Source organism: Eulemur rufifrons, chromosome 25, assembly GCF_041146395.1.
Source record: "Eulemur rufifrons isolate Redbay chromosome 25, OSU_ERuf_1, whole genome shotgun sequence".
Lineage (NCBI taxonomy): Eukaryota > Metazoa > Chordata > Mammalia > Primates > Lemuridae > Eulemur > Eulemur rufifrons.
In genome coordinates this window covers 4,526,655-4,598,743 of record NC_091007.1, presented here as the reverse complement: position 1 = coordinate 4,598,743, position 72,089 = coordinate 4,526,655, and positions in this window count along the sequence as shown.

Here is a 72,089-nt window from a genome sequence, read left to right as displayed (position 1 = left end):
TCAAAGTTAACAAGATCCAAGTCTCCACTGGGGCTCCAGAGCCACTATCTGTGTGTGTGTTTGGATAAGTTACCAAACCTTTCCAACTCTCACTTTTCCTCACAATGGGAGCAAAAGTACCACCCCCTACTTCACAGGCTTATTGCAAAGATAAAATGAGATGTTATATGTAAAGCACTTAGCATGATGCCTGGCATGCAGAAAGCATTAATAATTCTTATATATTATCCTCTAAGAAGATGAATTCCTCATCTTCAAATGGCCAGCCCAGCCCACCCTTTGTGATACCAACAGTGCTTCCAGGCAACCTCTGCCCGCTCCGTGCACCTTCAAGATGTCATGTAACATGAACCGAAGAGTATCTGCACATGGCATGCCTTCCAAGTCACACAGCATGCTTTCCTCCACGAATCTGGAATTCAGTGCAGGAGATTTATCGGGCATGTGAAAGGGAAATATATACTAAAGGAACTAGGGAAAGCAATGAAAAAGACAGGAGTGAGGCCAAGCAGGGACTTAAAACATGTCAGAGTCTGGTCTATTTTTTTTCCATCAACATGTGCTGTTCTCATTAATGGGAATTTCTCACACACTCCAAAAGGGAATGGGCAGAGCTGCATTCTTAGTACAGCTTTAAGGCTCATGCAGACATTGAAGCGATGTGGTCAACCGTAAATTTTCTCCAGACTATAATCATCTTTATGAGATCAAGTGCTCATGGCCTAGAAAACATCCCTGAGCTTTGAAATATCACCAAGGCTCCTTCTAATTTTTTTTCCTAGTAATGAGGCAAGTTTATGATATTTGCTTTGTCATGTGAGATTTGAAAACATCTCTCCAACCATCTGTCAAAGCAAATTCTATTTTCTTGCTGGTCAAATCATTAATCTAGATAATAGACAAGAGGCAGATGAAGGTTCATGGGCTGTATCCAGTCTACTGCCTGTTTTTGTAAAGAAAGTTCTACTGGGTCAAGGCCAAACTAAGTTGTTTACGTGCTGCCCGTGGCTGCTCTTGGGCTACCATGTTGCATAGTTGCGACAGAGATTGTCTGGCCAGCAAATCCTGAAGTATTTACTATCAAATCTGTCAACATCTGCTCTAGATCATTCCTTATCTACAAAGAATTAACTCCACTTGAGTAATAGCTACGTATCAGATTCTCAGAGAGGATTTTCTAATTTTCCATGTTACCAAATCATCCCACATAATACCGGCATAACATTGTGGTCAACACTACAGTTGGCGTGTGAATAAAATACACAGAGCTTCTGGCCCCGTGCGTATAAAGTAGGATGTGAGAGACAAACAGCAACCAGGTCAATCATTCATTCATTCTTCATTCGTTTATTCATCTGTCATGTGCCAGAAGATATTTTAGATACTGGGTATGCACCAGTTAAACACACAAACCATACATTCTAATAGAAGAGAGAGAGCCGTTAACACACATGTAAGAAAATGGCAGGTATTGGCAATGCTATGAGAGTATCAGTTGAAACATATCAAATGAATGTTTTTCTAAGTTACCAAATAGCTGAATACTGGCAACTTCCTATGGTTCAGCCCATGAGGGAGATGTGCTAGAGAGTGACTTTTGGATGACCTTAAGATGGGAGGTCAGGGAAGGCCTCCCCCTAGGAGGAGGTGACACAGGAGCTAAGACCTGAATGACAAGCAGCACCCTGCCTGGCCAACAGCTACAAAAGGTCCCCAAGCAGCGGGAGGGAGTCGCTAGTGCAAATAAAGCCCGTATCACTTGGCTGCTTATTTGAGGAAGAGAAAGACCCACGTGGCTGGAGCAAGGTGAGCTGTGAGCAAAGATGGGAGATACAGTTGGACAGGCAGCCAAGGGCCACTCCGATGGGGCCTTAGAGGTTAGGAGAAGAATACTGGTTTTCATTCCAAGAGGAAAGGGGAAGGGCTTAAGTAGCAACATCACAGAATCCAATTCAGAGCTTTTGAAACATTTTCATTCTCATGTGCAAGAGACTGAGAGCACAAGAGCTGAAGCCAGGAGGCCACCTCGGAGGCAGGGTGGTGCTCTGAGCAAACCCAGACGTTCGTTGGCAACGGACGGTGGAGAAACGTGCAGAGTCCACAGGTGTTTAGGAGTTGAAATCAGTAGGAGCTGGCGGTAGTTGGGATGTAAATTAACAGGGAAAATGGGGCATTAGGGAGGCTGCCTCGCTTTCCAATCTGAGTACCAGGCTGAATAGCTGCGTGATTCATGAGCCCACTAGAGCTGGAAACAAAAGAGGTGTTGGGGGCACGTTATGGATACAGTTTACAACCTGTTGAGCTTGAGACATCCCTGGGGCACACAACTGGCTCTGCTGGGGAGAGCTCTGGGTGGAGCAGTCTTGAAGTTCAGGAGGAGAGATGGGAACAGAAGTAAAACGTGCTAAATAAAATCCTTCAGAGGACAGAACGGAGCTAGAAGAGCTGGCAAGTTGGTGACAAACCGCTTGCACCACTAGTGAGTTCTGTGACTTCATCTCATCACTACATCTCCTGGCTCAACTCCCTCAACCCTAAATGGGAGAGTTAAACGACACTGGGGTTTTCAGATCCTCCCGCAAGAGGGGAGGTAGGGACTTCAGCACAGAGGCCAGGAACCCAGGCCCCGCCCCTGTTTAAGCCTGTCAATCTTTCTCCACTCACGTGGTATCCATAACATCAGCTCTTGTACTCATCATACTGCCAACTTTGTTTTATTCTTGTAATCATAGGTCTACCACAGTGTCTATTTTTTCCTTCTGTGTACTGAGAATACTTTGTGTGGATATAGCTTATTTTCAATTTTTTTCTTTGAGTGAAGCTGTAGTTTTTTTACTTTCCCAACAGCCAAAAGGGGAAACTTCACATTGACCACTGTTGGCGTGTCTTTTTTTTTTTTTTTTTTTTTGAGACAGAGTCTCACTCTGTTGCCCGGGCTAGAGTGAGTGCCGTGGCGTCAGCCTAGCTCACAGCAACCTCAGACTCCTGGGCTCAAGCGATCCTCCTGTCTCAGCCTCCCGAGTAGCTGGGACTACAGGCATGCACCACCATGCCCGGCTAATTTTTTCTATATATATTTTTAGCTGTCCATATAATTTCTTTCTATTTTTAGTAGAGATGGGGTCTCGCTCTTGCTCAGGCTGGTCTCGAACTCCTGAGCTCAAACCATCCGCCCACCTCGGCCTCCCAGAGTGCTAGGATTACAGGCGGGAACCACCGCGCCTGGCCTGTTGGCGTGTCTTTTGCTGGACGTTAGATTTCTTTCATGTCCTTTGAGGTAGACAGGACTTAAAACACAGCCCACAGCACTATTCCCTCCCTTGATTTTTCACGTGACAAAGGGAACTAGGATGGAGCGATTTCAAATACACAGCTCTCGAGAAAGATTTATAACCTGAAGTTGTATCCTGCAAGCTTTACGTATCTCCTAAGACAATAAACTGTGGCATACGCAGATTTAAAAGTTGTGCCTTGTGATCACTTCTCAGGAGCAACAGGTTTGGCAGAACTCCAGGCAGAATTCCTGGACCAAACACCTGAACACGGTCTAGGTTATGTTGTCTGCCTTTTAGTATGCTTTAATATACCCAACATTCCACCCATTTGTTACTCAGACAAGGACAGTATCTACTCTGTTTCTTTACTTGAATGGGGTCTCTTACCCCATTTATTTGGGTTTCTAAAGGGTTTCGTTGACATAACTCACGGCACAGACACCCCATTCTCCTGCTAAATCACCCGCTGAAAAGTTTGTCTGGTATCTTTGCGTCTCCCACATGTTATAGGCAGAGACTTATCGTTGCACGAACAGTTCAGTGAATCAGAATTAGCCACACACATGCCTCATTTAAAACAATTAAGGAGTTTAAGTTGCAATTCATAAACTCTACCCCTTTATAATTCCTAACCTCAGGAAAGGATTACACACAGTTAAAAAAAGCTGACAGAATAATGCTTGCCAAGAAGAGGTGTGGACAGAATGAACTTGGTGTAGCCTAAGTAGTCATTGTAAAAATGTTTATCTTTCTCAAGTTTCCCCAGTTCAAGTTCGTGAAGCTTTCCTTGGTCTAGCCATAAACTAAAATTAAATTAGGAACATACCTAGGGGAAAGACAACATTCTCACTGATTTTTAAATTTTTTAAATGGGTTTAGACTTGGTTCATTATCTAAACAGGCCTTTGAAAGATTACATTTCCAAAATTTGCAATTGTAGTCACATTCCTAGAGCTAGAGCCTGCTCTATCCACTTGTGCAATAATATTAATTGCCTGAAAAATTTTTTTTTGAAAGCACTCAAGAATATTTCAGTTTGAGAGCTAGGTCAGTAATCTAGTGAAAGACAAGGAGAATGAAATATATTCTAACAGTTGTATCATAAGCACATTATCCAAGTACTTTACCATTTCTCAATCAAAAGTAAAGTTTAAACAATCAAACAGAAAGAAATATTACTGAAGGACCCATGAAAATGTTTGTACTTTTTCATTTAGAAATTATGAGAATTGTTTAATGAATGTAAAAAGTAAATTTTCAACAAAAATAATTTAGCAATGTATATCAACATTACAGTGTTTTCTTTAGCCATTAAAACTATAGTTATGAAAACCAAGCAGAAACATGGAAATACATTTGACACTTTAACTGGAAAAAGCAGATTCTAAACTAACCCGTATTACATTATGTACAAAATGTATACATGGAAAGTTCTAGAAAGATGCCATAATTTTTAAAAAGAAAATAAAGATGGATACTAGCAATTTTTTTATTTGCCCTTTTCTATAACATTGCTTTTAAAAATAATAAAATTAGACAAACACTAAGGCAGAACTCGTGAATGGGAAGTAAGAAATTAGCTAATTAATATAAGAGAAATGTCAAGAAAAAGAAGTACCAGGAGCATATATGCTTCTACTCATCTGTATTCCTTATCTGAGTTCTGGACTAGCTCCTGTGAAACCATGTTTTGGGGTAAGTATTTGGAAACTATGACATTGCAGAGAACCACTTTTAATAAAAATCCCTCCATTTAACATTTTTATGTTTTAAAAACTGCCAAAAATGCTTTCTCTAGGAAATACCATTTAGAGTTAAGTTAAACCTACTAATTCATCGTGAATTCTACCAACGGACTCAGCTTACACTCAAGTAGAGATGACACATCTACTCTGCCACTTGTCGCTCCTCTGGTTCTAAATTTTCTGGCCCTCTGAGAGATGAAGATTTTGTATTCGAAGTCCCCAAAAGTTTTGCCACCTTCTGGTCTCGTCTCTTCAGCGCCCGTGCAACCCAGCAATTAAATATAAGCACCGACTCCAGTGAGTGATCCGGTGTCAGGAATGATTTAAATAAGCCCGTGCGCTCTCATTAGAAAGGCACCCCCATTTCCCTCCCGTTCGCACGCCTGTCTTGCTACATCTGCTTGAAGTTGTCTCCGTACCAAACTGCAAGATTCCTGGCAGCCTGGCTGTCACCGAAGCCCACGATAGGCGTTACAAAGAGCCTCTGGCTCTGCCTCACTGGGATGGGGGCAGCGACTTGGCCACGAACTGAAATAGGGTTGCAAGAGAAAGCAAAGCAGGCCTACCTTAGAACTTTCCAGTCTTTCAGGGGCTGCAAGTCAGAGATTAAGGAGACCATGGTCTGACAACTGCAGAGGGCGCATCCGGAGAGGAGGAGGTGAGGGGAGGGGTGCAGGGGTGCAAACTGCGGGGCGAGCAGGCCCCCTCCTTCCAGGGCTGAGAGGCACTTGTCCTGACTTCTCCCCACTCTCCATCAGCCCCGCCCTCCCTGCCTTCCCACCCCCTGTGCCCAGCTCCACACCCACCTCTTAAAGCCCTGGTAATCTGCTCCAACTGATCACATTTGACCTTTTTGTAGCCCACTTTATTCGAAGCACAGCTCTCAGTTAAATCTCTCTTTATTAACACCGTCCTCCTTGGCTTTCTTTTGGAACAAACACAGATCAAACCTGAAGCCTGTGGACTTTACGAGCAATCATTTACAGATTACTGCAAGCTGCAGTCTTCTCCTCCTTTGGGGTATTCTCCTGCCTCGCAGATCCTGCTTCCATATTCCTGTCCAAGGCTGGATGGGTTTCTCTCTTCCCTTTTTTTCCGTTGCTTTTGTTCTGGGACACTAACACTGGGCTTAGAGCTTCCTTCGGAGGCTGTAACTACATTACTGTTAGGATTTGTTTTTTAAAAAATCATTTGGAACCGGGCTGCTAACAAGCTAGAATTTACTGTGTGTTTTCTGGCAGAGATTTTGCTACACGGAGTCTCCCACCCTCTTTTCTTTCTCTCTTGTGTTTTTAAATAAACTTGCAGAGGGAAATGTAGAATCTCTCTAAATATTAGAGAAAAGGGTGTGGGCTTTCTCCCCGCTCCTCAACTTGTGTATCTTTTGTTCTTTATTTAAAACCAAATACTTTCTCAATAAGCGTCTGAAATTGTGCATAACAGATGCTTAAAAATCTCCAGGGCAGTGGTGGTGTCCTGGTGGCCACAGTTCCTCTCTCTGTCCCTCTGCACCCACACGGGTTCTTTGTGAATGTACAGATTTCTTATTTTCGTAAGCACTGCCTCAAGCTTGGGGTTCTGTTTTCCCTGAAGGGTGCTGGTTCCAGCTAAGACCTTTAACAAATGAAGCTCTTCCTCCTGTCCTCACACCATCCTGGACTTCAGCCGAGACCTTGAAGTCATTGGGTCCAGTGGCTTCCAGACCCTGGTTGCCCAGGCATTCAAGATTTTTGTTATATAGCTGCATGCCACAGGAACTTTCTTAGATATTCTTTCTTTATATCAAATCCCTCCTTTTCTTACACTTATTTTTAAAGGAAGTTTTGAGATCATTACCATAAAAGGAAAATGAGCTTCCCTGGTCTTTGGTCGAAGGCAACATCAGGGAACAACTAAAATGAAACAATTATCATCATATCTAGAAACATGGACCGGTTGAAGGCTCTGTTTTAGGTTTTTTTTTTTTTCTCTTTGTTGCGAAGAGATTTTAGGGAGTGTTAGGGGGTTTAAGGGACACACCTGCAGCAGCCCAAGATGAGACCTCCCTCTGGATGAAGAGAGAAGATTTAAAGAGGACGTGGGGTGATTCAGTGTTTTGTCATGTCCTAACCGCTTACAGTCATCGGCCAGGAGGGAAGGTCCCAATTTCATGCCTTTAGGCAGAACCTCCCAAGAAAGAGAATCTCTGTTCTTTCCAGAGAAGGGGGGAGATGTGGCGACAGCTTTTGGAAGCTGCTGCTGTGGTCAGGAAGTTCCAGTCACTCCAAGCGCCTCTCCCAGCATTTTAGAACCCTTCCCTCCCACCCCGTTCTCCACGGACCCCATCGGTCTTAAAATATGCAGCACACCCTCTCTTTAGATTTATTTTCTCTCTCGCAGTCCGTGTAGTTTCCTTAATGGCTGTGAATGGCTCCCTTCAGAAGTGCAGCTATCTTTACGCTAAAATTAAAAGAGAATTTCATACCTTGTGCAAAAATCACTGCCTCTCTGGGACTTCATGCTTCTTCCTGGGCTGTCTGTGCTGTCCCACTGTGAATCTTGGGCCACCGCGTAATCATGTGTAAACATTTACATAACACTTTTAATCCCCAAGTACTTCACTAAATGTAGGTGATGATCATAGCTTGTATAGAGAAAGCACCTCCAAAAGGCTCCGAGTGCTTAGATAATTAATAAAATCTTTTTCCCTTTAGAAAGTTACGGAGAGAGAAAAACAAAAGATTATCATGAAATAGTTTCTGCAAACTCTGATGACATCATCCTTAGTTAGGTCTGGGGAAGGGAGGGAACGGAGTCCTTAACACTTGGAGTTCAGGGTTAATGGGTGAAAGGGGGAAGGGACTTGGCTTTGGGCCAAAGGACAAACCCATGCTCGTAAATTATGAAATAATGTCTTAAAGCTGTAGTCTTTTCAAAAACTTTCAAAAGGCAGTCAGCAGAACTTTTCCTCCAGATAAAACCTTGCACCAAGCCCCAGTACAGAAACAGATAAAGTAATAGCTAAAGTTCATTTCCAGGTACTAGGAAGTGTTCTAATTTTTTTAGGTATGTTAACTCATCCACTGGTGATAACTGATTTGTTTATGAGGTTATCACTAGCACTCCCATTTTGTTGATGTAAATGAGGATATTTAGGCATGGAGCAATGAAACAACTGGCCTGAGCTCTCAGGACATTGAACTTGGTCGGTTTCCATGGCAACCACTGCAGGGCCCTCCCTCCCTCTAGCAGAGAGTGAGGCGGGTTTGGCAGCAGGTTAGGGGTGGGTGAGAGGAGTTGCATGAGTCTCACACTTTCACTCCTAAGGCACCACAGAGAAACCCGAGAGTTTAGGACATCATTCAAAACCCACTTCCTGAAAGCATTTGGTGATAAGGGAGAGAAATTATCTTTGAAAGGATGGACTAAGTCCAAAAAGTGCTGAATATCTTGCTCTTCTCTTCCGTAATTCTGAGGTCCAAGTGTTTATTTTTACATACACTGAAGATGAATCCCATGCTTTTACATGCTACAAACATCCTTTTCCCCTTTCCCTGAAGTATTTCATTCCTGATTCCAATGGAATTACACCCAATGGATCCATTTCCTACTAAGTAATAGGCCATCAAAATTATTAATTCATCTTCAACTATGAGGTTGTTTACTAAAAATAAACAAAAATTTTGCCCTGTTCAAAAGTGGGCCAATTATTCATCTTTAACACAGAAAGGCAACAATGAACTTCCTATTTATAAAAAGTTAGGTTTGGCCTTGAAAACCTGGATCAAAAAATATAATTTTCCTCCATGTCACTCTATACTTGCAGGATTTCATTTTCTTTGCCTATTCTTCCATAATTTTGATAACTTTATGCCTTCACATCAAGTTATTTTGTTGTTGTTTATAATGATTCTTAAATAGGCAGCTCTCCTGAGAGTTCCCTGTCTCTTGCAAAAGAGGAAAACAACGTTCATGATTGTCCTGCTCTTACCAGCAACAAGACTCATCATGCTCCTTTTAAAATTTTTATTTATTTTTATTTTTTTGAGACAGGGTCTTACTCTGTCTCCCAGGCTGGAGTGTAGTGGTGTCATCATAGCTCACTGCAACCTCAAACTCCTGGGCTCAAGTGAGCCACCTCCCTCAGTCTCCCAAATAGCTGAGACTACAAGCTCATGCCACCATAGCTCGCTAATTTTTCTATTTTTTGTAGAGATGGAGTCTCGCTCTTGGTCAGGCTGGTCTCAAACTCCTAAGCCTCCAAGCGATCCTCCTGTCTGGGCCTCCCAAAATGCTGGGATTACAGGTGAGAGCCATGACGCCCAGTTATCATGCTCCTTTTTAGACAGCTAGCATTTCTTTGATCTCTCTCCCTCCTTCCTTAGTTTCTTTCCTAGAGAAGCCCAAACCACAACCCAATTCCAAACAAAAAGGAAGCCCACTGCATGTAGCTCATCCATCAAACAAACAGAACCCGCTGTCTGCCAGGGGTTTCCACGTGCACAGTCACGAGGGGAGCACGTGGACATGCAGAGGGGCAGTCTGTAGTGGCCCAGGAACCTGCCTTGACCACCAGAGCTGGGCAGAGAGCACCCTGGGGACTGCCGATACGGAAGGGCAGAGCCACCTGGCGGAACACTGACCTGGTCACACGGCATCCCAGGTGGGCTTTCGTGTAGTTGTGGATGAGATCATTGTAGCCAAAGTGAAAACCTGTGAAAGCCCACCGTATTTTAGCAGTGGGGTATTACAGAAAGCACCTGGAGTCTTGAATTAGCAAAAATAAAAATCATTCACCACCAAGGTAGGATGTCTCAGTTCATCTGCCACAAAATGTCTAATTTCCTGATAGGAATTTTTATAAAAAATCACTTTGCTAGTGAAGAAATACAAAATTTTGTCTTTTTTCCCCTCACTCTATCCTTCTATGGTGTGCACCTCCATTTCGGATGAAGTGCAGTTTCTTCCGAGGCATCAGATTATTCTAAACATTTTTGTAGTTGTTTTAGAAAAGTCTTGCTTCAAACTTATTCCTAATTTCTGTTACTGCTTGATAAAGATTCTTTCCCTTTCTGGTTGTGCCAGCTTCCCCCCCGCCTTTTTGATTTATCAGTGCGTATCTTCTCCTCAAGTGGGAAGGGTCTCTGTCTGTGTTTGAGAAAGTGAAGTGACTAATTGGAAATGCATTCTGCTGCTGCAGGAAAAGCTTCCCTGGTCTTGCTGAGGTGCCAACATTTTAAAGATGGCAGATGGAGTGAGACAAGAAACTCCGGCGCTTGTTTTTGACCCTGGAAACAGGATCCGGCTTTCTGTGCTTTCCACAGCAAACCACAGCACGGCAACGAAGACAGACAGGCATCACCAGACAACGTACAGCACACTCACTTCAAGCTGGACTTCAGATAAAAAGCAAATAATTTTTTTCAGTGTAAGTATGTCCCTAAATATTGTATGGGTTATACTTACACTAAAAAAAATTATTTGCTTTTTATCTGAAATTCAACTTCGACTGGGTATCTTCTGTTTGTATTTGCTCACTCTGGCAACCCTGAGCTAGGGTGACTTTTAAATAAAAATCTGAACGTCTTGGGATGATGATTTTTTATTCATGGAGGGTGATAACAGTACCTGTGATGCTACCAACTAGGCATCAAAATATATTTATTTGTTCTTAAAGCTTTTATTGTATTAGTTGTTAGATGTTAAACATAAAAAGCCCCATTCGAGGTTGCTTTTTGAACAAAGCAGTGATAGGATTAAAATATGCCTTATATCTTTAAATGTTGGAAATCAGGGACTTCCACATAGTCTTGTCCTAAGATGGGCTAGCTGAATGGATTTTTCAGCGTTGGCAATGCTGATATATTGAGAAGCACCGCAGCTGATGTTTTGTAATATGTGAGGGCATCTCTGTATTTATTTCACTCAGAGGGACTGGGCAGTTATTGTAGCTGCTGTGTTTTCTTTTCTTTTTTTCTCCCCACCAAGCATCAGCTCCCACTGTAAAGAATCTGCACCTGAATAGTTAACCATTAATCTTCAGTTACATAAAACAGGCATTGAACATATCTTCACTTTAATGATGCCTATGGAGACAAACTTCCAAAGATGGCTTTTTTTCTTTTTCTTTTTTAGATAAATGAATGCAACTTTAATGGAATTTCAAGTGCTTTCAGTTTGGCTCACAACACCTGATACAATGAAATGTCCATGAACAAAGATGTGTGTTTTGGTCCTTCATCAATGACTTGAGAATTGCTATTATGGGACACTTCATAAACTCAAAGAAAAAAAATTCTAAAGGGTCTCTAAAGAGACAGTTTCAAAACCTGCGTTATTGACGGTCCACATACGTATCATAAATTTCCCACCGGTGCTAAGGGCCTTCTTAGTGGTTAAATTAGGAAGGAATGCTTTTTTTCATTTGGAATCTTGGTCAGCTGAACAGGAGGGTAAAATGGATTAAAGCCGGGGAAGGGGAATGTTGGATCCTTGCCAGGCATATTTTAAAGTCAGAAAGGAAGAGAGAGGAAGGAGATTCACACCCAGCCGGCTGCTTTTCATGCCATTCAAAGGAATCACAGGCCAAATTTGGTACATACAGTAGGAGGGGGGGAAAAAAAGGCAAAAAGCTTTAACTCTTACATTGCCACAGAAGATAAGATTTTCAAAGAAATGTAATGTTCTTTTCATTTCCAGTCTGCCTTTAGCACTCATGGCTCAAAAGCAACGCCCAGAGGAAAAATGTATTGCTCCAATAGTCTCCATATGATAGGCCAGAGAATAAAACCTGCAACATTGATCTTACAATCTTTGTTTTTTCTTTAAATGGCACCTGTAGATTATTCTGGATTTTGTGTGCTTACCAACAAAACTTATCACCTGTTTTCAAGAGAGAAATTTAAGTTCTAGAGGAAAGCCAAACACAATTGCCAAGTTGCCAGTCAGTGAACAATGTCAGTATCTGCTTCTAGGGCAAGACTTCCTAACCTGGAACACTGCCCTTGAATGACTACAGGAAAAAGGTAAGCCTTCCGTTATTAACCCCCAAGAAAAAACCAGCAGACTTAAGTGGAATTAAAGTGTTCAACAAATTAAAATTCAAGGTGGTAACCACAACAAACAAAAATATTGATTGGTGATTGATTGATTGTATGAAGGGTTTATTTAGCAATCAAATGGCCCATTTAGCATGCCAAAACATTTTCCCATTTGTCTAGTAGGCAAGGCAGTACTTCCCATTCCTCCTCCCTTCCTTCCTTTCATTTTGAAAATGTCCAATTCAATGCAGACAAATACTCTTGTAAAATACAGCAAAACTGAATCATTAGAAAAATAAAATAATTTTATCCAAAATATAAGCCCCATATTTTAAAAAAATTATTGGAATAATAGCTATAAAATTGCACTGTCAAATTGTTATGTATTTGCAAACTCTCACTCCTGATTATTATAACACTAACAATCCACAGACCAGCATTGGTATGCTTTACACACTCCGAGAGCCCTGATAAAAGTATTCACCAACGACAAGAAAGCAATTTATAGAGACTTTTAAGAATAGTTTTAGATTATAAAGGGCCTAGCGCTTATAGATCCTGAGGGGAATAGAAACTATATCCATTTATTCTGCTGATGAAAAGAGAAAAATGCACTAAACTATTAGAGTAAAAAATGAAAAGTTTAAATTAATGATCTTTATAGCCACCTGATGCCAAACATTTCTAAAGTCATAATTTAAGGCGAAAATTTTTCAATTATTTGTAATTCCAGGAGTGGCTTAAAAGTTGGGACATGACTTCATTGAGAACACGTCTTTGTTGACTGGCAGAGCTGGAAATGGGTCCCTGTGTCTCAACGTCAACGGGTTTCCCTAATTCCTATTTTAATCTCCATTAGAAAGAGAGGAAAACAAAACGCAGCTATCAGTCATTTAAGGAACCTCACACTGTCTGAAAATCCGAATGTCCTTCTCCCAAAAGATCATGTAGATTATGAAGTATTTCGAAGAGTTTCTGACATATTTAATTTCTGCTAGTGTGCTTAAACATGTTTTAGATCACTAAACGATTGAGATACCATTGGAAGTAGAAGGATCTAAAGATAAAAATACAGGAGAGTTTTACTGACTGAACAAACACGTAGCAGTTACTATGTATCAGGCACTGTTCTAAAGGCTTTGTAAAAATTAACTCCCTGAACCATCCTAACAACCTATGAGCTAAACTCTGTTTTAATTTCATTGGACAAATGAGGAAACACATAGAGGGTAAGTGATGATGGTAGGTAGTGGGTGGCAGAGGTCAGATTTGAAGCCGGGTGGTCTGGCTTCAAAGTCCCACTGTCACTGTATCTTTACATAAGGGACATCTTCTAATTGACAATCAGAAGGGTAAATAAAGCATTTTTAGAATCTTAAGTGTAATTCAACTGGACAATGACATGAACAAGCATTGTGATGTAAATGAATCTTTTCCATGAACGTATTTAATTCATAGAACAAGGCGGAAGGCACAAACCATAGGTTTAACCTTAGATCACTGAAAACTCATTGCTCACCCATTCATTTCTCCTTTTAAAAACCACATCTCTCAGTGTCCATTCAGAGCAAGGTAACTATGGTAATATAATGACCACTCGCTTGCTTTCACACTTTCCTTTGTAAACATCCATCCCTCATGAGTCCTTTACTGGAGAAAGTAACTTTAACTCTTACGTAAGTATCATTTATATCCAAGGTCTGTCTGGAAAGTATCCAGCCATTGTTAACATAACGAGAACGTTTTGGGGGACATCAATGTAACCTGGCAGCCAAGGACAGTGGACCGGGATGCGCACGTGTGAACAATGATGATGTCACTGTACTAGTCAGTGGGGCACTAGATGCCGTTGAGTGAGCACGTCTACTGTGTGGCCGTCACATTCAAAATGACCGAGCCAGGAGAGCAACGCATCTGCATCAAATTTTTTGTTAAGCTTGAACATTCCTCCATGGAAACTATTCGGATGATTCAGAAGGCTTTCTGGATGATGCAATCAGTGTAGTGCAAATAAAAGTGTGGCACAAACACTTCAAAGATGGTCAAGAATGTGTTCAAAGTGAACCACGTTCTGGAAGGCCTACAATAAGCTTAACACCTGAGAATGCTCAACGTGTGCGGGTTAGGTTAAGAGACGCTGGAAGAACTGTGTGAAATCCCCAGGTGCCTACTTTGAAGGGGACTGAGGCGTCATTGTCCTATGTGCCATGTTTCTTGTATCTTGTTCAATAAATGTCTCTATTTTTCATATTACATGGCTGGATACTTTCTGGACAGACCTCATTGTATCCTCTACCAGTTTACAGAAGGATCAAAGGTCTTTTGAGTGTGTAGACAACAGAAACTATACAAGTAACTTCCTGCATCCAGAGGAGATTATTTGCCATATATAAATCAAAACCTACATACATGTAAGCACTATTATGAAGAAGACATTTCCAAGGGAACAAAAAAGACATCTAGGCAAAAATAATTACAGTAGGGTTCTATTGGCACAAAATTTAACAAATATGTCACTGAAACACAATATGAGTATTTCAACTATTCCTTAAATAGAAAAACTAACACATGATTAAAGAAAAACCAGGAACTAGAATAAACACTCAACTAAGGTCATATTAAAAATTGTGAGAACTCTGGGGAGGAAAAATATTAGACTCTCAATTCATACTAGAAACCAAAATAAATAGCAGACAGATAGAAGAGTTGAATGTAAAAAGTGAAACTACAGAAAATTAGAGAAAAATGTAGGGAAGGCAAGTCTCTGTCTTGATAATTCCTTTCCCTGCTTTTAAGTAAAAGCAATTATAAAGACAAACTTTAAACAAAAAGCAATTATTAAAAATATAAAGTTTTACACGTTTGAGTTTGTAAAAATCAAATCATATGTAATATTAAAATATGAAAGACAAATTAAACATATGTACATCCATAAAAGAGCAAAATCCTGTGGATACAATAGTAAAAATGTATGCAAATGCTAAAACCAAAAGATATACGGAAGAAGCAATTCAAATGGAAGCATGCATATAAAAAACTATCTAGGAATCAAAGAAATTTAAGTTAAAAAATGAGATACAGCATTTTACCCATCAAATTGGTAAATACCTTTGAGTGACTATATATAATGGCAGAATGAGGTGTAATGAAATGGTCCCATGCATATACGGGTGGTGAGTATTTAAATTGTTCTTCAGAAAGCAATTAGGTAATACGTATCAAAAAATTTTGTTTACATATTCTTATTTGACCCAGAAATTTTATTTCTAAGTTTTCTTTGTAAAGATATATGTAACAGGACAGTCTTAGCAGTGCTAATTTTATTAATGAGGTATGAGAGGCAACTTAAATGTCCAATAATTTAAGATGCATTAAATATACATTCATACAATGTTCCATCTATAAAATGGGATATTATGAAACCATTAAAACATGCTTTGGTGGAGTAACTTTGAAAGACTTTCAAAATACACTAACTGATAAACACAGTATGCAACATATTACATAGAACGATTTGTCAGTGTTTCGTATGGGCTACCCGTGGTTGCAAACTCAAGTGCCCACAGTATACACAAGGGCACCCTACTGGTGAAGGTGACAGGGAAGTTGCCTATTAAAGGAAGAACAATCTTTCTTTCTCTTGGATTTCTGCAAACATTCAGCCTTCTTGGTCTAGCTTGCTCTTTTACAATTATCTGTCCTCCGCACACCACACATATTTCTTTTTTCCCACTCTTATGCAAGACCAGACACATAGCAATAGATCTCTAGTGCGAGAAGCCATGACTGACAAGGAACCTCAGCACCCAGGAACAGTACGTAGGAGTGGGGGTGTGGCGAGCTACGCAGAGGGGCTCTGTGAAGACAACAGCCCCGCCCACTCTCACCTGTTCTAGCCATGGCTGGCTGGGAGACCAAATGTTGCCACATCTTGTGCTTTACTCAGGGATGACAAAAATCCTATTTTTACATGAATTTTGATTTTTAATTATTGACTTAATTATATATAAAATATATATCTGTCTCCAAATAAAATGCATGGAGGGGCTTTAAGTGTGTGGTTTCCAACATTCACACTTATATGTGTAAATGGAAAAAAGACTGGAAAGAAATATGCAAAAATGATACAGTTATTGACATAACTTCAATAACTATTTTCTTTACACTTTTTATATTTTCTAAGCTCTCTCCATGTATTTCTTTTTATAATCAGAAAACTAGGACCTCCTCTTATTATATTTATTTAGTTATCCTTTAAGGAGATACAAAGTAGTCTTAAAAAACATTCCTATTTTGAAGTTTTTCTCTGACCTTGTATTTTAAAATATATCCACCCAGCTACATTCTTATAGATCATGTTATTATTTGTGAAATCACTATTTCATAAGCCATCAGAAGCTTCTTTGAAAAGCAGGGCTTCAAAAATGTGTCTAATGTTTCTTCCCTTACAGTTTACCCTAATCATTTTTGGCCTAAATTCTGCTGCATTTTTTTCTTTTCTTCTTTAAGTCATATCTACCCTGCTCGATTACAGCTAGGGGATATTAAGTAATTTTCTAATCTGGTGGCAGATTCCACTGGTGCTACAATTTTGGCAGTTCACTGGCCAAAGTGTCTTTTATTCTATAAAATATTAGGACATCCCATAATTGTTTGGACAAGCGTGGCTTTGGAAACAGAAAAGAAAGCTTTAAGGTTTAAGCTAGCACTGCAATGCCATCTCTTGGACACACGCTTCTCCAGATCGTCACCTTACAAAAGGGGATTAAAAAAAAGAAAAAGGAATGTAGCCAACTAGCACAGTGCTCGATCTAGGAATAAAAGAATGTAACAGGCTCAGCTGATTGAGGGTAATGATAAAATAACTGGGGAAAACTACAAAGCCCTCTCTTTATGTAGGGACAAAGAATGCTTTTCACAAAGCTCAAAATAAATTAATTACAGAATCACTGCTGTACACATACAATAATCTTTACACACCTCTCCCTTGGGTGTCTTCTGTTTGAAGGGTAAGGCTTCACGGGAAACCAGCTTATCCGACCATTTCTCTCCCCTGTTTATAAAGCTACAAACTGGGATGGGAAAAATCCAGACTTCATTTTTAACCAGACATTGTTTTTCCTAATTTCTCTATTTTACTCTAAGCATGTTCTGCTTTTAAAAGTATTAAATGAAAAGAGAAAATGAAAATTGTTCAAACGATGACAGCATTAAAAACAACTGTATCCCAGCCATTAGGCCAGCATTACTGGACCAGAAAACATTCAAATTCATTTTCAAAGAAAGGCTTGATATAACCTTTAAAATGAGAAAACGCCTTTTTTTTTTTTTTTTTTAAAGTGTGGTATCAAACCTTAAGGGCTTTCTTCCCACTGAAGCATTAAAAAGTGAGAATTCTGATTTCTAGTTGACAATGTTTAAATGAATATGTCAGTTTATAATTACAAATGCAAGAGGAGAACTTTTTATAACTGAATATTTAACACATATTAAAGTTCTAACAGGAACCACAGAATTCTCGTCTGAGTTTGTGTAGGCCTTCTCTCTTTAAAGTAGGTATCTCAGATCATTCACTTGTAAATTGAAATTAGTTTTCTGAGATGACAAGTTCACTGTGAAAACAGGGGTCTGGCCAACTACTCTATAGCTTTTCCTTTAGGGGGTGTCTGTGTGTGTTTTAGTAACAATCTTTATAGGCAAATAAAGATCGAAATGAGTAGATAGTAAATATTTTCTGTAGAGGAAGGAGATACTGGTTAAATTAACTAGGTGTATGATTTTCACTTTGCTTAATTATGGAACATGTCTTATTCCTCTACCATCTCTCAAGTTCAAGGGCAGGCGGACCCCCTGATCAGGATGACAATTTACTTTTTATTCCCCCGTCCCTCTTCTTGCTTCCCTGTGACCTCCTGCAAATAAGGTGAGGCCATTTTCCCCCCTATTAACTTGATTTCCATTCCTTGAGTTGAATTACCGACTGCACAAGATTTGTAAGAGCAGATTGAGAAATATAGCAATATTTCAAGGGTTCCTGCTCTTCTATGCCGCCTCTTTAAAAGAATTAACCCTTTACAGGAATTTTTTTTTTCCAGGATGAAGACTTCACATCACCCAGATCTATGTCATGATCGGCCAATCTGTGCCTTCTTAGTTTAGGGTCATTTTTTTTGTTGTCTTCTGGAAATATCCAAGACCAAAAGTCTGTAGGTAGACAGTCTGAAGCCAAGTTTTATTCATGATAACAATATGGGCAATGTCTCGTTTAATGCTCATATAAACACTATGCCGTGCGTATTATTATTGTCCTCTTGTCACCAACGAGGAAATGGAATCACAGTCACAGCAGCCCTGCCCTTGGACGTGGAGTGGCGGTTCCAGCTCACCTGCAACTGACGGCAGAGTCTGGGCTTTGCCAGTGGTTTTTAACCTTGGCTGGAAGCTTAAATTTAATTTATTTTTTCCAATTCTGGAGGCTTTCCTTGGAGAAAAATATTTCTTTTTTTTCTAATTGACAAAAATTTTGTATGTTTAGGGTGTACAGCCTGGCATTTTGATAGATGCATGCCTTGTGGAATGGCTAACTCAAGCCAGTTAACCTATCTCTTACTTCACATATTTATCATTTTCTTTTTTTGTGGTGAGAACACAAAATCCACTCTCTTAGCTATTTTCAAATATCCAGTACGTTGTAATTAACTATAGTTAACACAGATTGTTTAGAACTTATTTCTCTTGGCTAACTCAAGTTTTGCAACCTTTGACCAACATCTCTCCAATTCCCTCTGCCACCCCTCATCCTCTGGTCAACACCACTCTACTCCCTCCATCTGTGACATCGTGGTTTTTAGATTCTACATATAAGTGAGAACACATGGTATTTGTCTTCCTGTCCCTAGCTTATTTGACTTAACACAATGTCCTCTAGGTTCATCCACATTGTCACAAATGACAGAATTTGTTTAAGGCTGAATAATACTCCTGTACACATACACACCCACATTTTCTTTATCCATTCATCCACTGATGGACACTTAGGTTGATTCCGTATCTTGGCTACTGTGAATAGTGCTGTAATGAACATGGCAGTGCACACATCTCCTCAACATACCCATTTCCTTTCCTTTGGATACAGACCCAGAAGTAGCATTGCTGGATCATGTCATAGTTCTCTTTTGGCTGGGAGCTTTTAAAATCCCAGGACACCCTCCACATGGAACTGAAATAGCATCTCTGAGGGTGGCACCCAGGCATCACTTCATATTTGACAGTCATCCTTCATCACGGTTTTATCATGCAAATGCAGTGGAATTCGACTTCGAACACTTAAAACTTTATAATTAAGCACTTTCCATTGTAGTGCTTTCACTTGTAATGAAGCGCTTTTGGGTGAAGGTATTCACAGATCCAAGTCTGCCTCTGTGAAATTGGCAGCGGAGGTGAGGGAACGTGGAAGGCATGTACCTCCATGTGATCAGCCTCCCATACATGTGAGATGGGTTGAAGTGTGGTTAGCTAAGTCTCTCAAGCCATCCTAGCCCAGAGACATTGACCCAAAGGCAGCAAGTTTGAGATCATGACCTCTACTTCTTATTTTGTTTTAGAACAGCCCTAGCTGGAGACTGAAAGTATTGTTGCTTAGAACATAGAACTGCAGAACATGCAGGTGTTCTGGAAATAATACTGTATTAGTGTCCTGGGGCTGCCATAATGAAGTACCACAAACTGAGGGGCTTAGAAACAGACATTTACTGTCTCCTAGTTTTGGGGGCTGGAAGTTTGAGATCAGGTGTCAGCAGGGTTGGTTCCTTCTCAACCTGCAAGGCAGACTCTGTTCCATGCCTCTCTTCTAGTGCCTCGTAGCCTCACGTATTCCTCGGTGTGTACGTGGCCATCTGGGAACATTTGGGAGAGTGGAACATTTGGAAAGTGACACTGAGGAAAAAAGGAAAACACGATGCTACCCACTTTATGGGCTTCCCATAAATACTGTTTGTTTATGGGCAAGGCAAAGGAGGACACAGTGATGGTTAATTTTGTGTCAGTTGATTGGGCTACAGAGTGCCCAGATTAAACACTGTTTTTGGATCCATCAGTGAGGGTGTTTCTGGATGAGATGAGCGTTTGAATCAATGGGTTCAGTCAGTAAAGCAGATTGCCCTCCCCAGTGTGGGTGGGTGTCATCCAATCTGTTGAAAGCCTGAATAGAAGGGAGGAAGGAGGAACCCGTCTCTTTTTTCCTGCTTCACTGATTGTACTCGAACATCTCATCTCCTCCTGCCCTCAAGACTGGGATGTATACCACCATCTCCCACTGGTTCTTCCACCTTCGGATTCAAAGTGAATTACCCCACTGGCTTTCCTGGGCTGCCAGCTTGCAGATGGCAGGTCTGGGGACTTCTCAGCCTCTGTAACCATGTGAACCAATTTCTCATAATAAATCTCTTCCTCTATACAGTCGTTCCTCAGTATCCATGAGGAATTGGCTCCAGGACCCCCGCAGATACCAAAACCCAAGGATGCTCAAGTCCTTTATATAAAATGGCACAGTATTTGCATATAACCTACAAGTATCCCCCCATGTACTTTACATCATCTCTACAGACCTTATAATACCAAATGCAATGTAAGTACTATGTAAACTGTTGTTATACTGATTTTTAAAATGTATATTTTTATTGTTGCATTGTTATTTCTTATTTTTGCAAATAACTTCAATCCATGGTTTGTTGAATCTGCAGTTGTAGAACCCATGGACACAAAAGACCAACTAGATAGTCACGCGCTGCTTAACAATGGGAATATGCTATGAGATATGTGTTGTTAGGTGATTTCATCACTGTGCTAACATCACAGAGTATATTCAAACAAACCTAGAAGGCAGAGCCTACTACACATGCAGGCTACATGGTATATGCTACATACCTGTACACCATGTGACTGTACTAAATATTGTAGGCAATTTTAACAGAGTGATTAAGTTTTTGTGTACCCAAATACATTTAAACAGAGAAAAGGTACAGTCAAAATAATGGCATTGTAATTTTATGGGACCAGTGTCATATGTATGTACAGTCCATCATTGACTGAAACGTTGTGTGATGCATAATTATATATACTACTGGTTCTGTTTCTCTGGAGAACAATGACTGATACAAACACGGAACACTGCCTTTTTTAGTAAGTGGATTCATTTTCACAAAATGCTTTCTTTGTGGAATTATTTGCCTTGTTAGTGTTTCTGTGATGATTCAATAAGAATAAAATGTTTTATCAACAAGGCATGTTGCCATTTGAAGCCTACTGAGCCCCAAGTGAAGTAGTTACTCAGAGTCGGTAATAACCCCAACTTAATATCCACTGACATGTTAAACTAATTAAAGTTGTGTCCACGTGTAGGATTCTAGAAAAGGGTGTCAAATATAAACCCTTGCAAATACCAGAGAAAGGATTTTACATTTGCAAAGTGTGGGGCTGTCATTTCTAGTCTTCACTCCACACTAACCACCTTTGCATTAATCGACTGGGTAGAAAAAGGCTGTGGCAGAGAAACGGCAAAACTTAACTGGGAATTTCTGGCTCCTGAGTTTTAAACCAATTCCTTCAACCTCAGACATATTCTACTACACATGAGGGTCAACTGAATAAGCAAACGCATGCAGGGAAGGGCATCTCAAGCACCAGGTTCTTCTCCTGCCTACAAAACCTTAGTACCTTGGTCCAGCTGAGTTTGCGAACTGTAATCCATCCTGCAGATGTTAAGTCATGGAAAGAGGATATAGTGTAGGGAGGTGCAAAAAAGGCACCTGGTGAAATGCTCATGACCTGTAGATTCTTCACAAATGCCTTATACTAGGGTCCCCATGCAGTGCCCTTGGTGATCTGTCTTTGTTCTTTTTTGTAGTGACCCTCCATGGAGATAGTGTGTAGACAAATTCATTAGCTAAACCTGATGTGGGATCCAGCTGGCCATCAAGACCTATTGTCTATATTCACATCTAAGCTCCAATGTCATCTCTCCATGTGTGTGTTGACTAACATGTCTATAGTTGCTGGGTGTTTTCTTCCATCGATGTAGGCTCCTTGAAGTTGGGGGCCCCATCTACCATGTTCGAAACTGTATTTCCAATACCTAAGGTGTTCAATAAATATTTCTTGGCTGATTGAAAAGTGGAAGTGGCACATACAGAAAATCCTTTCAAAAAATTATCAGGCAGTATGAAGCACTGTGTTCAGATTTAGGACTATGAGTCTATAGTAGCAATGATCTTGGCCAATTCTCTCCATGAGCATAGACACTGTGGAATGGGGAACTGGGTTGTCATTTTGTTGTGAATATGGGGAGGATGATGATGTAAAACATGGGCATTGGGGACTGGGTTGTGCCAGGAAGGAGGACAGAGAGAACATTCGCAGACAGAGAAGGTCAAAGTCAAGAGACTGAAGAGTCTCAGAACTGCAGAAGATTGGGGTTTGGGCTTTGAAAAGTATCCCCAGAATTTCCAGTTTAGTTGGTCTACAGTATTTGCATTTTTACAAATTAAAACTACAATGAGATACCATCACACACTAGTCAGAATGGCCATTATTCCAAAGTCAAAACAGAGTAGATGTTGTTGAGGACATGGAGAAAATGGAACTTTTATATACTGTTGGTGGGAATATAATTTAGTGCAGCCTGTATGGAAATTAGTACAGAGAGTTCCCAAAGAACTAAAAACAGAACTACCATTAAGATCCAGCAATCCTACTGCTGGGTATTGACCCAGAAGAAAAGACATCATTACATCAAAAAAAGACAGTTGCATTCATGTATTCATTGCGGCACTATTCAAAATAACAAATATGTGGAATCAACCTCAGTGTCCATCAATGGATTGTTGGATAATGAAAATGTGGTATACCTATACCATGGAATACTACTTAGGTATAACAAAGCATGAAATCATGTCTTTTGCAGCAATGTGGATGCAACTGGAGACCATTTTCTTAAGTGTAATTACTCAGAAACATGAAGTCAAATATCGCACATTCACACTTACAAGTGGGAGATGAATAACGGATACATCTGGACATAGAGAGTGGAACAATAATCATTGGAGACTCCAAAGGATGGGAAGATGGGAGTGTGAGGGATGCAAAATTACTTAATAGGTAAAATGTACATCACCATTCAGATGATGGCTACACTAAAAGCTCAGACTTCACCACTATGTTCTATAGTCATGTAACAAAAATGTACTTGTATCCCCTAAACAAAAAAATCGAGTATTTGCATTTATAGAAAAGTTCCCCAGGCAACTCTTTCTAAATTGTTTTTATTTCATTCTGTTTTACTGATACATAATATTTTACATATTTATGGGGTACATGCAAGTGTTTGTTACACGCACAGACTGTATAATGATCAAGTTAGGGTATCTGGGGTATCCTTCACCTTAAGTGTTTTTCATATCTGTGTGTTGGTGTCATTTCAAGTGCTCTCTTCTAGTTACTTTGAAATATACAAATTATTGTTGCTAAGTAGAGTCACCCTAGTCTGCTCAAACATTAGAACTTACGTCTTCTATCTAACTGTATGACTGTGCCCACTAACACTGTGGTCCCCAACCCCTGAGCTGTGGATCAGTACTGGTCCGTGGCCCATCAGGAACCGGGAGGCACAGCAGGAAGTCAGCGGCAGGTGAGTGAGCGCAGCTACATGTGTATTTATAGCCGCGCTCCATTGCTTGCATCACCACCTGAGCTCCGCCTCCTGCCGGATCAGCAGCGGCATTAGATTCCGCACTATGGTGAGCTGGATAATTATTTCATTATATATTACTATGTAATCATAATAGAAATGAAGTACACAATAAATGTAATGCACTTGCATCATCCCAAAACCATCCCCCTACCCCGACTGGTCTGTGGAAAAATTGTCTTCCATGTAACCAGTTGCTGGTGCCCAAAAGGTTGGGGACCACTGCATTAACCAACTCTCCCCACCCCTCTTCTACACTTCCCAGTCTCTGGTATTTATCATTCTATTCTCTATGTCCATGAGATCAACTTTCTTAGCTCCCATCTATGAGTGAGAACATGTGATATTTGTCTTTCTGTGTCTGGCTTATTTCACTTAATGACCTCCAGTTCTACCAATGTTGCTGGAAATGACATGATTTAATTCTTTTTTTTTATGGCCAAATAGTATTCCATTGTGTATAAAAATGTTTTCTTTATCTATTCGTCCACTGATGAACACCTAAGTTGATTCTGTATCTTTGCTATTGTGAATAGCGCCCTGACGACTGTACGACTGCAGGTATCCCTTGGAGGTACCGATTTCTTTTCCTTTGGATAAATACCTAGCAGTGGGATTTCTAGATTGCACGGTAGATCTGTTTTTAGGTTTTTTGAGAAATCTTCATACTGTTTTTCATCCCCCTGGTAATTCTAATATACAGCCAGGGTTGAAAAACCACTCAAGTCAAAGAATAAATGTAGTCAGAGGAACCCCAGTTGAAGCTCAGCATGCTTGTCAAATAGCGAGCCGGGTGTTTTTCCGGTGGCTTATTTTTACTGTTGCTACATGCTAAGCTTTAAATCAAAGGAATATGCCTCTATATGTATAAATGGCTATAGGAATTTTGAATGTCATAATTAAATCAAACCACCGCAAGTAATGTTGGAGCTGGAACCACACAATGAAGTAAAAGGCTTTCAGTTGCAATGTTGAAAAGTGAAAGGAGAATGTCTCACTTTCAGTTTTTGTACTTTTGTATATGGACTGATGTGTAAAGTGATGAGATCTTAGAAAGCCTTGCTCAGGCACATGATACACAAGCCCCCCGAAAATCTTAAAAACAAAGTGGGCAAATACAAAGGATGGAGATTATTTTTCCCTCCCTTGTTTCATATTCCTTAGAAGTTGACACTATAATTGTGTTTAAAGAGATGTCCTAAGTATTTTTATACCAAGTGGCAGATCCTGTTTACTGAATAAATGCACAATCAGCATGTCAGTTTCAACTACCTTCTGCTGTCTCCCTCACTCAAATTTGATAAGATAAATCTTTAAAGGTATACATTATAATGAAATGTTATCCAAGCGCTAAATTTTCTTCTACTGTATAGAAATTAAAAGCAACATTTCTCTGGCCTAGAGCTAACTTTTATGACCCCCATGGTGCTGCCTTTTTTTAATCTTGATTTTTTTTTTAAGATGTTCAAATAAGTGAGTTTTCTTTTTACTTGACACATTTTCACATATGTTGCCTTGATCTTTCACATCTTTTACCCATATGGGAGCCTTCCTAGGAAAGAAAGGATCTGTATTTAATTATCTCATGGGGACAATTTAAAGGGAAATTCAAAGCTTCTCCTCTATAGCTGTGCCTTAAGGAGGAATAAGCAGCAATGGTGAGTTTACAGCTTTTGGCTGTTGATAGAGATTTCTCCCAGTTCCCTCTGTGATAATACTAAGCCCACCTGTTCACTTGGGCATATCCCAAGCTCATTGATTCAGACCCTAATTTGCGAACATTCAGATTGGGACTGGGCTGCAGTATATGGCATGCTTATCACCAAGGTTTGCTTAGCAAATTAAAAATTATAAAAAGATAAAAGAGTATTTAAATTGAGACCAACTAACTTTATGTAACTTGAAACGTTCTAAAAAGTACCCATATATATTTAGTCATTTAAAGCTGGGTTTTAAAAGTCTAGAATCATATAATTTGCATTTTACAGTTGAAACTAGATTTAGAGAGCTCAAAAGATTCAAGTGAAGATCATTAGGTGGATAGTGGTAAAACCAAGATCAGAAGGCAAGGCTGCTGGGTGCTGCAGCTCACGCCTGTAATCGCAGCACTTTTGGAGGCTGAGGCAAGAAGATCACTGGAGGTCAGGAGTTCTAGACCAGCCTAAGCAATAGCGAGACTCTGGTCTCTACAAAAAAAATAGAAAAATTAGCCAGGTTTGGTGGCTTGCGCCTGTGTTCCCAGCTACTCAGGAGGCTGAGACAGGAGGATTGAGCCTACAAATCTAAGGTTGCCGTGAGCTATGATGATGCCACTGCATTCCAGCCTGCATGACAGAGTGAGACCCTACCTCAAATAAAAAAATAGTTTCCTTGCCATGTGAAACTATCTTCTCAACTCTTTTATTAAAAACTGGTGCTTAGAATGGTCTTATATACTAGTTTCAGTTGCTTTTGCTCTTAAGTATAATACTACTTCTAGGTAAGACACACTCTACAATCTAGACTTTTTCCCTAATTCAAACTGGTCTTCCTGTTGGATAGTCACAGTAATGAAGTTCTACAGGATAAGATGTCGTTAATTATAAGTGGCTTTCCTACCCATTGAGAGTAATGAACTAAGAGAAATGAATGATGGTTGATGTACTTAGAAAGGCTTTGCATTACATGTAAGTATTAATTAACACTTTTTCAGTTGCAAGTGACTGAAATTTACGTTGTTGCCTCCCACAGCTGGGAGTGATACTGCGGTGGTATGCAGGATGGAAGGAACACCTCCAGAAACCACAATCAGGAACAGGGATTGAAACAGGGACTTGTGTCATTTTTTGCTGTTCACCTCTGCTTGGCTTTGTTCTGTAGACAGAATTCCACCAACATCTGGGGAGATGGCACTAGTGGCCCGAGATTTATACTGCATTAGCAACAGCACTGTAAACCGTGGCTTCCAAATCCATTTCTGAATCTCAGAGAAAGTCTCCAATTGACCCTTCTTAGGTCACGTGCCCCAGTGTATCCAGAGGAAAAGGGCACTAGGTTGCCTAGGGTTACTGTAAGGTGGGTCGGGGTGGAGGCAGAACAAGAAGATGGGAGACAGAAAAGCTTCCTGGACAGACAGAAGCAGCAACTGCCAAAGTCAATTACATATGGTATTTGTTGATTTGAAGAGCTGGAGAAAGTTTCATCTGCTCCCTCATCTTTCTCCTGTTGACCTGTCTCTTTCATGGAAAGAATTTATAAAATTTCAGATGCCCTGTGTTCATGCCAAAGCCACCAAATCATCATTGCTTAGGGTGGAGCCCAAGGGCAGCTTAGTATTGAAACAGCACCGCACGTGACTTCGATACATGCCTAGATAAGAAGTTCTGGTTTCCAGGCTTGGTGGTTGGGACGCTCCCTTGGGGCGCTGGGTTTCTCAGGTCAGCGCCCCAGAGGCTGGTATGGCAGTTATTGTAAATTGGTAGGCTTGATTCCGAGTCTTCCAAGGAGCAGGAGGGCTGTACAGCAGGGTAGGGAAAATGTGTCTGGGGTCCCGGGGTTCACTTCGGTGTCTCTTGATGCTTCCGTGTTGAGTGACGATGATGACAAGTGGGCCACTGCACCAACTGTAGCCCAACAAAGGAGAGACAACCAGTGGCTCAGGAGTGAAGGTCCCGGTAGGCCCTGCAGGTATCAGCATGGACAAGCCACAGCACTGGCTGAGAGGGAGGGAAATCTGGAATGGGTAGCGGAGGAAGAATATCAGCTGTGGCCTCTAGATCCAATGCAGAAGGTTGTTTCACCAACCTTTTACGTTTCTCAGAGACTGAGGCCAGCTGCCACGTGAAGGGTACTCTGTGGCTGACTGGTTTACATCCCCTCTTAGGGCATTGTATTCTCGCAGCCATCAAGCCCAGGTTGTAGCAGGGGAGTCAGTGCAAGGCAAGGGCACAGATGGGTTTGGCAGATGGATCTCCAAGTCCCCTAAGCCTCTCCTATCTCCGGGCCCAGGGCCACCTGCTCCTGCCTAGCCCCTGCTGGGTGACGATGGGCTTTGCTCTGGTTCTGGCCAACGTCACGCAGGCACAACTGGACAGCATCTCATGTCATTGTGCTGAGCACCTCTCACCTCGCCAAGCACCTCTCACCTCGTGCCCTGGGCCTTCTATTTTTGTAAGAACTGAAGCATGAGATGTCTTGGGACCCGCCACACTTGCGCAACTCAGTGGTATGGGGCAGTTATTCCACAGAGTCAACTTTGACCAGCAGGAGCTGGCAGGTAAGTTCTTCCTCCTCCACTGGACACACCGTCTGAAGTCACAGTCATTCATATGGCTCCTTGGATGCCCATCCTACAAGATCCAGCAATTGCTGATTCTTAATCCCCAAAGGTGGCCGCCTTGGCACGAGGAGCCTGCCCTTGTGCCAGCTGTCACTTTCCCTAATAAAATACTGCACACAGCTTTTGCTCCAGGCTTGTCTTCCTGGGGAGCCCAGCCAAGGCAGAATTCAGGGAAAAAAGCAGAGATTTGAAGTACAGCGATTCAGCTGGTACAGAAGACCTAGAAGCAGGGGCTTAGCAGGCCGTGGAAGTCAGGTACAAGTGCCTGGGAAGTGCAGGATGAATGTTTATCATCTTGACTGTGTTACTCCCAATTCTAAGTCAAGTATTGGCATGATGATTGATAAGATTATTAAAAAGAGAGTAGGAGGAGTAGGAAAGTAAGACTATGAGATGTGACAGGGTTGACAGGGTCAGAAGGTGATCCTTTTATGTGTGCTTTGTATGTGACATTAGCACTTCCTTGTCCTGACACACGCTGATCCTCCAGCCTCCTCCCTCTTGGAAAACTTGGCTTTGTCACTTCCCAGACGACACCTGGTGCCATGTGCAGTGCTCCTCTATTGTGTGATTAGGTCCTGGAATTCTAGAGTGTTCTGTCATAAGCATATTTGCTTATACTTTTTGTAGATGTTAGGCAGTTCAAAATGGCCAGGGGTGAAGGCACAGCATGGGATTGGGGCCAGGATGCCAAATGGAATTTTTGTGAAAAGTATGCTTTTTTGGGGGAAAAAAAAAAATTCCATTCAAAGTGGCTTTGATTTGGAATTTTTTAAAGGACTCATGATTTTCCTTTCAGATATGAACTAGTGGGGGTTTTATGGTCAGTGCAGACAATAAAGTGTGTCATAAACAGCCTCACAACAGAACACGTTAGTCTTTCCCAAGTATCCCACTGACATCTACTTTCCTTTTCTTCCCGTTTGAATTTTTGCATGACCCCAGCATTGCTCTGTTACTAATAGGAACAAATGGCTGAACGCACACTAAAAGCATGGCGCGCTGCTAGTCTGTGGGTTACCATTTCAAACTCTTTCAGACAGCAGCACAGCGTGAAGTACTAATTCACTCCATCTACAATACCATATCCATTAGCACTTTCTCATCCCGGAATTTAAATAGTCCAAAGCTCAGAGAGTCACTAAAGAGAGTAATTAATACAATAGCACAATTCTCCATGGTTCAGGTGATCTGATGAACTCTTTTAACCTGTCACAAACAAATAGCATAGGAGGCGTTTTTTTTTTTTTTTTTTTTCTGGTTTTTGCAGTTTTAATCATCCTCCTCCTTCTCCATGTTCCAGCATTCTCTTTCCAGCTGGATTTGATATTGAATATTTTTGTCTAGTAAAAATATATTGGACCTCTGTTCCCACGCTCATGCCTCATTCTGTTGAAAACAGCGTGTGTTTGGAATAACCACACAATTGTGAAAACAAAGCAGGAAAGACAAATGGTTTGTATGCTTCAGCTTCACCTGCCATTATGTATCTTTTTGTCTCTCCTCCTCCTCTCTCATACTCAGGGCAGTTCTAGGGAAGACAGATTGGTTTTGTTTTGTTTTTTTTTTTTTTTAATTCCAAAGGGCTTTTTGGTCTATGCCAGTCCAGGGTAGGTTTTCCTGACCTGGACAGTGTGCCCAGGTAATGTGAGCTGGAGGGTCTGCCTCTCGTAATTACAGACCACGAGACCCTTAGGGATCTCAATTTCCAAGTCCAGTGATCAAATTTATCTCAACAAGCAACTTCACAGGGCTCACTACAAGGAGGATGGCTGCTCTTATGTACTGCAAATATGGGGTTAAAAAGCTTTTACAGAATGTTGGGACCTCTCAAATGATTTCATTTTCATGAGAAAAGAGCAGTTGCTCCATAAAGACAAATTTGGCCAGCATTGTGGGCTTGGGGACATCCCGTCACATGCATTATCTCATGTGATTCCCATAACTATTCTGTGTTCCACTAGGAAAGTGTCATCGCATAGACATTTTTAAATGAGCAAACTGAAGGTCAGAGAGGCCGAGAGATTGTATGTGGAAAATCTTGGATGAGGACCTAACATGAAATTCTAACCTCTACCATGGAGTTCTAGTTCTTGCTAGAGGCTACCATCTTATCAGTTCCAAGGTCTGCAATGACCAACGACATGCTCAGGATTTTCAAATTCATGTTACCAATCAGATACTTTTTGTGTAAGTCAGGGTTTTCCAGAGAAACAGAACTTAATAGGAGATTTTATATACATATACGTGAATATATGATTTATCATAAGGTTTTGGCTCATGTGATTGAGGAGGCTGAGAAGGTCTAAGATCTGCAGCTGCCAAGCTAGAGACCCAGCAGCGGATGGTGCATTCCCAGTCCTAGTCCCAGTCCAAAGGCCTGAGAAGCAGAAAGCTGATGGTGTGAGCTCTAGCCTGGAAGTTGACAGGTCCGAGACCCAGGAAGCACTAACATGACTGTTAAGGTCTGAAGGTAGGGAAAAGCCAATGTCTCAGATCAATCAGCCAGGCAGGAGGTGTTTCCTCTTACTATGGGATGGTCAGCCTTTTTGTTCTGTTCCAGCCCTCAACTGATGGGAGAAGGCCCACCACTTTCGGGAGCACAGTCTGCTTTCCTCAGTCTCTTGATTCACATGTTAACTCACCCCAAAACACTCCCATGGAAACACCCAGAATAATGTCTGACCCAACATCTGGGTACCATGGGGCCCAGTCAGGTTGACACGTAACATTAACTGTATTACCTTTTTGGAGACTTACCCCTCTACCTACCTATGCACCACGTTTACTTTGGTTTCTCACAGGACCCTCAAATTTCACCTGTCAAAAGTGTATCATGTCATCTTCTCCTCCTCACATTTATTCCTCCTCAAATATTCCTGAAAACTGTAAAATGACATCACAACCCATCCCACTGCTTGTGTGACAACCTGGGAGACATCGTTCACACTCCGCCTTTCTCTCACTTTCCCCCACAGCAGCAACTGTGGCCAACTCCCAGCCTCAGGTGCTGGTTGAAGATGTCAACTTCCTTCTGTTTTTATTGTTGCATAATTCAGCTCATCAATCAACAGTCAGAGCTGGTTGACCAAACTGTAGGCTTCTAATTCCCACTACTCAAATCCATACTCTCTAAAGCCCAGAGTCATCTTTTAAAATACTCATTTTATCATGTTTTTATATCATCCAGCTTAAAATTTTTGTATGACCTCCCAACGATCTTAAGATAAAGGCCACAACTCCTTAACAAGCCCAACAAAGCCTTGCATGGTGTGACCTTTGCTGACATCATTAGCTTTATCTTCTAGATCTTTCTCATTCCCCGAGCCCTCACCAGAGGTTTTTTTCTTCAATTCCTCCCACACAGAGCTCTTTCCTTCCTCAACACTTCTACAAATCCTGTTCTTTCTGCTACCAACACTCTTGGCCTTTTTCCTCCTTTACCTGGTCACATTCTGTACAGCCTCTAGGACTCAGCGCACACGTCATTTCTGCTGGGAAATCTTTCTGAGCTCCTGATGAAGCATATGTGCTCTAACTGCACACTCATCTTCTGCACTGCAGCTCTCATCAGAGAAATCATTCATTCCCTGCTTCTGTAATTATATTTCATGCCCATCTCCCATACCAGACTGTAAATTCTATCCCTCTGACTCGTGTGCATCAATCAGATGCCAACCCAAGTAACGGCAGCAGAATCCTTTCCCCATCCAAATGCCAGTCTAGGTCATGGGGTGAACCAGAGAACAGCAGCAGAAGTGCCCTACAGTCACACACACATCCTCAGGGATCAAAAGGGGAATTGGGGTAGAATAAAGAGGAGGTCTAGATGTACCAGGGCATGAAAGGTAAGAGTCAGGATGACAGTGGTAAAGATGATTAAAAACCTGGCTATGTTAGCACTGCTTCTATTAGGAAAAACATCCTCTTTTCAAGAACGTAATTTGTCTTCTCTGTATGGTTTTGCAAACAGGCATACAATACGTATCTAGGAAAAACTTGCAGTCTGGCTCCTTTATTTTCGGATAGGAAGGGGAAGACAGCATTTGGACTTATAAAACTACTGGAAGAAACTTCCATGACCATGGCGATTCTCCTACCTGTTGTTAGGGCTGTGAGGTTGGGGTCCAGGGTGAGCCACGGTTAGCTGCTTTCTGAATGGTCACTGACATCCCATGAATTGGGCCAGTAGTCGTGATGCCTGCTTTATGTAGGGTGGGTGAGTGAGGCTTGGCATCTCCAGCTATGTGTTTCTATTTCACCTCGGTTACATACAGCACCATGTCTTTGAGACTTGGCTTCGATGATGAATTTGCATGTCATGCTCAGGCCCACAGACGGACAGCAAAACCATGTTGTAAAGCAATCAATGATTAGATCTCTCCTATCGCTGGGAAGCAGGGATCTGTGCCAGCTAAGCTGAACTTCAGCTTTTCACAAGGTTAAAAAAAAATTGAGAGGCCTGACAATTAGGTGCTAGGGAAAGCTCCCCAAGCAGCTTTGCTCAACAAGGCAGCTTTAATCAGAAGACAAATGAAGTTAGAAGACACACCGTATTGATCTCTGGGAAACTGAGCGAGGCACATGTCAGGGAAACAAGAAATGTACGTAATAAAGAAAAAGGACGGGGTGACTTATTTCACTGCACACTTTCTAAATGCACTCAAATCTGTCAATTATGCAATGGGTACCGACTATAATTCTTTGTTTACAGCCACACGATGTCTGAACTGTATTTTCCCATTAAGGCACCAAGGTCAATGATACAGATAATTAACCCACTGATTTAGTGCATTAATTTTCCTTCAAGTTCTAGCAAGGCTCTCAGTAGCCAGCCTTGAGAGTCCTACTCCGTGTAGGCACCGGGACAGCTCTGGCTCTGTAATGGGACCATGGCATGATCTGTGGCTGAGGTTTTGTCGTGCAGTATCGCATGTCTACTTAAATGATGATGAACGCCGTCGTTGTACCAGGTGGGAAGATGTCACTGCACTGGCCCACCAAGTGTTGCCCAATAGTTGTGGTGCTGATAATTCCTTAAAGAATTCTGAAGAAAATAAAGCATAGAGTCAAACCATGACAGGTAGATAAAGAGCCCAAGGTAAACTGAAGCTCAATATACCCAACAGGATGGAGAACAGCTGGGTTCTTTTCCCACCTCTTGGTTTGCCCTTCCACAATTGCATTTGACAGTCCAGTTGTTACTTCTGCCCCTCAAAGCATCCTCCACTTACATCTAGCCTTGCATTTCACCTATCAACAAAAAGAATTTGAAATCTTTCAACACGGAGATATTATTTCTGCTTCAACTTATCTCAGGATGCCACAGTTCAAAATGAAAATCTGCAGATGGCTGATAGCTCTGTCGATAGTGTTCACCTGCCAACACCACTTTATTTCTGGTACCTGCGGAGAGAGTGCAGGCCTCTGAACCCATCCCTAAATGGAGAGAAAAGTCCTGAGGCTCTAACAATTTGGTTCGACAAGGGGCCTTGTTTACAAACTCTGCCTTTTCCTTACTGGAATTCTTTACCAGTTTTAAACTACGTAAAATGTAATCATATCATAACAAATCCAGTGGCAGGATGACAGGGGCAAGAACAGCTCCTTATTTTGCCTCTACGGTGCTTTTATTTCATGCCACAGAAAGGGGAGTATTTGCTATAATGTACTATGGTTTTCAATCACAGCTGTGTATTTAGCCTCCTCAAACTAGGTATCTGAAGACGAGTAGCTCAATCTTGTATTTTTAGGAAATAGTTCATAGTGGATTTCATTTGTATTTCTTTTTATATGTAGGCTGTTGAGTATCTTTTCACGTGTTTCCAAATACTTTCTTTTTCAGTGATTGGCCTATAAGATTGTATGTTGTTTCATATGCACACGTATCTACATATGAGGGCAGTCGGAAAGTATCCAGCCATGTAACATTCCCGTTATATCAACAATGGCTGGATACTTTCCAGACAGCCCTCGTGTGTGTGTGTGTGTGTGTGTGTGTGTGTATGTGAGTATTTGTGGCTGTTGTTGTTGAAGTCAATGAATTAATAGAAGTTTTTTTTTATTAGGGATGTTGACCTTTTGGTCCAGTGAATAACAAAAACTATTGATTCTAGAAGTCAAACTGATGTTTAGAGTCTTAATATTCACATTGGTCTAGGATTATGGTTCCTGGAAAATTACTAATCACAAATGAATATCATAAAGTGGCAGTCCAAGAAAAGAAAAATGAAGAAATCAATAAAAATATCATTATGAACAAGGGTTAATATAATTAAATCAATATAACTGAGTCATTGTAAGTCAACACATCAGAGACTTATTCAATAGGAATCTGCTTTCTCTCCCTAAGGGGCCCATGATGTTCAGTGAAAAATTACTCAACCAATATAAAATAAATATATGTGATATAGAATAGATTTTATAAATCAAGATTTAATACAATTTTACTTAGGGAGAAGAGAAAATAAATTCTTTAGTTGAAAACTATGAGAGTACTTACATTTTTAGAGGAAAAAATCCCAATTCTATCTCAAATATAATGACTCTACTCAAATATTTAATATTGGGACTATCAGATACTATGGGCTAATGCTTATAAGGAGAGAGATTTATTATTTACTAAGGAACAAAATGATAAAAATGAAATTTCCTTACTTCCAAACATTATCATGGCAACAGTGGGAGCTATCTATCCTTATTAGTAATCAGTGAGATAAATTTTCTTTAATATTTTTAAATATAGACAGACCTTTGAAAGTTCGGCTGTATCCGAGTATTAAATGACCTGAAAAGTATAGCTATTTGCCAAAAGAAAATACACAGAAATAAAAAGAAATAGCATCAGTATTTCTGGTGAGTCACTGTGTCCTTTGTACTATTTTGGGTATACAGAATATAGAAGAAAATTATTCTTGGTATTATGTGAAATGGATTCTTTCAAGATAACTAAATATTTACCAGTTTCACCCTAAATAATGTACCTATGAAATTACTGTGAAAAACAGACTCTCTTCCCAGGGAGCATTTTATAGTTAACAAAGCCAATGCACGTTAACACTGAACGACAGAGAGATGGTCTCTAGAATGGCATACTTTGGTTCTACTCAGAAAGAAAAGATTTTTTTGGCAAGTCAGAGTAGGGGCTGTTGTTGGTTGCCTATGTAGCATCTACTGTCTCATTTCTTCTTCCCAAGAAAATTCAAATTTTGTTAAAGTACCTACTGAGTTACTACTCAGCTCACGTGTCATGTGAAGCTTGTCCCACCTGCTGCTCAGGAGTCTGGTTAAGCTGCTAAGAAGGAGCACGTGATAGAACTTGACAGGCTGGGACAAGAACATCACATGCACTGTCATTTTAGGAAACATTTTCCCCACTGATCTGGGAAAGGTTACAAAATGTCCATTTTTCTTTTCCCTTTGGACCATTTGTCCTGTGTACATGTTGTGTGTGGAGCTACTGCTGCGATCTCAAGACCAGCTGGAGGAGGAAACCGGGGGATGCAGGAGAGCAGAGTCCAACACATGGTGGGAAAACGGAGCATCCTCAGTGGATTAAGATCAACCTGAAGCCTGTCCTATCCCTGGATTTCCAGTGTTTTAGGCCAATAAATGCCCTTATTGTTGAAGTCAATTTGAGCTCAGTTTTCTGTTCCTTGCCACCAAAGCATCCTGAACAATGCCAGTTTTAGTGCACTATGAAGCAGCAGCAATAGAAAATAAGAACGAGAAAGGAAAAAACTCATATTCTCCCTCTGTAACTCCAAGTATATGGTACAAACTGACAAAAGGTTCTGTCAATGATCTGTTAATCACCTATTAACTCTTCATATCTAATATAAAGACTTTTATGAAATTTGAGATTAGAAGCCCGTATTTTACCACTTATTTTTTTCTTCCTATCTCTTTTAAAATTTTCATCCTGGTATTTGTCTTTGGTAACCATGATCTTGTAATAAATTTAAAGTTACTGACTAGTGTCATCTTGGAAGCCAGTGAAGATGGTCTCTACCCCACAGGAAGCAAAGTATCTATTTGTTGAGGAAACAAAGCATCTAAGTTTTAAAAAGCAATAATAACAAACATAATTCACAAAGCTCATTCTTATTGTCAGTTGATTGATACAGGTAATTCGTGGCTGAGAAATTGATGAAGGTGTTATCATAAAGTGCTATCACGTAAGGCTGTGGTAACCAGGAGAGGATTTGGAGTGTCAGAGAGACTTGTTCTGGGCTTTGGAGAATAAGCAGAACTCACATCTGTACAAGTGGATGAGGCTGGAGACTTAGCATGACACTAATGGCATTTAGGTTACAATATTACTGGTATATAAGTTTGGCAAAAATAGCTGAAGCCCAAGAAAAGAGACGTAATGAATATGGACTTAAACTATGAATAACAAAAATAGACCTGGGACTGAACACCCTTGAGTCATCAAGTTCTAAGACAGAAGAGTTCATTGTGAAGGCATTTCTTTATGCTTATACTTCCTTATACTCATCACTTAAGCTGCTCTAGTGTATCAATGTCTCCTCTGGTATCTTAAAGAACCTGAATAAGAGTGCTTCTGCTTCATTATTTAAATGGTTAATTTCAATTGCTTTTCTAGTGAAATGTTAAACAACTCTGAATGCACATATCCCCAAATAATCTTTATTTATATTTACTCCTAATAAGAGCCATAAAACATGTCTCAACAAGCAGGAATTTAATTACATCAATGCATTTGATCCTTTGAACATCCTGTTCATAACAAACCCTCACCTATAAATACACAGTGAAAATACAAATGAAGCATCCATGTTAAGCAACATGGCCTATTTTCTCCATGTCAGGGATTTTGCTCTGGAATTGTTTTTATGACCTCAAGAAGGAGCTATGATTTTTGCATAGTTAAACATGTCAACTTTAGTTTTAATTTGAGAGGTCAGGGGAAATGCGACTGTATCTCCAAGGTAGGAATATTAGAAAGAATTTTAGAGTTTCAAAAGTCTACTGCTCATCCTGTGAATTCTGTCAGAAGACTGGTGATTTTCTTTTTTTTTTTTTTTTTTTTTTTTTTAATTTTATCATTTTTTTTTTTTTTTTTGAGACAGAGTCTCACTCTGTTGCCCAGGCTAGAGTGAGTGCCGTGGCGTCAGCCTAGCTCACAGCAACCTCAAACTCCTGAGCTCAAGCGATCCTCCTGTCTCAGCCTCCCGAGTAGCTGGGACTACAGGCATGCGCCACCATGCCCGGCTAATTTTTTCTATATATATTTTTAGCTGTCCATATAATTTCTTTCTATTTTTAGTAGAGATGGGGTCTCGCTCTTGCCCAGGCTGGTCTCGAACTCCTGAGCTCAAACGATCCGCCCACCTCAGCCTCCCAGAGTGCTAGGATTACAGGCGTGAGCCACCACGCCCGGCCGTGATTTTCTTTATATAAGAAAGAGAGGCCAACAAACATATGAAAAATGCTCAACATCACTGATAACCAGGATAATGCAAATTAAAACCACAGTAAGATACCACCTTACCCCTGTCAGAATGGCCATTATAAAAAGTGGAAAAAAAAGAAAAAGATATTGGCACGGATGCAGTGAAAAGGGAACGCTTATACACTGTTGGTGGGAATGTAAATTAGTATAACCTCTATGGAAAACAGTATGGAAATTCCTCAAAGAACTAAAAGTAGTCCTAACCATTCTATCCAGCAATCCCACTAGTGGGTATCTAACCACCCCCCCCCCCGCCAAAAGAAGTCATTATACCAAAAAGACAGCTGTACCCGAATGTTTATCACAGCACTATTCACAGTTGCAAAGATATGGAATCTACCTAAGTGCCTATCAACGGAGGGGTAGATAAAGAAAACGAGGTATATGTATACCATGGAATACTACTTTGCCATAAAAAAGAATGAAATAATGTCTCTTGTAGCAACTTGGATGAACTGGAGACCACTACTAAAAGGGACCGTAGACTCCATCACCCCAAGGGGCGTAGGGACAACTTAGAACAGCCTCTATCTCCAGATCCACCAGCTACCCCACTTTTAAAGGACGGATCTTCTCCTATCTGGACAACAACAGGCTCAATTCCGATATTTTTTCACAGCTCCCAGAGAGAATCCTATCTCTGAAAAACTCTAGATGTTTGCTTAACAAATTCAACAAATGTTTTTTTAAGCACTTCCAGAACCCATAGAGGTACAACACTGATGCCACTCAGCTCTCACTCAGAAATCAACGTAACCATCTGCATCTCTCGTGCTTCTCTGTCTGACACGTGGTGACATCGGGGAGCAAAGGCTGTTAAGAAATATGATTCAGTGGTGATGTGGCAGGTATCTATTTTTGGTGTATTTGAGATATTCAAATTACTACTTTGACAATTTAAACATATAATGACTTTATTTTATTAATAAAGCAACTCTAGCAACTCTAAAGGCAATACCATCAAAATCTCCCATTTTAGGTCTAAGAGAGTAGTAACAGGTTTTTAAAAGAAAAAAAAAATCAAGAAACTGCTTCACGATGATTATTGGTTTCTGCTCAGTTTTAAGCAGAGAGGGGTCAGAAGGATAATGAGAATTCTTTTGCAACCTGCACTGAAACTTAATTCTCAGGTTTGGCCTCATTCAGAAGCTAAAGTAAAAATAATTTGCTTAAACTTCTAAAGTTTTTGAATCAGAACTCTATGTAAGACGGCTAATCAAGCCAGTATCTGGGTCTTCTTTTTAGAAGAGCTCATCTGACACAGAATCTTTCCAAGAGGCCATGAGCACTAGTCAAGTTATTACCTTGTCTGTAAGCAAGTAGAGCGATTATAATGCATTTGTTGGCAAATAAATTCATCACTGAATATTAAACACGTGCTTTTCAAAGTCTGTGTCAATAGTGTCCATGTTGTCTGTTATTCTAGTTTTCTGCAAGACTTTACTTGTTGCCCTCAAAGAACGCAGACCATTCATTCCCTTCTCATAATAACGGATCCTGCTGCAAGATTTAAATGCAAACGACAGTGAACGAAAGCAGCAAGGAGGAGGCCAGGTGGCTGATCTGCGTTAGATGGATGGTTAAGATCTCAGTGACACGAGGATTCATGTCCCGGACTGGCCATCTAATCAAAATGAGAAATGCCACAGGCAGCAGAAGCTAAGCAGTTCGTGATTTTAATAATCAGAGAAAAAATGAGAAATAAGGGAACTATATTTGAGAATGTTCATTTCCATCCCCATGTCATCCGAACCAAATGACAGGCAAGAAAAAAATATCAACATGATACAGGTGACATTGAAAGTGTTCTGCTCTCCCATAGCACGAAACAGATGAGAAGTTCCAATTATCCTCCCTGTTCAAGCACAGCAGTACTGAGACATTACCAGGGCTGATGTGACTTACCCAGAGATACCCAGGCCAAGGTTAGGGATAGGGCGAGCGTCGATGCTAGGCTAGTTCCATCATCTTTTCAGAGGGGTCACCCTCTGTTAGGCAGAGACCAGCAGGGACAAAAAAAAAACATGAAGAGTGAGGCAGAACCAAGGTAGGTGATCTTTGTGGGGCAAGGCAGACCCACTGGTGGGGGGAAGGGAACAGGTTTAAAATTATACTAACTCTTGGCAAGCAGGCGAGTTAGGAGGAGGTTAAACACAGCACAAAACTGGAGCCCCAGGAGGAGGGATGCTGCCAAGTTCTCCACTTCAAAGAGAGCTCAGTGGGGGTGCGGAAGAAGAGAAGAATCTGGATGACTATGCGAACATGTTTACGTGCATCTAGAAGAGATTGAACAAATTCACATGGACTAGAAAATTGCCTTGAAAACTATACAAAGAGAGATGAGTAACGAAAGGAAAATAATGTAGTAAGAAATCAAGGTGGGGAAGCAGCAGCTGTGCCCAATAAGTAAGTGTGATTTCGCGAGAGGTCGAACCCCAGCTCTGCAGCTTTTCTGCTAGCTTGCTGAGTGATGACGGGAAAAAAAGAAAACCACAAGCAGGCCATGCCCGCAAAACAGGCCTCTCTGCAAATGTCTCTTCGGTTTGTATCATAGTTGCTTTTTTTCCCCCTATAGCTTTACATGGTCTGATTTTGATGGATTTGACAGCAGCTACAGTCTGCATATCTTTCATGGAAGCAGCTTTTCCCATAGGAGTAAACCAATATTCATGCCTCTCACTCAGCTTTTCTGGGGCTTGATGCCCTGCTTTTGTACTGTGCGTCTGGCTATGAGTGTGCCGTTTCGAGAACTCCGCATCAGAACCCCACGCAACAGGAAAGGTTGGTAAATGGAAGCAGGACAGTTGGCAACTGGCTTCTAATTTTGGTGGAGAGGGGAGTTAGATAGGAAAAGATAGATGCCCCTTCCTTACAAAGAGCTATCCTCTAACTTGCAAACCTTGATCCTGTAGTCAGAGTCTGAAGGGAAAAAAAAAAAAAAAAAAACTAATGACAACTATTGACCAGTTCAATGTCAGGCTAAAAAGGGCCCAACTCATAGCACATACTCAATGAATGCATGCTGAAAAAATAGCAGTATCATTTTTTGCTAGAGTATGCACAGACAGAAATGCATATTTCAGACCAAAAAAAAAGCAATGCATTCACATTTCATAGGCCTTTGGCAATTGACAGGGGTGGGGGCCATGCTGGGCTGGATGGGCGGAGGCATGTGTACTACCCCGAGTGGCCAGAGGTGGCCAGTGTGGCATAGGAAGAAGACTCACTGGTGCCAACTTATCCTTACTCGGGAACCATTAGATGTCATAGAAAATTGCTTATAAAGGTATTCTTTAAACACTTTGGAAATGCAGTACAAGTAAGTACTAAATTACACGTACCATTACTGCTAATTTATGACCAGAAGATTTCTTCTTGCTTCTTGCAAATATGAATAATTACACCTAATATCTCCAGGCACTGAAATTACATGCATTTAAATGCTTTAGGTTGCTAAACAACACAGATCGTTTTTTAAATTCGGAGAGGAAAAATATGTGTTTAGAAGAAAGTATGGCTTCGAATGCTATTTCCAGTATACGTGTGCTAGGGCGAGCTGGTAAGATTTGTACTTACACATATGGGCTTGAGATTTTAGGGTCTCTGTGAATAGCTTTGGATCATTTGCATTGTCCCAGATCTTTATAAAACAATATTATCTAGGTTTTTTGGGAGGAAAGAATCCACTTAAAAACAATTTGATAGTAAAAAAAAAAAAAAATCTGAGTAGGACACAATTAATGTGAAGAAGGAAAAAGTATTACTAAGAAAACTTCAACTTGTGTTTTACATACTGGAATGATCAGAGATGACCACGGATGTTGGACCGGAATGGTTAAGTTGAATCATTTCACTTATACCAATATGTGCTTCCAGGAGTCTATTTTCTGCCTAATTTCTCCTTGGAACATTTGCCTAAAGTTGTGTTTCTAAGAGTTCAAACCGTCTGGATGGTGCCCAACTAAAGGAAATCATCCTTTGTGTGCGAGATTGTAATCATTTCCATAGCAACCACTTTGGGGTAAAGATATCACCAAGAGGATCACGACTTTACACGTGGAGTAAACAACAAAAATGAAGTATCATCAAGACAAAGATGCTGCTCATGCATTAAACAAATGAGTGAGAAATAGACAAAATGGAATATGAGTATTTTCCTATTAAAAACTTGTACTTAGAAGTTGCCTGGCAGTGAAGGAATCCTCCAGTGTGAGTTTGGGCAGATGGCATCTTCTCATCAGGATGATAATGGCCCAACCACATGCAGCCATTTATAGATTAGAGCTATTCTAAGTTTCTCAAAGGGCAGCCTTTTGTCTAGATCTAGCTGCATGGCATGAAACACTTTCCAGAAAAACTGTATTATTGTGGGCACCTGTAACTCCATTTCTGGTTTTTTTTTTTTTTGTTTGTTTGATCAAAAATGTTCCAGTCTCTTCCAGTCCAAAGAAACTTGCTTTGCCTCTAAAGACCACCTCTCATTCCAGTGGAGACCACCAGCTGCATTCACACACTAAGTCACAGTGGGTGTCCCTGGATGCTTTCCAAGATCAGAGAGACTTTTTTGGATAAAGGCTAACACTACTGTGGGATCAGAGGACTATCTGAACTAGGGAAATAACTTCTCTACAAGGAGGCAAACTCTGGGACCTAAGATGATTTTCTTCACCATTTTCCCAGAAACAGAAACACTGTTGGGCACAAAGCAGGTGCTTATAAAGTGTTTGTTATTGTAAGTCAATGAATAAATGAATGTAGCAATAACATACCAGGAGAGCAAAGACAGAAATGCCTGGGATGTAACTTCCAGAATGCTTCTCCAAGAAGTTTAGATTCTAACCTTAGGTCACAGAACGTAACTTGAATCCCTCCTTGGCACGCAGCTGCCACTCTCCTGTTTTGCTAATAGAGAGATCATAGATACTCCCTTGATCCACAAGGTCCTGGCCCGGGTAGAGAAAATTGCCCTGATTGTCGAGAGATGAGGTTAGCAAGCCAGGCAGAGACCCCGCCGTGCTGTAAGCCACAGGGAGCACTGGCGCTGTCTCCAGCGATTTCAAGACAAAACCTTTTTTTTTTTTTTATTTCAGCTTATTATGGGGGTACAAAAGTTCAGGTTATACATATTGCCCATGCCCTCCCATCCCCCCGAGTCTGAGCTTCAAGCGTGACCATTCCCTAGACAGTGCACATCGCACTCATCATGTAGGTATGCACCCATCCGTCTCCATGGCTAACCTAATACTGTGCCTTCCCTCTAACCTGATTTATCCCAAGTTGATTTCACCAGAGTGAAAATACTCTTACAAGGAGAGGGATGTGTGGCCGTGCACAGTGATAAAATCCAACTTGATTGAGCATCTAAATGTGAGAAATGAAACCACACAAGCATTGATAGAAAACACGGACGAATTCCTCTTTAACATGGGGGTAGGGAAAAGCTTTCTAATTATGTCTTGAAATTCAGAGATAATAAAAGTTGGATAAATTTGACTGTGCAGTAAGTCCATACTTACGGTCATCCAGAGGTTCTTGGAAGCTGTGACTTTAAGTGAAACAAGGTATAATGAAACCATTTTGCCTTATCAACATTATAGTGAAATGACATTGAACAAAATGATGTTATTCTAGGACTTGCTGTAGTTTCACTCAAAGTCACAGTTTCCAATGACCTTAACTGAGGTCCTACTTTATAGCAATTAATATAGTTCCAATGGCAAAAAAAAACAAAACTCCACAAAAAACAAAACACAAAATCCTATGAACAACAGATGGGGCATGACAAAGGGACCAAGAAGTCAACCCCAAGGCGGTGAGTTCCTGATGGCAAAGACTGGAACAATGTGAGCAATAAAATATATAATAGTATTAGATAATAACCCAAAGAATAACCCAAGTTCATAATGAAGTAAATACATCAATAAGGGAGAAGGGACATCTCTTCTTTAAGAATTCCAATTAATAAATAAAGAATGAACATTAGACAAACAACACAGTAATAATTGTTGCAGACAAGAGCCACAAAATGGATACTAAAATTGGAGGGCAAATGTGTGAGGAGGAATGAAGGTATGTGCCTAGTCTCAAAGTATCTTCCCTAAGCTAAGTAACATCCAGAGAAAAAAAGGAACTTCCAAAGCAGAAATGCTGAGTGGGCAACACCTTAGCCAAGTGACCAAAGTTACCTTCACAGGTAATAAGGCAAACTAGACACTCTGACGTAAGGCACAGAGATGGGCAACATCGTTTCTGTGGTATTCTTGCCAAAATGCATAGTTCTTACTAATTGAGAAAGAATATTAAATGAACTCCAAATGAGGGGCAGACTACAAAACAATTAATGAATACTCTTCAAAAATGTCAAATGACTCTGTCAATGAGTTCCGTCTCGCCTGCTGTACCTAGTGTGAGGAATTGACTTGAGGGCAAAACAGAGATGACACTCACAACTCCTTGACAGTTCTCTGCTAGTTTTGAATCCTGGAAAATAAAAATATTACCCAGGATAAAGAGAACATAAGGTGGCCCAGGAAAGAGCTGTTCGGAGATAATTGTCTAAGAGATACTAGATCTATTTTTCGGCGTGACTTAGTAAGTCTTCATGCAAAGATGTTTATCACACTTGGGATGACAAAAGGCGGATATCAAGTACCAGAATCTCCTAAATCTTCATAGCTTTTCAAAAATAAGGATTAAAGAGAATTATAGGAACAGTATGTGAGCCATTAAACAGACCCATCAGATGATGTTTTAAGTGTTTAGGGAATAGATAGATGAGGCCAATGAAAACATTAAAGTAGAAAATGCTAAAGCTTTCTATGCATTCTCTCTGAAAGGCCATTGATTGAGATATGTAAGTACCAAAGTTCTTTAAACATCTCAGGAACAAGCAGATGGCCCATCTGTCATAGGGCCTACTGAGATTCTGAATTAATCTTTAACTACTTATTTATAATTTATTATCACACAGATAGGGCCAGCTCATCCCACTTGAGTAATTTTCTCTGTGAGATTAAGTTGTGCCATTTGCAAGGCATATTGATTCTTGATCAATCCCTGGAGTATTAGAAACTTGTATGTCAGGTACCACATTATTACGAATCAAACTAATGAGTGAATAGTCATAGGAAACATCTTATATAGTTTGGTCTTGATGTTCTCATTTTTTTTTATTACTAAAACATTTTAGTCTCTGAATCCTGCAAAATTGATGATCAACACATTTAAGCCACTATGAAGGCTGAAAACATTGGTCCTAAAGTCTTTCTAAGTCAATCATCTCGCCATATAGGCACTGTTTTGTGAACCAAAACAACCAAACTGGAAAGTAAACAAACAAACAAAAACTCAAACACATTTTTCTGAAGTTGTATCATTCATTTCTAACTACGTATAGGGCATTTTAGGAGATGTTGATCCACAGATATACAATAGTTTGACAATTTGACATGCTTGATATATCTCTGTGTAACTAGGTATGCAAAATAAAATAGGAAATAGAAAAAAAAAAGAAAAAGAAAAAAAACCCTGAGCTGACAGTCAACTATATTCCTAGCACATTTTAAAAGCAAGATGGCTTTATTGGATTATAAAAAAATAACAAAAGAGGCAAGAACAAAGACCTTCCAGTATATTGGACCAGGTCTTTTTTTAGGGTTTTGCATCTTTTTTTGGCTGCCCAGAAAGAATCAAGGCAATGAACAAAAAATAGATTCTAAGATGGCAGAATTTTCAGTACTGAACTAGGCACTCAAGAAAAGCTAGTCTACTTTCCTTATTTTAAAGATGGGAAGAATTAAGTCCATTAAGGTTTGGTGACTTGTCCAAATTCATGCATCAAGTTAGTCGCAGGTGTATTCATTTAGCAGCTGTTCAGGTACAGAAGGTACAGTGGCAGGTAAGCTGTCGTGACGCTCACATTCCGAATATCACACTGCTTCTCTAGTAACACTGAACTGACACTGGGAAGGGCGAAGGGAAAATAATTGTTCACAAGTATACGGAACATTCTATGAAGATGCTGTTGACTTATTATTACCATGGGGTTGCAAACAAGAAGAAATAATCCCATATTACATTTAAAATTCAGTGAAAAATAAGAAACAACTTCTTTGATGTCATGGTGATTAAACATTGAAATTACTGAGGGAATTTGTTGATAATATAAAATGAAATAGATATTCATCAGTTTTCAACTTTAGTTTCTCCCAAATCATTCCTTTCATTTTTCATTAGATTCTGTTTTAAACTGCTAATCCCAAAAGTTTAAAATCCAACTCTGTTTTGGGTACAAAGCATATCGTTTTTGCTCTCTGCTAGATGCTAAAATTAATAAAAACTTACTTTAGCTGTTGTGCTTAAGCTGAGATTATTTTCACAACATACCGCCTCCTAGAAATAGCCTGTGAGATACGGCAGGGATGGGATTCTTAGAAGTTGACTGTAAAGTTAAATTCAGCATTTAGGTTTCTGAAATTTTTATCACTGACTTCACATTCAAATATTGAAGCCGCACACCCAAGAAAATCATTTGAGTCCTGATGTTAATAATAGTCCATAATGCTGATTTCCAAGGGTTGAATTCCCACTTTGTGTAAGATATTTTGCACTTCAGAATTTATATAATCCTCTCAAGTAATCCTATTTTAAAAGAAAAGGAAGGTTAAAAGAAAAGGAAGCTCAGAAGATAAAGGAAATTGCCCAAAATGCCAGCACAATTATTGGCAGGACAAAGTATGGAACCAGAGTTAGATTAACCATGAGGCTGGTGAAGTCTGAGCTTCCGGACTCCTCAGGCACAATGATGATCTTCGAGGCCCCGGCAGGTGCCCTAGGAGGTGCACTGACAGGGTTGAGTGACCAACTGGCCCACGTTGCCTGGCACTTAGAGATTTACCGGGATGCAATACTTTCAGAGATAAATCTGGATTGCCCTGGATAAACTGGGATAATTAGCCAGCCGATTATAAAGAAGCCTATGCTCGCCAAATATTTAAGAAATGAGATATAATACGACCACAATAGAAAAGACAGCTGCCTTTTCCCACTCACACCTCCTTCCCCTTTTGTCTTATCTCCTCTTGGGTTGCTGGAACAGCCGCTTGCAATTTTGGCTTCTAGCTTAGGGGAGGTTGAGCTCTGATTAGCTGGGTATGTTTAGTGGTTTGCAGTTATGTGTGCCCACGGTTGAATGTGTGTCAGCCATCCTAGGTTAGGAAGGACTTTAAGGACTGCTGCTCCCCTTTGCCCATATGGCCAACCCATCCAGCACTGTGACATGAGGATAAATAAGTGTGTCCTAAGAGCAGCCTGCACAGGTGTGTGGATAGTAGAAAGAAAACAGGATGTGAAACGTATGGAGCAGTAAGTTCTGCTACAGAAAATTCTTATAAATCTCACAGCCTGTGAATGAAAGAGATCAGAAAAGATTTTCCAAAATTTAACAGCAGGCCTAAATAGGTATATACTAGTACTGGGAGCAAGTTGTGAAGTTGGAAGAGCTCACGGTAATAATAATAACCATTACAGTAATAATAGCCATCAGTTATTATTATTACGACCAGTTTGTAGTAACAACCACCATCAGTTTCTGGTCAATGATTCAGGAAGGGTGAATTACTTTTCCATTTCTTACATAAAAAGAACCTAAGACTGTTGTCTTATGAAAAGGTGATCAGAGACTATGCAGACAAAAAACATATAGGAGAAAGTGTGTTATTGAAGTATGTCAGATAGTAATAAATATATGTATGCTATTTTTGGGATTTTAAAGGTTTTATAAAATGTACAATAATTTCCTGTGACTTCTACTTTTAAATAAGCATTCCCTTTTAATCCAATTTTGTTTTTGTAATTGTGTATTATTGTTAAAAAGGGCCCATATGCTACATTTAAGTTTGAGGCATGAGGAAACCTGGGACTGTCGCTGGATGGCTGTAAGGGCTCAGGTGAGGCTGACACCTCAGGCTGTGCTGTCTTGAGGACACTTCTCATTCCCTGCATACTTAAAGTTTGTTTCTGTGATGGCTGAACATTTATCTCTATTGGTAGCCAGAAGAATGGAAAGTTTGAAGAAAAAATTGAAATTGTTGATCTGCGGCACATAGATCCAAACAAAGATAGCAAATGTCTTAGAGAAACTGACAGCAGAATAGGCATCTTTGGTGGCCCAGGCACAAACCCTACCTGTCTCCACAAAGTAGAATGTGGTCCTGAAACGAGCTTTAGGCAGCGCTGTCCTCCTCCTCGAGGAGCCTGTCTCCATTGCCTGATTGACTGTGAATGGAGGGTGCTCTATGCTTTTTTAAAAAAACAAAATGGTCTCACAGTCGCCTCCAGGAGGTAACTACTCCAAGCCACATTACAGTCCTCACCGATTGACGTTTTCTGTTTAAGTTCACGTTAGCAGCTGTTAATAGCGATGCCCACCACAACTTCTTTCTCTGTAAGAGGAGTCTGGGGGTGGACATCCTGATGCCAGGCTTCCTGCTGAAACATGGTCCTTTCCTAGAGACTGGAGGTTACCTGTGTGTTACGGAACTTCCCATCCTGGAAGTGGCACATTCCTTCTTCTGTTCCTATCCAGTGATCTCAGGGTTGTAGGTTTGCAGTGTTGAACACTGCATGGATATACTAAATATTTCCTATCTTCAAAGTAGCAGTATTCTGAGGGGTACCCTTTCTAAATGATTTTCTTTTTGTCAGTGTCATTTTGACAAGCGAGGATCCTCCAATATGGACTAACCACATTTCATCTCTTATTTTACATTTCACACTGCATTTAAAAATACCAGTTTCCATATTTCCATAGCAGATGCTGGAGAAGTTTTCTATCCGCAACTTTCAGAAGAGAATGTCATTTAATTTAGATTCTTGTTTCTTCCCATTTTATATAACTATGTCATTTCTTTCTGTTAATTGTGCTGTGTGCAATATAATGGAACCATCAATTCAATAACATTAGACGTGGACACTCAAGAAAATAACATTCAACCTGGGTGATCAAGGTCATACAGCCATTCACATCAAGTCATGTTTTTCTATACTGGCTAACTGGGCAATGAATAAAATTACTTATGGGTGTGTGTGTATGCGTGTGTGTGTGTGTGTGTGTGTGTGTGTGTGTGTAATTTTCTGCTAAGTCATCTTTGCCTCCTTAGCAAATAAGTTCCTTGTGGAAAGAGTTTTTCCACTGGAGGAAAAGCTGAACTATTGTAATATTTAATGTTCAATCCAACTTGCTGCTTTGGGAAAGGGATGGTGATTCCGAGAGAGGATAAGATAATTGTGACTATGTTTACCATGTGGCACTCTAATAGACAAAGCAACGTTTCCTGGGAAATATTAGTAGCTGCTCTATTTTTGTCTCCTGTATCACTCAGGACAGCATCAGGGACTTAGAACAACAGGTTGTTTCTCACGTGTCCATTATGTCATAGGTTGGCAGTAGGCTCTGCTCGTTAGAATCAACTTGGGAATGGGGCTGACGGAGCAGCTGTAGTGAACAGAGAGGGGACCAACGCTCTGCTGGGTGTCACTCTAGCAGTGAGATGAGCCAGCCTAGAAGCGACCTGGGTACTTCCCCTTACAACTTATTGGTAGAAGCACTATTTGCGTGATGCCACGCAACTATGTGGGGGCCAGAGGGACAAACTTCCTATGCTCCCGGAAGATGTAAAGGCAGAATTAGTTTCTCAACCAGATGAATGGTTTTCACATGGAAAACACTCGAACATTTTTTCTTTTGTGTCTGCATCTATCCATCTGTGGATTGCTTCAGTATGCATTTACTCAGTTACTACTAGTATGTGCAAGTTACTGTGCTAAGTGATAGGAGAGGGAAGGATGAAAAGATCCACTTTTTGTTCCCAAGATCAGTGGCTGTTGTGGAGGAAAAAAAGCAGAGGATTTACAAGAGATGGGAAAAGTCCCCAGTAAATCTCCCTGATGTTGAGATTTTACAGTATTTCTGTAATCTTTGTACAGTGTCGTGTTCCCTGTCGTCCTCAGTAGATGGTACTGAAGGTTTACAAAGTACATCAACACTTGTTTTCTACTTCACCAGTTATTACTGACATCCAGTAGGAGTAACTGGTATAGTGAGCGTATAAAAGAGGATTAACTTTCATTTATTTATATCGAAGTAGTCAGACATAGGTTTCATTGGAGGAATCTTAGCTTATCATCAATAATTGTGTTATTTTTCATACTTACCTTTAAGTCTTATTCAATTCCATGAGGTTATTATTATTAGGAATAATTAACCACCATTAGGAATAGCTTGGAACTTGTGGCTTTTTGACATGTTACTTTCTGAGGAGAGAAACACAAATTCTACTTGAAGCCATCCTGGTCAGGGTGAACACGGCTTTACCAATTCTAACCTTATCTACTATAAGCTTTCAAATCAGAGAAATGAATATTTGACTGATTGTATTATTTTTACTATCACTAACCTACTTTGTTTGAATCTGAAAAAGTTAAGAACTTGTCAGTATATTTCTCTGTTAAATAAAGGGCTCAGTGAAGGTCTTAGAACATCTGGTCAAAAGACTCAATCTTCCTCTCCCGCAAAGACTGGTATTTTTATCTGGTCCCCCTCCGTTCGTCTGCGTAATTTTTCTCCCCACAAATTGGTATTTAAACCTCAAAACCTTTAGCTAACTACATCTGTCATTGATATTTTATTGTTTAATTTTCTTTTTATGGAGCCAAATTACATCTCTCCCACATACAGCCGGCACTTTACATGTCTAATTTGTCGACATGTTCTATAATGATAATTTCATTGATTTAGAAAGTGACATTATGAGCAACATATGTTCAGTTTAGCAGTAGACCTTGTTATGGCAATCAATTCTTTTCCCCCTCCAGAACTCAACGATATTCCACATTTAGAGGCAGTAGAATCATTTAACCAGTTCATGGTCTTGTGCATCAAAAATAAAAAAGAGAAAGACACCTGCTTTGGGTGTGCTTTCCTAAGAGAATAAATTCTCACTTTGTGCAGTTTACAACGTGCATGTATTATCGCTGTATACCAGAGACAGGTGAAAAGCAACAGTAAAGGCATTTAGTAAAATAGCAAATGACAAAGAAGAAGTGCATTACGAAAGTCCCTCAAGCTTTCCCCCGCCCTCTCCTATTCACCATGCAACCTGAACCAACAGCTCTGCAAACGTATCTTCTGAGAACCCCCAGAGCAGCAGGCACTGTGCCCAACACCAGGCTTTTCTGGGTGCTTCCATGTCCCTGCGTTCTTGCTTGCATTTTCTTCTCTACCCCCTGCTTATCTGAAAAATAAAAATCCTCATTTTTCAAGATCGAGCCCAAAGGTCACCTCTACTGAGAGGTGGCCCTAGCTCCCTTCTCCCAGCCCGAGTCAGCATGAGTCATGACATCGCCACCGTAGTTGGTGAACGTGACCTCCTCTTCCCTCTCCTGTAAGCATCTTCGGGGAGATCGTATTCATCTTTGTGTCCCTAGCAGCTCCGTGCCAGGTTTATTGCAGTGCTCAATAAAAATGAATTGGATTAAACATAAAATATCTTCTATTTGGCAAAGTTACTGTACACCGTAAAGGAATCTTGAAGGTGGCACCCTGTTTTTCTTTATCAAGCCGTCAAGGGCAGGTGCTCTGTGGGGTTGCAGATGATGATTTATAAAGCCAGCGAGGAGTTTAGTTCAATACCAGTACTGGATTCGTTTAGAAATGACGTGGAAAGTATCAGGAAGGACTTATGAAAGCCTCTAATAAAGTGAGGCCAGGTGGCTGAGTAAGAAAAAAAAAGTGATGTAGGAAAATGGAAGCAAAACAGATTAAACTATTATAGGGATCTTATTTTTCCCCGAAAGGAATTTCTAGAATTTGACTGATAGTGGAGGCTCATCCCCCTACAGTATATACATTTACTATCCTACGCAGTGATGATAGTAAATACAGCATTCGTCTTAATCCTGAAAGATTAAATTGTTTTATGGAGGTGCTTATAAAGGTAGAAAATGAGGAAAATACTTAAATTCTTCTTTCCAAAATAAACATTAATACAGAAACTCTAAGTCCCAGTTCGTAACCAAGATGGAGTAGACATATTTCTCCCTATTTTTCCTGCTCAGTACCGTGAAACAGTCTGGATATTTTATACATGAAACAAACAGAGGAAGACCTGAAAAGGTGGAGGGACAGAGGCAGGCTGGCTGGATGCCTTGGGGCCTGATGAATGACATGGCGGGGAGTCACCTGGGTTTATCTTTTCCCTTAAATATCCCTGACTGGGGACTCTAGGAGTTGATAATCCAGAAACTACAATGAGAACAGACCAAAAATGTCAGAAGAGAAGCCTTCCCTCTGTGGCTAAAAGAACAGGAAAGAGGCCAACCAGCCAGGCAGAAAACTTAGGGACAATAACCACTCTACACCAGCCAAATGCAATGGGAAGACACCACGCCACCCTCACAGCCTCGATGCCAACCCTATGCTTTATTTCCTGGGGAATTACTGTGTGTGGAGTACTGGAGTCAAGTACTGAAGCACACCCCAGGTAACCTGAACCTCGTACTTCACCTAATGATTACAACATCTTGCCAAGAGCATCCTCATCACGTCCTGCGTTCACCTCACGGGAAAAATACTGCTCACAGAAGTTATAGCATTGGGCTGAGTTGATAAACTCATATGGGGAAGAAACAGGGTTAGAAAACAGGTCCACTGGGTCCTAAGCCCACACCTGTTCCATTTCAACACGTGGCCTTAATGCCACATCCAAGGGGGAAACACAAATTACTGGAGTTGAGACTTACTACAAGCAGGTTGGGATTTTCTCTGGCAGTCTGAGGAGGACCACCAGCAGTGAGTGTACATTACATAAGGCAATAAATAAAGAAATTGTTTTTGTTCTTCACTCTTCACAATCCTGTACTGCTGTGGACTATTTAATAGCTACTACATTTCACCCCAGGTGATTGAATCGATCACTTGGCTTCAGTTTGTTTATCACCCTGTCACATGGGAGAAGTATTCTATCTTCCTCTAATAGAAAGAATATCCGATATAAATGTAAGCACTTGCCGATGTAGTTACTACTATTATTCTTGTTAGTTTCAGCTAATTAGAGTCACTTTTCAATTCATATCCAGAAACAAAAAATTGATTTGTCAGTAACACAGAAAGCAAGCCACCCTTAGGGAAATCCCAGTCGATAATGGAGCTAAAGATTGGAATTCTGGCAAAAGCAAAAGTAAACCCGAAAATAATTGACGACAGTTAAGGCTGACATGGAACGCATTTTCAAAACAGCATAGAACGGGGGTTGAAAGTGGGTTAGATTAATCAGGATGAAATAGTTTAAGGAGAGCTGCCACCTTCTAGGTTTTAGGACTAAACTAAAAATCATAGCCTTTTCAGAGCCTTCTAAATTTGGGTCAAAATCATCACTTAGAGATATCCCAACAGATAGAATCATTAAGTCAATTCTATAAAACCATTTTGAGCCATTTCTAATGAACTTCAGGGCTAGAAACATGTATAGGAGCCAAGGATTTTAGAGAAAGATGAATAGTTAGTGCCTTCTCAGTGTGAATGCCAAGGTGAAGAATGTAACTAACCGAACCCACAAAATGAAGTTGTATATGACCTTGAACTTTGAAAGCATAAAGGATTCAAACACTCCATGAGGCCTTCACTTTATCATTGAGGAAATGGAGGCCAAGGGAGGTGAAATGAATCTCTAAATTTGTACATGCTGGAAGAGAAGGCCCCGGGAAAAAAACATATCATGGTTGCTATTCACACCTTTTCATTTTTTTAGTTTCCACTTAAAATAAAAGGAATAGCATTTTTATGGAAAATGCATAGGGGTGAAGGGATTTACAGTGGTTGCAAATTTCAAGGGTGGGGCCTTAATTTCTCTGCATCTTGAAGTCAACTCGGTTTGCCACACAAACGTGAAGAACTTGAATTTTCATGTTTTGAGTATGTCAGTATACTGATTCTAGATTACTTTAACAGGTTGATATGTGATGTTCCTGATTCTTTGAAGATCAAGTAATCATGGTTGTATTTCTAAAAAACCGTTAGTCTTCTTGCTACCCTTACAGGGATATTTAGAGCATCTAACTGCCCAAGAGGTAAAAAATGTTGTCAATGAGATGTAATTTTAAATAAGGCTCATGAATCATTTTCAAAATGCATTGGCTGTTCCTAGAATATATATTGCTGCTTTAAATTTTCACCTCCTCCAATATTCCCTTCCTCTTCCTCCCAGAATGGCATAAAGGTGCTTCCAGAAATTCTCTATTCTTTAATGCTTTCTCCTAGAGCATCACCAACTGTCTTTTCCATATACACAGTTTTGTTTTGAGCTTTAAAAAATGAAGAACCATATATGCAGGGACCTTAGAAGTCTTGGTTAAGTTTCAAGAAACTGAATCACTCTTTAAGGTAAAGGCTAATTGGTCCACTGGTTGGGGTTTCTGGAAAAACTTTTAGCAACTCGCACTATTCAAATTAATGAAGAGCTGAAAACATATTTGTAAGATGATGAGGCATCTTTACCAGTCTGATAGAGCATCTCTCTTTTAAAGGATCTGTTTTGGCAGACACAGAGAATTTCCTTTCTAGGAGGCTGGGAACATTGTTTAGAAAACCATTTAGACTAAAAAGTTCTACTGCAGCTTACCAAAAGTCAAGAAATATTTGACCTTTATTTGAAAGAGCTATACTCATTTTTATACACTCATAGTACAATGCTTCCCATTAAAACAACAACGTTGAGAACAACTGACTTGAAGAAAGCGCAACCACAGACACATAATAATAATAAAAAAAGATGAATTGAGGGGATGTTACCTATTTCCAATTGGCTACAATTGGGTCGAAAATCCTTGCTCCTTCATAGCTACCACTGAATTAAAACTCAGAGAAAAGACAAAACATCTGAATATTACAGTGCAAGATTTATGAGGAAGGAATTAATTTTGCAGTTAAGACTTCAGTATTTCCTTTTAATCAAAATAAGATTGATATCAGCATCCAAGATGAAGGAAGAGAGGCACCATTTCCTTGTCACCATACGGAGGGGGACTTGCTTTAGCATCTCTCAGCTGCCCAATCAGTCCCCAGACCTCAGCACTGCTGTCACCTTGCCCAAGTCAAGATAATCAAGATGGTCATTTGAAAAGGAAACGCTAAAGCCTCCTTCTGGAAATACAGTGAGAACCTTCAATTCACTCACACAAGTCATTCTTAATTTTTCCTGTCACCACGGATGGCCGGTCAAAGTAAATCGGATGTCACCACTGGTTCACACACAGCGGTATCTTTCCCTGTCGAAACCCGTATGTTGCTGCCTTCTCAAAGCACTAAGCTGTAAAGTTCTATTCTTGAAAAAAGCAAAAATTTCTAATTATAAAAATAATTTTGCTAGAAGGGCTTGGCTCTGAGTCAATGAGTTGAAAGGAGAAAAGGACATGGCTGGGTTTTCAATTTTCCAACTCAGCCTTTAAGGAAACTGAGCTGATTTCATTTTTTTTTTTTTTTTTTTTTTTAGGGAACGAGGTTATTCAAGCTATGCAAATTCTTCTGGGCCTACCTCTCACAATTCTTTCAAATATTTCTTAACGTGCTCTATTCAAAACCTGCGATTTTAATAAGACGGTATGTTTATCCACCGTTTTACTGTTTTTAAAATGCTTTCATGAACTGTGCCTTATGGAACCACTGAAGCAGCCGGGTAAGTTGACAGGAAAAGTGTCGTGAACCCCAAATTACAGATGAGGACGTTCATTCATTCATTCCTGAAACGCTGAACCTGCCGCACATGCTAGGCACTGTGCTCTACCCAGAGGGTATAGCATCCCCGTAGGTACTGCTATCAGCAGGAACCGAAGCGGGAAGGAAGGCGGCTCACTGGACCTCCAGTTTGCTACGACTGACTGTGGTTATTGATTATGAAGAGAAGGCAACTCCGCAGTGGGAAGTGGACATACCATTCGCCTGCCTAGAAGGAATCTGAAAAAGGTGATACATCTGTGGTTTAGGTGAAATGCAAATTCTTTATAAAAATTAAAATTTAATTCAAGAAAATATTCATTGCTCTCCACTTGCAAAAGAGGATATGAAGGAGGATAAAAAAAGAACTAAGGTACTGATGAGGAGAGGAAGCCCTGGTGGGTGCTCAACACCCAAGTATTATTTTGTTCCAAAACTTCTACTTGGTAAACATTAATCAAAGAGAACAAATAGTAGCTTTGAGTTTTACCAATTACTTTTCCTAAACAGACACTAAATATTTGATGGTTGGGTGTAGATGGCTGTTCAATTCCAAGTGATATTTCAGTGCAGATTAACATGGGTAAAATGCATTAAGTTTGGGTAAACAAATGATTAATATTTCAAGCTAGATCTACTCGGCTACTTTTAAAGACTGACCTCAGCCTACTTCTAAACCTCTGTCCAAACCCAGTATTTGACTTCTCTCCCCCAAATGGTGCAGGAATAACTTTTCATCAAATAGTAGTTGTATGTGACATTAAGGTTGTGCATTTAAAATAAGATACGCTTTTAAAAACTCATAAAATGCAAATGTTTATAGTCTCTGAGCAGAAGCTGCAGTCTGTGTGAGAATGCTTTACCTACACTAAATTGACTAAAACATTACCTGTCTAACACTTCTTAATTATTTTATTAATCTGTGTTAACAGGCAGAACATTGTGTTTTACATCCAGTGGGGTTTTAAATGATAGTTCTAGGATTTGCATTCATTTTTTTTTCCCTCCAACTGGCTTCCCTAACATTTTATTTCTGCTTACTGTATGGTGCATTATATGCTGAACTGAATTGTGGAAAGGGAGGGTAAACAGGTTTGCAACCTGACCTCAGGCACAAGCCCAGGGAGGTTACATGCAACAGTTGCTTATCAAGATTACCCGAATCCAAATCAAATGACTGAACTCATCATTAACAAGGGTAACTTCAGATAAAGAGGTTTAGATAGACCTGAATGGGACTCTTTAGACTCTCATATTATCTCCAAATTTTTCTGTTCTTTTTTTTTTTTTTTTAACCAAAAACATCCAGTGAACATTTGCTAATGCTACGATGATCTAATCTTGGGCATTGCCACTTTCCTCTCGAAATTCTTGCTTCCCCCGATACTGCATCATTGGGCCTCTCAACATAGGGGAACAGGTGTAGGTGGAGAAATCAATCAGGGAAGGGGCCAAATACGGCAAGAAGCTGTCCTGTTGTGTCTTAGCTGCTTTGCTTAAGTGATCTCATGTAACCACTGACACCATTACTTTCCAAAAGGAGGAGCTAGCAATGACAGCTGTCTCAAGGCAGCTTTGGAAGCATGGAGGAAGGAGGCACGTTGATGGTGTCAGGGTTGATTTCTGAAGGGTGTCGTCCTGGTTCTTTGGCTCCTTGCTTGGAGAAACCACAAGCAGGGCTGGTGTTACGGAGTGATGACAGACGCTTAGCACTTCCACACAAGCAGCTTTTATTCAGGGCTTTTCAGCAGAGAAATAGAAAGCAACAGTACGTTTCCTGAGGGGAAATGGGTCTATCTCTCCAAGTGGAGAAGACACTGGGGTCTTATCACACTGCTACTCCTAAGTCTGCGCCTTATGATGGCAGGCAGGGAACGTGCTCTGAAGGTGACGACAGCCCTTCCGTTTGCCTAGTACTCCGCAGTTCATATAATCATGTCTTAAAAACTTGTCTAATACAACAAACCTACGAGGTAAGTAGAATCATTATCCCAAACTCTAAATGAGTCACTCATCATCAGTGGCAAAAGCAAGGCTAGAGCCCCAGAGCTTCTGAGGGCAACTCAGTTTTCACCGTAACACCTCCCTGCCTCCCTTACTGGGAAGGAGCCCGCCTGGATCTACTGGGGTAAGTTATGTTCACTCAGAACTGGGGAGATAGCAAGCAACGATGAAATTCAGCAGGATGAAGTGGTAAATAACAAGTCTGCAACCTGCGGCTAAACAGATGGCTGTCCTTGGACTGAAAACGATTGCTTTTGTTTCTTTCACTTTAGGATATATGAATCGCTCTAATCCCCAGCACCCAAATCAAAGTCAGTAGCTAACATTAATCGAGCGGTCACCGTGTACCGGAGGCTATTCTAACGGTTTGCCTCTATCGAGCCTTATATGGTAACGACCCTAGGAGCTATGTGCAAGTCCTGTTCCTACTCTGCAGATTAGATGAGCTAATGTCACACAGCTAGGTCGTAAGTGGTGGGGTCAGGGACAGGGCCCAGATCACCTGGCTGTGATGCTATCACCTAGTTCAGAGAACTGAGGAGAGTGCTTGGCTACACTGTCATACGACATATAAAAGCAATAGAAAGCTTCCAGTAATTAATTATTTGGGGAAAAGAGTTCCCCTGGCTTTCTTAGGATCAACGGGAATACTTGAGTAAGTATTTATCTTTGGTACTTAGAAATGTTTGGGCTCAGGAAGCACCGAGAATTGGTGTGCAGGGTAATCCGGTTCATTATCAGAGGATGACACATTCTCTCCTCATTTACAGGAGCCTGCTGGTCTCACTTTCCCCTCGGTGTCAGCAGCAATAGCCCCACAGGGCGTGGTGCTGGTGGCCTGACTTTGCTCTGCTTCCCCAAGGAAACCTCCTAGTGACACCTTAGGTTTCAGCCAAACTTTTCAGTAGGCGTTTGGTGAGCTGGTTCTTTTTTTCTTTAAATACACTGAGGGAGAAAAAACAAACCCAACTGTTCCCCTTGAGCAAGGAACCACCGAGTTCTTGTGCGACGATAATTGCGCTGGCGCGCTGTTCCCACTCCGCTCTGCTGGTACATTTCACGTTAACTGTGCAAACTCAGGAAAGCAGAGAGGCTCCTACTCTCCTGCTGAGGGCCCTGCAAACACTGCCAAGCTGGAGTACGGGGACTCTGGTGTCGTTTCTATCCACCTGGCAGAGCGGGGTCTCAACGGTGGACCCCACTTTGCAAACCAGCCCAGCGAAAGAGGAAGAAATGCCAACCACAACTGAGATAAGCAGAACAATTTAACAGAAATGTGATATTGATTAGCACCATATGACACAATGCTCCTTTTCGGAGGGTATCTTCACGATCTGTGCTGCAAGCTCTTCCATCATATAAAAATGACTGGGATACTAGTCCTAGACTTGTATGCAGGGAAGTCACCCAAAGGGCAAAGGAATAGACATCCGTGGTTCAAATTTAGAAGTGCTTTGGGCTTCCTGTTAAGAACAAGGTAGCACCCACTTTCAAATAGAGCTCTCAGATCTGCTTATTTAAAATCTTAGACTTTTGAAGAAAATTGGATTGGTTTGTTGGGCAAGAAAGCATTTTTATAGGTAGCACCTTCTTTCAAGATTTCACTTTCCATGTTCCAGAGATAATTACTTTCTTTGCTTTTAACACCAAATATGAAGTTACATAATTTAAGTGAATGCATCTTGGCACTGGAGTAAAAAAAAAAACAAAAAAATTATAGTTCATGAATTGGACAGTATAACCTCACTAGCAAACAGGATTCTGCCATTATTATTTTTTTTTGTCAAAAGCTTTAGAATTCTTTCAATGATCAAGGTATTATCCACAATTATCACATAATTACCACCAAGCTCAGATTATATACAGCACAATATACCAGAAACGCAGAGAAATTAACAGAGTGGTATTAGTTGAGTACAAACACACATCTGCTATTATTTTAATTATTTATAGCAATTTAGGAACCTAGGGGTAAGGTGGGGATGAAAAAGTTTTCCTAGAAAATTAGTATCTGCAAAGACACTAACAGAAACCTAGAGAATAGCATTCTCCTTTGAAAGAATTGGCGAGAAATTTTCTAGACAGGACAAATTTTGCTGGATCGAGTAGAATATCCTATGACTCTTGCTCTCTTCCTCCAAACAACCCTTTTCTCTGCTTTTTATTTTTTGTTCATTTAAATTATCACATACAATGGTGATACATTCTTTCTGCATTTTATTAATATTTCTTATAGTTCACCATGTGACTTGAAAAGTAGTGAAAAACTGTCTCTCTCCATTTGGGAGGCACAAGGTTAACTATTTTATACATAAAATGTTTCATTTCCATTTACACGAAAGGAGAAAACTAAATATAAATTTATTTTTCACATAATGGGCTGAAATTTTCTTTCATGAATAAAAGTAATGGCCTATAAAGTAGTTTAAAAAGCCATTCGAGAGGCTGTTTTGATTAGGTGTCTGTCTTTGACTAAGATACATTATTTTCTTAATAAGTTTCATTGCCTTTGGTAACTCTTCTCCTCAAAGGAAAGAAGCAAACTAGTAAATTAAAGGTACACGCTGGCACGTTAAAAAAAGTTCCAATGGCAGGACACAAATTATTTTATTACCACACCAACTGAGCCACTGATTCTCCACAATTCATGAACAAATTTTCCATTACTATAGAGTCATGCTTTTATTGACTGTTATAAAATCACCATTTGTATCTTTTTTATCCTGCTGTGTTTCTATTTTATTGGAAAAGTCCTGTAACAGGTATAACATCAGCTCAGATTACCAAGAAATCTATAAAATAGCTTCCTGTTACTACCTTTGGTACAGATTGAAAGAATACATTACGATCCCACTGAGTCCCTGATAAAAACTGGGATTCACGTGCCCACATGATTTATGCTTAACTGTTAGACATCTCGGCTTTGTCCGCTCTATTAAATTATGGGAGGATTTCACTAGTATTGATTAGTTCTACGCAGCATAATTAAAGCGTCTGGGTCAGGAAACTTAGGCACAAACTTTGGGCACAATAATAACAGTAAAAACAGCAAAACACGTTGCAGTGAGTAGAAATGTTCCAACAAGGGCAGGTGACCTCTGCCTGTGCTTTGGTAGAAACTGACCACTTTGGTCTCCGGGACTCAGACATGGTGTGCACATGGGGTTAGAAATGACAACGAGGAAAAGAGCATGACCATGAACTGAAATGAACATTAACTGACTCAATTTTACGTTTATACTTCCAGGAAAAAAAAAAAAAAGAATTGTTGTTTAAATGATCAGTCTCAATGAGTTTTACAAATAATAAATACGTGTTATGTTAGAACTAGTAACTCTATATTTTTTAACTTGTATGAACTATTTGAAGAGTATATTTTGAATATTAGAACAACATCAGTGATCAAAATGGCCCTTGGGCACTGATGATGTCACAATTTCCATGTAACATCATACCCATGATCACCTAGGAAAATGAGCTGGATACATCCTTCTTTTCTTTCCATCATCATCATTTCTGTTGATGATTAAATAAGATTTTTCTAACTAATGAGGAATGAAGTTTCTTTCCAAAATGCAGAGAGAATGCTACTGGGACTACAGCACCTCCAGCTGATGTCAAAATAACAGGTCTCTCAAAATGAGGACATGCCAAAAGTTTCAATATTTCATGGGCACCGTGGATTGACTTCCTGATCACGTGTTTGCTTATAAATGCAAAGGATACGCCAGTGTTAAATATCACCATTTCTACCAGCTTTGTGCATAATTATATATGCTTCTAGGAGAGTTTGTACATCACTTGTCCTTATAGCAACCCTATAAGGCAAGCAACCCTATAAAGAGTTATTTTACCCTTGAGGAAAATGATGGTTGTGTCATGAGAACAGAATTAAATCCTGGGTCACCAACTCTTCTACCAGAGAGGTTTTGGGACCAAAGAGGGGAGGGGATGCAGAGGAATTAAAATGAAATAAGAGATTTTGTGCAATGCTTCAAGTATGTTTGGTTTCACAGAACAATACTACAGTGATTTATACTCATGGTCTGAATCTACAACATTATGCAACATAGATTAGTAAAAGGAACTATGATTTAAGACTTTTCTTTAGATTATATAATCAACAGTAGATACTGAAAAAGATGCTATCATAAAAGAATGGAAAATAATCTTTGACCAAAGATTCAGCAACTTGAAAGTAAACACACTGAAAACCGAGCAAAGGGGCTATGATTAAAACTTATTTCGTGTACACATCTTGACTGTCTAGCTTACAAGGTGGAGACTAGACAGTTGAAAAGCCTATGGAGATAGTATGGAACAGGAATTTTTCTTTTCCAGTTACTGACGAAACAAAGGGTCTATTTTCTCTCCTTCATGGCTTTTGATGAACTGTATTAACTACCAATGTCCTGTTTTATATCATGGTTTTGTTCTTTAAAATAATCCATGACGTTCTTACAATGTTAACTTACTTTCCTCTTGACTCACTTAATGATTTCAGAGATGCTTTATTTTTATTTCTGGGAGCTCTTCCGTTGGTTATGGCTGCTGGAATTTGAACGTTAAATCTCCTCCTTTCTGTCACCTGGTCCAATAATCATCTCTAAGGAAACACTTAAAAACACAGGAGAGCTCTTTATAAAGTCATTCCGTGATGAATCTTTTGTATGGTGGAAATAAAACCCCTTGTCATAGAAACTATTCCCAATAAATTGGATTTTATGATTTGAATATAGGGTTTCTTAACTGCATACGCTTGTTTGGGGCGGGGATGAGAAGACAGAAGGTGCGTGAGTAGATCTCAGCCAGTATAATTATTTGTCAATTAAAATATAAGCAGGTGGATGCCAAAAGAATCATTTAAACATGCCCACTTTTTATATTTGGAAGAAATTATTTTCCCTATGATTAAAAGATATCCCTTGTAAAGAATTCATCAAACATCTCCTGTCCCTCTGGCACCGAGATGATAGCAATTCCGTCAACATGTCACAGGGGCATATATAACCTTCTTTTATTGTGTCAGCCCACAGGCACCCTTGATCTCAATTGGTGTGAATCTCATTTAATTGCCAAACTGTGCAAAGATGCAAGGTAGAGTCTGTGATTTTTTTTCCTAGTTCACACTTTCTTTTCCTCTTGAAGCCGAACATGTCTAGCCGGCGGAGCTCCTTAATTCTGATGGCGAGTCTCTAATTAGTTATAATTCAGCTACCATCCTGTTTGCTATTCCAGGTCAATATTAGTAATTGCATTGCATTCTTTCTTTACCTTTCCCAACGAAAATTTCTTTTACCAATGCTGACGATGTTGGCAACAACAAAGTAATTATAGACAAAATAAGAATGGTATAAATGCAAAAAAAAAAAAAAAAAAAAAAAATGAGCTTCAGAAAATTGCCCCCATGTAAAGGCTTTTCCTGAGGGAAATTTCCTATTTTCTAGTGTCCGAGAGATATTTGATATTTTTGGCGGGCTACATTTTTAATCACCATCTAAACATTCCGTGGAAGCACAGTCTTAGTATTGATTTCATTGCTCTCAAAGCATCTATACCCATATTTTCTTTTGGTGCTAATTCAATTTATTCATAATAATTTATTCTGTCCTTGGTACAATTGCAAACGAATGCTGGCATCGCTGGGTCTTAGAGGTAACCAAAAAAGTGAAAGCAGGATTGCGTGACACACCGGAATTTGAAGTTGTGTCAAAATAGGCATTCACCTGATTAGTTCATATATCGACATCAATGAAGGGCACGATGTGATTATCTACCATTCTCAAGGTGGACATGCGCACTCTGGTGGTAGGCAGGTGTGTGACAGAGCCCAGCAGGTGGCTCACTAGGCCGCAGGTAACTTCCGGTGGGTTTTCTTCCACTGATTCACTGACATCTGGACAGTCGGCCCCAAGTGTTCACTGAGCTGTTCTATGCGTCAGGCACAGACCCAGGCTCTGGGCACACAGCAGCGAACACACTACAGTCACTGCCTGCAAAGTCATACCTCTAGCGATGAGAACAGACAAGAGATACGAAATAAATAATTTCAGCAATAAGAGATTAAGAGAAAAGAGGTTAATAGTCTACCAGAATGACAGGAGGTGGGGCTGCTCTAGCTCTAACAGGTTATGGAGGCCTTTTGAGGAAAGACTGGTGGGGCTGGGGCAGGGATTTGGGGAAAGGGTGTCACAAACAAAAGGAACTTCAGGTGGAAAGGCCTTCCAGGGGGAACAAACTCGGTGTGTCGTGAGCGAGGAGAGGGAAGGTAGGGGGTGAGCACCAGGTTTTGGAAGCCTTATAGATTTTAGTAAGGGCTGGGATTCATCCCCAAGTATAATGGAAGCAGAGGAATTAAAAGCTTTAAAAAGATTGCTTTGCTGACAGAGCAACAGTTAGCTGAGTACTAGCATTCATCCGGGAGAGAGATTCCAGTGGTTTGCACTGGTTTAACACCGGACAAGGTGAACGCTGGCAGGATTGGGAATGCATTTTGCAGAGCTGGATATGGATACGGAGCAAAGAACATTATCACTTGCAGATTTGGGAGAGGACTGGAGTGTGAGTGGACTAGCGGACAGAAGTGAACATGGAGAATTGAAAGCTGTTTAAGGTTGAGATGCCTGTTTAGTTTTGCAGATGAGGACACCAAGTCAGAGTAGGACATGTAATTCCAGGACCCAGTGGCCTGGTCCAGCTGTGGAAATACATCACTGATATTTGGGCTGTGTTTGAAACGGTGGGAAGAATGGTATCACACAGCAAGAGAGGGTAGGAGGAGAGGAGGGCTGAGGATGGGGCCCTGGAAACCCTGTGATATTTACAGCTTTTGCAAAGAAAGGATCCAGTAAAGGGGCTTAGGGAAGAAGTGGCCCCTGACCCATTAGGAAAACTACGCAAATGTGGATTGTGGAAGTCAAGAGAATGAAGTGATTAGAGAAGAAGAGTGTAGTCCATCGTGACAGGTGCTATGAAGTGTTAAGAACCACACATTCTGAAAAGCCTCCTATCCTGTGGGTGCGGGAAGCTTCGCTGGTGGCTGGACTTGGGTATGATCTATCAGGTGAGCTGCAGTCAAACCCACCATTCAAAGACAGTGAATTCCCCCGTGTCCTGATAGATTTCAGTTTTTTGTATTTATATCCTACCAATCTCCAAGGAACTTCATAAAGCTAGCTTGCAGAGACAGGCTAAAGTCTCTTGAGACAAGGAAAGTCAGAGAAAAAATGGCCTCCAAACTGTCCTATCAATGGGAAAATGGCGGCCTTGAGAAGTTGAGAATTCCCTGTACGTAAAGCACACCTACCGTGGCCTGTGTCTTGCAAATCCAGAGGTAACCAGTTTGCTATCCTTCCATGAAGTGATCTGGTAGGAAAATAAATACATGTTCTCCCCCTCTATTTTCACGGTGCACATGGTTAGTCATTATAATCAGCCCCCAGATGTACAAACTGGGCCAACTGCTCCAGGGTACCGGTGCTCTGTGATGGTTAGGAGTGGACCACGACTACCAAGCAGCAAACGTACGATCACCGTCACTCAGCAAAGCAACCTCGAGGCCTTTTAACTTTTTCTTAAGAAAAGAAACCCAGGAGACATACAACAAAAATGTAAATTCCATAATGTCATACTTCCTGGCCTATGTGATTCCTTGGCTTAACTTATAGCAACTGTGATGAACCAAATTCCAAATTTGTGCTTACGGCCGAGAGAACCCACATAACTTGCTGTCTCTTAAGCGTCAATATAAAGCCGTGGTTTTCGATGGGAAGGGAGGTGATTTTGCCTCCCAGGAGACATTTGGCAATGTCTTGAGCAGAAAGAGCTTTGCTTTTTAACACAGGGGGATGCTGCCACCTCTAGTGGGTAGAGGCCAAGGACCCTGCTACTATTTTTCCCACGACACCCAGGACAGGCCCCCAAACAGAATGCTCTGGCCCAAAATGTCAATAGTATCGAGGTTAAGAAACTCTGACATAAAGAAAACTCTACAAATAAATTTTAGTTAATTCTCAGCATTTGCCTTAGTTTTAGAATGGGTTGAGAATATCATCCTAGTAGTTCATTTTTCTGACCATTATGCCATTATATAACCAAATTGTGATGTCTCAGATTTATGCTATTTGCTTCACTTTTGAAAAACAAAATGAGAAAGGTTTTACCATTAGACGTACACAAAAATGCCATGCATAGCTTTCTACTGATTCCATTAATGGATTTTAGCATTTCTTGTGAAGTTTCTGCGTGGTATTGCAGATGGAACCCCTACTGCTCCTGAGACAAAAATCTGACATTTTAAGGTTATTCTAAGAGAGAAACAAAAATGAAAAAAATCACATTTTAAGCTCACCAGGTAGTAGGTAGCCAGTACAATTGATTTTCAACCAAACTTTTCGTTCTTTAATTATATTAACAGATCAAAAACACAGTTCTGCTATATTCCGTTATGCTTATAAAACGGTGGTATATGTGGAGGATACACTTAATATTAATAGATGCTTCTTGAATAAGTGACACTCACTGATTAAACTGTTTCCCGTGTCTCTGTAATTATTTCTACTTACAGATACGAAATCCTGGTTAGGAAATTTTTGCCTGGACACCAACCATCCCCAGACAATGAAGTCTCTTATTTCAAATCCATTTTTTTACTCCCACTTTATGATTGCAACAACCTGCTGGGCAATTTTAATTTGAGAAATGTACTTTTCCTCCCTCTATTCTGTTTCAAATACACTGTTAGTGTGCCCCATACCCCAGCTAAGAAAACTGTTTTTCGTTTGCTATTTAAAGCATACTTTTAGTGCCGCGTGTTCAGGGCAGCATGTAACTTAGGATGACTTCGAGTTCTTGCCAAGTGGCAGTCAGGTAAGTTTTCATGACTGTTGAACATGGAATCCTCAATTAAAATAGCTTTCTGGCATTGTGGAATACAGCACAGTTTGGAGCTACCAGGCAAGGAATGGACAAAGCACATATATTCTTAGCTATGTTACTCACCAATGCAGCAAGCCATCCTCCCCCCCACCCCGGGGCAGACCAATCTTCCCTCAGTGTTATTTAGGGGAGAAATTTAGGATAGTCTAGTGCACACCAAGCACACACATACCAACTGTTGGGAATCAAAAAACCTCTGAGTGTTTGATTTTTAAAATTTATCATAATTACTATTATTCATTTCTTTACGGGTGTCACTGAGTCAGTTGGTTTCCTTTGGACACGTTATACCATCATCTTTTCCTTTTCCTGCTAAACAACTATCAGAAATAACAAAAGGTAACTTTTCACTTCCCCTTAGATACCGAGTCGCTTGCAAAGTAAATGTTATTTGAAAAATTTTGCATCTCATAGGCCTTTACACATTTTCCTTATCAAGAATTCCATTATGGCCGGTTGGGCAGTTACTTCCTAGTCTGTGACTTTTCATGGAAAAGCAGCATCATTCTTAAAATACAGGAATTTTGTTAGATTCAAAATTGGGAATAAGAGTCAAAAGCAAAGTGGTGGCAGCTGAGGCAGCTGGGGAAGGAAGGAGGGAGATTAAAAAAAAAATAAAAAGCCAAAAAACCCAGGATTTTGAAATAAAAGCACGCTATGAAGTTCCAAAGAGGTTTGGAAGAGGAACAAGAAAACTGGAGAATTCTTTTGAAAGAAGTCCCCGTGCTCTGGGCCTCCGTTCCCTGTGAATGTTAATTACAGTCTTTACCTTGGCATTTTGCTCTCATATCAGGGAAGCAATTACTGGCCTAATTCAAATTCATAGCAGCCATTAACAATGAACAAACAGATACATTATTTTAATTCCATTTGCTGCTTCCTTTCTGCTGATGTATTGACCCATGAAGCCTTGACTGGATGTCCCGTAATTGGCATTTGGCAAAGGTTGTTATCATCATCATCCTTTCCACATCTGAGTATTTATTAAGCACATATTGCATACATAACACCTTGCAAGGGCAGGCAGCTTAAGACCACGGGCCAGAAATAGCCTTTGCCTTTATGTGGAGTGGGTAACGATGCCTGCGTATTTTAGATGAAAATTTAGCCTCTTTCTGTGTGTGCTTGGAAGGGTCAAGGTTTTTAGATAACAACTTAGCTTATTTGTGTGTGTGCTTGGAAGGGTCAAGGTGAGTAACAACACACTAGCAGGATTATTATTTCTTAAACATTATTTTCAACCATTCTTACTATATTATTTCAATCATATACATAGACCTTGACGTTCGCTCAGTACTACCTGCTATTTATGCCAGACTCCAAGGCAAGATCTCACGATGAGACATGGTCAAGGAAAAGAAGAGAAATAGCTCTAAAATAGAATAATCTATAATCCTTTTCCTATGATTTCTTCTTCTGTCTTGAGTCAATGGCTTCTCTTATCATGAAGCATTCCAATACTCTATTATCTTCCTTTCCATTAGTTTTGCACAATGACGTTATTTTTGCCATGTTTTAATTTGAAGGTATTTTATATATACCAAGTAATTTATTTGCATTTACTTCATCAGGACAGTCACTGTCCTGTGTCCCAAGACACCAGCCCTTACATAAATTAATTAGTGTCCCTAGAAACAGTATCAATGTCCCTGAGCACCATGACAATCTCATGAGCTACTGAGAAGCCACTCATCTTGTTGGGTTTCAAATTCCTCATCTGTAAAGCAACATGGTAGGATTCAAGAGCATTTTCTGGTTCTGAGATTTTATATATTTATTTAAAACATATGTTCAATTACAGTATCTAAACGTGATCCTGTGTTTCTCAGTTTGTGCTATGAAATATTCTACAACAGGAAAAATTTATTTAACAACGTGTGGATGTTCCCTCTTTTATGCCCTGTGATTTTGCTCCCTGCCTCAAATACTTGGTGTTTTTAAGACTTTTCTCCTCCAAATCAGCTCTAAAGCCTTCATTTATTTGAAGACACCAATCTGCTAATAATTGCTGAAATATTACTCTTCTCTGAAGTAGTGTCATTTTAACTTGCATGCATAATATACATTAAAGATAGTCTCTAATGCATAAAATGTCAAATCATACTTGTTCCATTTTTTGTCCATATGTAAGTTTGTAAGGATTAGGTCCATGACCCTGAAGTTGTCTCTGTACAAAGTCTAGCAAAATGTGACTTTAGAGGTGCAGTAAAAGTTTAGTTAAACTAGTAATCCAAACCTTATTAAAATCAATTTACAGAATCTGAGTAGTACAATGCCTACTGTATGAAGGAGATTACTGAAAAGCAGATCATTTTGTTCAACCTTACCCCCCAAAGCAGGAAACCCATGGCATCATCTTTCACAGATGGTCATCTGTTCTGCTGCTGCTTCAGCAGTGACAGGTCACTCAGATTCTTGTGCCAAGCCATTTTATTGTTGTCCAGCTCTGATGGTGAAGGACTGTTTCCTTCACACAAACCAAAAATCTATCTCCCTGTACTTCACCCACTTTTTCTAATTTTGCCATCTAGATTAATAAGGAATATATCTATCATCATCATTGTTCCAATATTTAATGACAACTATTACCATTTCACCCTTATCTGACATTGACTTCATCTGGTTGAACAATTTTTCTTACCCCAAATAAAGAAACCTACTTTTACCCTGTCTCAAATATTCAAAAGCTCCTAGTAATATCAGATACCTCGGCTTTTTGCTGATGTTTAAGAAATTGTCTAGAGATGGAGGGTATACACGCCACTGGAGAATTTCTAAATCAAACTACATACTGATCATAAGATCTGAAGTCTGTAAATAGCACCCTAAGATCATTGTTTGCATTTTTACTAGAAGTACTTACACTCACAGAGCCAGCATTTCAAATGAATTTGAATATTGAACCCAGATTGATAAATTGGAGCAAAACTGGTAAGTCCCAAAGACCAGAGCTCAGGAGTTTACCATTGACTCCCAGGATTGCAAGACTCCCAGGATTGGGATGATTTCTGGAAGATAAAACCTGAGTAGTAGGCCAGTCTTGTCGGAATACTTTCATACTAGTAAAATTAAAGGCTCTCTGAGCATTGTTAAATCTATCTGCCTAAAGTTTAAACTATAGAGTTTAAAGTTGTAAAATCCGGGTAAAGAAAGGTCAATGGACTTTGTATATAGAATCCTGAGTACTATTTTTGACTCTGCCACTGACTACATTGTGACTTTGGACAATTCACTTGAGTTCTTTGGAACTTAGTGTCCTAGTACCAAATCTGAAGGGATCTAGTTGAGTATCACTGAGACTCGTTCATGCACAATGGTAAGGCAACCTTAATAGGCTCGTTTGCTTGATAAGGCGGCAAATCAATATGCCCAGACGCCAGGTTGCAGCAAACAAGGAGATGGGAGGAAACCTCAAACCTGTCTCTCTGAGGAGCTTGAGACTAGCAATTTTAAGGGGTCTGGAGTGGGGTGAAGTCACGGGACCAGGAGATGAAGAAACTACATTCTCACGCTGACTTAGATCCTCTAGGGGATGGGACAGGGGAGGAGGATCTTTAACATGGTTGGAGACAAAAGCTAATGATTCTAACGTCAGAGATTCTACCTGTAAGAACCTTAGGGATGCAAATTAATTCTTAAACAAAAGCCTTATGATTCTAACTTCAGAAATCCTATCTATGGCGACGATGAGGTTGCAAATGGTCGGTATCCAGCACCACCTGACTTTTCGTTATAAGGAAGTGGGCCACAGTGTAGCCTGATGCATGCTTAATGAGAACCCTATTTCTGTCCAGAACTCGACACGTAATTCCTGTTAAACCTGTGAGGACAGTTTCAGGAATCCTTCTGGAGGAAGGATTTTGAACTACTTGAGAAATTTCACACATACGTCTTCATGCTGCTTCTTACCAGGCACAGCTCAAGGTCGGTTGCACGGGGTTGAGAATCTCCACCTGCTCACTATTGCTGATAACCTAGGCACCTTCTTTCTGCACCACACTGAGTCCTTTTATCATCGTGACAGTGGAATCTGAGAAAGGAATTGGGGCTCCAAATGCTACAAGTCTAGCACGAGAGATCTGATCAGAGTGGGTGGACAATTTCCTTGGCATGTGGTACTGCCCTTCTCTTGCCAGTAAATATTATAAACGTATTTAAAACTTCTACTTCCTGGTTAAAAACATGCACGGAAACCAATAGATACGATACACAAGATGATGAGAGGAAGGACAAAGCATTGTGCCTGCTTGGAAGTTAACCGAGCCCGAACTGTCCGGCTAAAGAGTCTCTTAGAGCAACCGAAGACTCTATTCCCCTCCCGGGGATGCTGATTATCAGCCTTTTAATTTGGTCGTTTGAAATGAAGTACCCCTTGATGTATGTTTGATTATTAATTATTATATTATTGTTCATTATTCCTGAAAAGTAATAACATATTTAATAAAAATCTGAGCTACCATAATGAAAATCATTTAGATAATTTCAAGCATTTCAACCTCCTGAGGACTTCAATTTGATTTCTAAAATACAGTAGAAACTTCCTAATTCAGACTAATGACAGAGAGCCCCATTGTGCATTGCCAGCTTTTGCAGATGAGTGGGTATGCAAACAGACAGGAGAGAAATCAAGGAAGGTAAAACACACAATATGCTTCCTCCATTTGTTTTGACAGTGGTAGTTGAGACTGAACAGTCTGAGAAAACTTCCCTGTACATCAGAAAATGCGTTGTCTCTTGTTTCGTAAAGATAAAGTCTCGGTAATCAGACATCTCAGTCTAGGACTCAGATATTAAATCTCTGCTCAGAGATGGCATTCAGACTGCAGGGGTTTCATATAATTATGTGGCTCACAGAGTAGCGACGTGAGAAAGATACAAGTTCCACTGGCGATGCAAGGTAAAAAACACAGGTAAAAGCATATTTTAATCCATCTTATGGTTGCCATTTAGCATTATTAATATTTTTGTCTTAGCCATCACAGATCTTTCGAGGCAGAAGAGATCTCCTGTATGTTCTCTTACCCAATCTCCTAGTCTGCGGCACTTGGGCATTGATTAGGATTTTATAATATGATGCTCCGTTCCAAGAAACAAGGCCCCCTAACTAAATTACATGCAATTCTCCCTTGTCAGAGAAGGGGCTACCCAATTGTGTGCGCGGAACGGGACTCAGCCTCCGGGGTAACGTTGAGAGTCAGAATCCAACATACCTCAATTTTTATCATGACCCATCATTTCATATTATCTCCTTCTCTCCCTCCTATTCATGTTGACGAATGGTTCTCGAGCCTGGCTGTACATGAGAACCACCGGGGGAGCTGTTTAAACATGTCATTCCCCGTCTCCAGACATTCTCTTATTCTGAAGTATAATCACTCCCTACTCAGGTTTCCTCATCTATATAAAGCATTTAACAGTAAATAACAGGACCTATCTCTAGAGCTGTAATTCATTATCTGAGTTGATACACATGACACATTGAGAACTGTTCTAGGGCACATGGTAAGAACTGCAAAATTGTCAGCTGTTATCTTACAGAATCTGCAGGTTAAGGATAGGAAAGAGAGGGTGCCGCTTTATGATACCTGTAGGTTCTGAAAAGATCAGGCTGGGGTCTGCGGGAGGTAGGAGAACTGCCGAGAGCTGGGAGGAAGACCAGGATGGCCCTTTGGGGAAACCCCTATAAGTGCTTTTAAAACAGACTCATTTTTACAGGATCTTTGAGTTTTGTACCTATTTGGGGGAACAAAGATTAGGAAAGGGCCTGAGAAATATAACTGCTTATATTTAAAGATAAGTATAC